Raw genomic sequence first — 72,089 nt, 5'->3', positions numbered from 1 at the left:
GGTATTGGCAGGGCGATACTCCTACCTAACACTTGGAGGAAGATATCTTTTTGACTCTTCTACTTTCAGGTAATGCTAGACATTACTTGTCTTGTGGCAGCGTAACTCTAATCTCTGCATCTTCACATGGCTGTCTTCTCCCTATGCGTTTACATCATGACTGCCACCAGGCCAACAGTGATTATAATTCATGGTCCATTATCAGATGTATTAAAAACAAAATAAATAAATGTGCATCTTAGAATTTATTAAATACAGTGTAAAGCTCTAGTAATTAAGAAAGCATGGTACTAGCACAGGAGAGAAAGGCAGATAAAGGAGCAGAGAAACAGACCTATCCACACACAGAAACATGATAACTAACAGATTGGTCAACACATTCAGTGGGGAAAGGATAGATTAATCAATAAATGATGCCTGAGCAATTGGGTGTCCACATTGGGGGGAAAAACATTCAAGTATTCATAAAATCAATTCCTGATATATCAAAGATTTAAATGTGAGAAGTAATACTTAAAAATAATTAGAGAAATATCTTTATGAATTTGAGGTAGGGAAGATACTAAGAATAAAAAGTGAAAAACTATTAAGGAATAGAATGACAAATTGAAGAATATTAAAATAGTTTTGAAACTTCTGTTCATCAAAAGACAAGTCCCAAACTGGGAGAATCTTGTAACACAAAGTACTCTCTCTATAAATACAAAAATACAACACTTAAAACTTGTATAAATCGACTTTAATAAACATTTATCCAAAGAAGATATATATAAATGGCCGACAAGCCTATGAAAAGACACTCAACATCACTACTCATTAGTGAAATGTAAACCAAACCCGCAATGAGATATCTGTCCTAAATATACACTTGCAGGTGAGAAATAGCATATGTATAAAGTTCTCTATTGCAGCATTATTAGTAACACCAAAAGATGGAGAAAATCTAAATTCCAATCAGTAAAGAATTGGTTAAATAAATTAATATATATCTATATAATAAAATATTATGTAGCTAAAAAAGAATAATAGATGATAAACAGACAAATGATAGATTAGATAGATAGATCCATGTTGACAAAGTGTGATGTCCAAAATGGTATATAGATAAGTACACAAACATGTACAAAATAGCAAGTTATTGCTTTTATAAATGGGGAAGGGAAAATATATGTATTTGCTTATAGATGTATAATCTATCTCTGGAAGGATACACAAAAATTAATGATAGCACTGATAAGGGGACTGAGAGGTTAGAGGACAGAAAGGGGAAAAAATTTTTCAATTTGGAATCATATAAATCTAGTATTTATTCAATAAGTTTATGATAACAAAATGCTCATGTCCATAGATAAGTAAATTTCAAAAATATTTTAAAGTTTTAGATGCCTATTACATTACCTAAGTGGAGGTATCAAGAATATAGTTAGATACATGTGTCATGAATAGGTCAAGGTTGGAGATAAAATTTTTGGAAGCTGTCCACATATGGATTGTATTTAAAGCCATAGGAATGTGTATAATCCCATTGGTGAGAGAAGGAAGAAATCCGAGAACTGAGTCCTAGGGCACTCCTTAATTTGGAAGTCAAGAGGATCAGGTAAGACACTAGACAGACACTAGAAAACAAAGAAAGCAATGTGACCTAGAAGCCAAGTAAACAAAGTGATCAGCTGTGTCAAATGCTGCTGACTTTGAATAAGACAATATCACAGAGTTTACTGCTACATTTGGCAGTGTGGGAGTTAAAGGGGGATGTTGGCAAGAATAGTTTCAATGGAGTTAGAATGAAACCTTGGCTGGAACCGGATCAAGAGAGAATGGAAATAAGTTCGTGGAGACAGAAAACCCTTTCAATAAAATAGGTCATAGTTGGCAGAGGCTGTAGGTCAAAGGAGAATCATTGTTTTGAAACTTGTTGGTGTTGCTTTGAAAAAGGGGAGATCTAACATCTGTTTGAATGCTGATGAGAATAATCCAGACAAAAGATAAAAATTGAGAATGCAGGAGAGTTGGCATATAATTTGTAGGAGCAAAGTGTGATTTGACTGCTCACCACTCTATAATTTTTCTTAAAGTAAATCAGGCAACATTAAGAGAAGTAAGATTCAAAACCGAAGAACTATCAAAACTTCTACACTTAGCCCTGTCACACTCATCTGCAGGATCATGTGGTGCATGCTACCTGTTCCTGTCCTTTCTGAGTGAGAAGAACACTGACCAACTGCTGGGGAAAAAAAAAAAAAAGAATTGAGGTTAAAAGTGGGATGGAAAAAGACGCAAAAATAAAATCGTATTGGGAACAGTTGAGCCTGGAGGCATGAGACCCTGTGAAAAAGCATGAAATTGATCTTTGAATAGATGTCATGTGGAAGAATGAGTGCATTGATTTTCTAAACATAGTTTCTTAGAAGAAAATTAGGATGAAAAACACAGAATCACAAGGAGGTAGATATTGGCTAATTATTTTTTAAAAGCATGTCTGTGTGTATTGAACATGTATGCGATTTTTAACAATGAAGGCTTTCAGTATTTACAGAATTATAAATATAATTTAAAATGGAAAAATATAGTCTAAGTATTCTTCCCATTTTTTATTTGTGCTCTTACTGTTATTTTTTAGTGTTCTTTATATATCCTGGATAGGCCCCTCTATAAGATACGTGATTTGCAAATATTTTCTCCCAGTCTGTGGCTTGTCATTTGATTCTCTCATGTTCTTTTAAACATTTGTGCGATCTGCATTGGTGTCTATCTATTCCTTTCTAATACTAGTAATTTAAGTTTTCTCTATTTGTTCATGTTCAGTCTCATTAGTCTTTATGAATAATAAACTATTAGCATTCTTGATTCTATTTTACTTTTTTACTTTTTTTTTTTTTTTTTGAGGAAGATTAGCCCTGAGCTAACTGCTGCCAATCCTCCTCTTTTTGCTGAGGAAGACTTGCCCTGTGCTAACATCTGTGCCCATCTTCCTCTCCTTTATATGTGGGATGCCTACCACAGCATGGCTTGCCAAGCAGTGCCACGTCCGCACCCGGGATCTGAACCAAGGAACCCCGGGCCCCTGAAGCTGAACGTGCGCACTTAACCACTGTGCCACTGGGCCAGCCCCTCTACTTTACTTTTGTTTCCTATTATTTTCTGTTCTAAAATTCATTTTACTTGTTTCCATGTACTTTCATTAGGTTTAATATGCTTTTCTACTTCTTTTCATTTGAAATATCTGCTTAGACCATTGTGTTTTTCTTAGATACTACTGTTCCTTTCTGACATAAACGTCTTAAGCTGTAAATTATTCTGTAAGCATACAATTGGCTACATCTGCAAATTTTATGTAATAATTTTATAATTATTCACTTAAAAATATTTTCTAATTTTTGCTTGATTCTTTTTTTTGATGTGTAGATTATTTAGAAGTGTATTGTTTACCGTCCTAACAATTGAGAATTTCCTAGTTATCATTACTGATTGCTAAATTAATTTCTAATAATTGCATGATTTTAATATTTTGAAAATTTTTGAGGCTTGATTTATGTTCCAAAAGAAAGTCAATCTGCCAGCAAATTTGCAGCCTGCCAGTAAAATTCAACCCTTTTAAAAAGAAGAGGATATCATTCAGACCATCAAAAATGTAGCATTCACAATGACAAGCAAACACCCAGGAAAATAGCTACAAATTAACTATAAAAAGAAAAAAAAAAGGATACTTTATGTACAGGAGAACAAAGATAAGACTAACTCTTGGCTTCTTGTAAGTAATTCAAAACAAAAGACAATGAAAAAATATTTCAACCTAGAGCTCTCTTTCTAGAGGAAATAGCAATCAAAAATAAAGGTAAAATAAAGATAATTTAAAACAAAAGCTGACAGACTTATTATTAGCAAATATCTATAAGAAATGCAAATGGGGGGCCGGCCTGGTGGCACAGCAGTTAAGTACACACATTCCACTCGGTGGCCCGGGGTTTGCCAGTTCAGATCCCGGGTGCAGACGTGACACCACTTGGCAAGCCATGCTGTGTTAGGTGTCCCACATATAAAGTAGAGGAAGATGGGTGTGGATGTTAGCTCAGGGCCAGTCTTCCTCAGGAAAACGAGGAGGATTGGCAGCAGTTAGCTCAGGGCTAATCTTCCTCAAAAAGAAAAAAAAAAGAAATGCAAATGGAAGTTCTTCAGATAACTTATTTGAATAAAGGAATGAAGAGCATCAAAAATGCTAAATATGCGATAGAATATAAAAGTGAAAGGAGGAAAAAATAAAATGCAAACCTTGATCAAAAGAAAGCTGGAGTGGATATGATATAAAGTTTAAGACAGAGTAAAAGAGGGATATTTCATAGCAATAAAAGGGTCAATTTTTCCAGAAGAAGTAACTATCCTAAATGTGTGTACACCTGACAATAAAGATTCAAATCCTGAAGTTATTATTGATGGAACAAAAGGTAGGCAAATACAGTTTAATACTACTCACTCAGTAATTAGGATAAGAAGACAAAAAATCTGTAAAGGTACAGAAAGTTTGGACAACATTATCCAACAGCTTAACCTAACCAACCCTTACGGAATACTGAACCTTGAGGCCATTTGTTTGAAGTGCATATAGAATATACACTAAGATAAATCATATGCTGGGCCAGAACGAAAGTTTCAATATTAGAAGAAGAGGGGAAAGCCCTTGAAAATCAAAACTTAATGAAACTAACTTGAGACAAAATAAAAAACATAAATAGCCCTCTGTCTGTCAAAGAAAACTTTAGGCCCAGATGATTTTACTATTGAGTTCCATCAAACATTTAAGGAAGAAATAATACCAATCTTATGCAAACTCTTTCAGAAAATAGAGGACAGTAAACCTTCCAACTAATTGATGAGGCCGGAATAGCCCTAATACCAAATGTTGTGATATTGTGAGCATATTGTGAGGAATGAAAATTACAGAATACCCTCATGAAAATAGTTATAAGATCCTTAATAAATATTAGCAACTCAAAACTAGTGATATTAAAAAAAATACATCTGGATCAGGTGGAGTTTGGGCCAGAAATAAAATCCCCTTCATAGCAAAATCTCTGTGAATGAGGAATTGAAAGGAATCCTTCAATCTGATAAAATCCATCTATGAAAATCCTTTAGTTAATATCACACTTGATGAGGGATCCTTAAGCCTGGGAACAAGGCAAGGATGACTGCTTTTTCGACTTCTATTCAAAAGTTTTCTGTAGGTCCTAGCCAGTAGAATAAATCAAGGAAAGGGAAGAAATGTGTGAACCTTAAAAAGGAAAAAGTTAAAATATCTCAGTTTGCGACAATGTCATTGTGTACACATAGCTCTACGAAAAGAAAAATCAAGCATGCAAAGTCACAAGATACAAGATCAATAGACAAAATAGTATTTCTAAAGATTAGAAATGGAAATACTGAAAATAAAAATACTTAAAAATAAATTTAATTAAAAACCTATTAATTATTTGTTTTTTAAAGATTGGCACCTGAGCTAACATCTGTTGCCAATCTTCTTTTTTCTTCTTCTTCTTCCTCTCCCCAAAGCCCCCCAGTACATAGCTGTATATTCTAGGTGTGAGTGCCTCTGGGTGTGCTATGTGGGACGCCTCCCCAGCATGGCCTGATGAGTGGTGCCATGTCGGCGCCCAGGATCCAAACTGGCAAAACCCTGGGCCGCTGAAGCAGAGCGTGGGAACTTAACCCCTCAGCCACGGGGCCGGCCCCAAGCCTATTAATTCTTGATACTGAAAATTATAAAACATTTCTGAAAGGAATTAAAGAAAATCACTATAAGCGAACTATACCTTGCTCACCACTTGAAAGATTCATTATTATTAAGATGTCCTTTATCTTCTGTTGGCTCTATGGATCCAAAACAGTCCTAATTAAATTCTATGCAATTTTCTAAATAGAAATTGACATATTGAGGGCTGGCCCCATGGCCGAGTGGTTAAGTTCGCGCGCTCTGCTGCAGGCGGCCCAGTGTTTCATTGGTTCAAATCCTGGGCATGGACATGGCACTGCTCATCAAACCACGCTGAGGCAGCGTCCCACATGCCACAACTAGAAGGACCCACAACAAAGGATATACAACTATGTACTGGGGGGCTTTGGGGAGAAAAAGGAAAAAATAAAATCTTTAAAAAAAAAAGAAATTGACATATTGATTTTAAAATTTATATGGAAATTGAAAAGCCCTAGAATAACCAAACCAAATTTGAACAAGAACAAAGTTAGAGGACTTACCTGCTTTCAAGAATTATTCTTAAATTACAGTAATCAAGTTAGTATAATGTATTAGCATAGTGACATATACAAATTATAAAATTAGATATTGAGGAATATATATGCATTTCTATGGTTAATGATTTTTTTTTTTACAAAGGCATCAAAGAAATTCAATGGGAAAAGGAAAGACTTTTCAACAAGTGTTGCTTGAAAAATTGGACATCTCTACGGGGAAGGTAATAAACCGTGACTCCTGCTTGAAACCACACCTGAACATTAAAGCTAAAACTATCAAATTTCTACACTATAACACAGGAAAATATCTTCACGATCTTGAGTTATGCAAAGTTAATTTAAGACACAGAAAACACTAGACATAAAAGGGGAAAATAATAAAAGTGACTTAAGACAATTAAAACTTTCTTCTCAGAAAAACATATTGTCAATAAAATAAAAGGGCAAGCTATATATCCTAGGAGAAAATATTTGAAATAAATATAGCAGCCAAATGACTTACATGCAGAATATATAAAAAGCTTCCCCATTTCAATAATTTAAAAACGCTCAATAAAAATAGGCAAAAGATAGGCAGACGCGATACCAAGGAAGATATGCCAATGTCCAATAATTACATGAAAAAAGTGCTCATTATTAATCAGCTAAATACTTAAAATCACAATACATTACACTACATTACACAATCACAATACACTAATTATTGTTGAGGATCTGGAGCACTTGGGTCTTGCATACACTGTTCATGTACATTTTAGAACATTTTTGTGAAAATAAAGGTTATCATGGGGTTACATTTTTGCTTTTATCTACTCAGGAGAATCCGGGAAAAGAAAATGATGAGCTCAGGACTTTGAATTCCTAGCTAAATATCCACATACAAGATCTAAAAATTTATAAAAATTCCCTGAAAGAGACCCTTCCATCCCATAGCCATATGGCCTAGAATTCTGAAAATCAAACCCAATCTAATCCTGCAGGTCATTGAATTACGATGCAGATTGAATTTCTAACTTCACAAGGTCTTTGTTGTTAAAGCTGATGCATTCATTGGGAAGGAACAGGATTCTGAAAATTGGGATGGGGACATACGGGCAGATTCTGATGAAGCTGTGGACCTTGAACATCTAAATTCCACTGAGTCTTCTTGCTGGTAGAAGCACCTCTTCCACCCCTGCCTGAGGAGGTTGGTCTCTCTCAACTGAAAAAACCATTATCAATTATTATTTTCCCAAAGCCCATAAAAAGTTGTAAAAATGTTCTTAAGCCTCCCCTGAGTGGTGACCTAGTGTCGAGACCTGAGAAGCCCAAAAGGAGTTTTGGTCAGATATCACATGGCCTCTACCAGGGAAATCCTTTTCTACCAGGGCTGTTTCCTGACAGCCCAGAACGGAGAGCATTCTGTGTTTGCTGAATACTTGTGATTAATGAATATAAAACTCAATGTTCTGGGGTAGAAGATCACATCTATTGAAATCTTGGAACTCAGCTTGATTTTTAGAATTGACATGACTAAGCATAACTCCACGCTGGGACAAGTGAAAGGATAATGAAAAGGCATCTGTGAAACTGCCGCTTTGCCAGGAGGGGGCGTGGTAGAGTACGAGTATTAGACTAGTGATCGTAGCATGTACGTCTGCTCCTTTTTGCTTTTGGGACTTGGGCAGATTACGTAAACTTCTAAACTTCTTCCGTAACTGTGAAATAGGCATAATTATATCTGCTTTTTGTATCTCATGGCGTTACTGTGATGACCAAGTGAGCTTCGCTTTTGTCTGGCATTCATTCATTCATTCACTTCACAGATGCCTTTCCAGCATATAATTTATCACAGCCACTGTCCTGTCCTACATCCTTGGGATACACAGCTAAATAGGAGGCGGAGCTCATAGTCTAGATGGAGACAAGAAACAGCGCAAGCTTGGGCAAATTACTAAGCCTCTTTTCTCCTTTTCAAAATAGGAATGCTAACAGCTACCTCATGTTTAGTTCTTGGGGTTATTGTGATAATAGACAGAAAGTGCTTGGGAAAATGCCTAGCTGATAGTACAAATAATTATTTTTTAGTATCATTAATATTATTATTTTAGAGAGAAAGTGCTAAGGAAAAGGAGTCAATCTTACTTTGGAGGGGGCATGGTTAGAATATCTCCATTAAAAAGTGACTCCCCATGGGGGCTGGCCCCGTGGCCGAGTGGTTAAGTTCGCGCGCTCCGCTGCAGGCAGCCCAGTGTTTCGTTGGTTCGAATCCTGGGCGCGGACATGGCACTGCTCATCAAACCACGCTGAGGCAGCGTCCCACATGCCACAACTAGAAGAATCCACAACGAAGAATATACAACTATGTACCGGGGGGCTTTGGGGAGAAAAAGGAAATAATAAAAATCTTTAAAAAAAAAAAAAGTGACTCTCCAGCTGAGTCTTAAGAAAATGGCTCAGGTGGGCAAGGATGGGGAAAGGTCATGCAGGCAAGGGGAAGGCGCAGCACGGGAGTGAAGAGGATGGTGTCATTGTCTGCAGTGTAGCACCTGTTTGATTAACTCATTCTGGTAAAAGATAAAGGATCACATCCTTGTGATGTGAATATACAATCAAATTTACCCACCATACTGTACCATACAGCACTGGGGGCTCCTTCCTGTAGGATTCCACATTCATGAGCTCTAGCACGTCACTCATCACCTTCTTTTGGAACTCTGTGCATATATCCCACCCGCCACCCCCCCCCCCCCACCCCAGCTACATCCCAGGCCCTTTGGAGAGCAGGGGCTGAGTTTAGTTCATGTTTGTATTCCTAACTAACATAGGACCTAGTATACAGGACTCAATAAACTGGTGCACATTGAACAACTGTGATGAGAGCTGTAGTCTAGTTCAGAACAAAGTGTTAATATGGAGAGAAGCAGGGAGCCGCTGACTTCGCCGAGAGTTCTGCCAAAGGCTTCATAAGCAGTAAGGTCCACAAGGATCAGATCTGGATCTTTGTGTTTATCCTACTGAACCACCATTTTCTAAGAGGAAATTTCTCAGGCAGCGTGTGACTTGTTCCAATGATCCCTCAGGATCTAGAACATTGAGCTGTTTGTTCTTTGAAGCTTAGGAATGGCTGTTTCTACAGCTGCTGATTTATTAACATTACTAAGATTATACAAACCTCATCTATCTGGGCTGAATTACAGCTTAGCTGGACTAAATATATTTTCTAAACCCCAAACCAAAACACATAGGCTATTTGAAATGGCAACTGTCTTGGAAAAAAATCTCTGTAACCCTGGTTGCTATTAGCATAGCCTGCTACTTCCTTGTGCATAAAGGATATGTGAATTCCTCAGGGACGCATGGTGGGTGGTTGATAAGAGAGGAATTGGAGGCGGGTAGGGCTCAGTGGGATTCTACAGAGGTTTGGAATATCAATAAAAAGTAGGTGTGCTTGTAAGAAGGGAAAATTGGAAAACGCCCTCTGCACATGGAATTACATGCCTCTGCAGAAGAAAAAGAGAAAATCCAGGCCTTCTTCAGGGTAAAGTGACCTGGTTTGAAGTTAAAAGGGAAGAAAGAAAATTAAGAGAGGGAAGAAAAAGGAAAACAACAAGCTCAGTATTCATAGCTACCATGTGTCCCAACCTGGCCCCTTTCTAGCTGTGGGACCTTGAGCTTGATACCGACCCTGATATCAGTTTCCCTACATTAAACCCAGCATATATGGGTTTAAAACCAAAACACATTCCCTGCTTATTCCCTGGCTTCCTGGCTCCAGAATCCACTATCATCCATGGAGACAGACACTGCCAAGGACAAGCACCTGGATTCATTATCTCCTCCCCACAAAGTGATACAGGCTGGTGGGAAAGCTCTGACCAGCAAGGCCATATGCTGTCCCCTCCCCTACCTAAAACCCCAAATAAAAGCCCTTCTTTTTAGCTTTTCAGCGAGTTTGGGATTTCAGCAATAGCTACCCTCTCTCCTTGCTCAGTGCTGTGCAATAATAAAATTCCTACTTTCTTCCACCACACCCAGTGTCAGAGAGTGGCTTGCTGCACAATGGGTGAGCCAACTCACTTCAGGTTCGATATAAAGCTCCTCATTGACTCTCTTTAAATCTTAGTTCCTCATCAGAGGAGCTGCAAAGACTCTGAGGGAAGAGAAACTGAAAGTGGGAAACTGGTTGAAATCACACATGTAGACGTGGTTTGAAATTTTTAAGGAAACATTCAGATGTGAGAGGTCATTAAACACTAAAGCAATATAATCATGAGCAGAAGGAGCCAATAGCAGGCTTTCACAATTGGACATAAAAGTATAACCTCAGATGTCAGTCAAGAGTTCCAAACCTTGGGGAACCATGACAGACGGCCCAGCTGGCTGTCATCTGAGATCGAACACCTTTTAAAACAAAGGAACTAGGCAGAGGCTTTGTAAATAAACCTGACCACAGACTAAAGGAAAATCTTCATGTGCGCACTCCTGCATCCTTCTCTTTTTCCTACCCACTTAGATAAACTGTGACTCTATTAGTTTAACCTCCAATGAGGTGGACTTTTTCTTAATTGTATTTTTCTATACATACACACACATTCATCCGTGGATCGTGAATAAAGAACACACAGACGTTATTCAAGGTAATTCACTCTATTGCCAACGCTGAGAAGATGCATTGATGCTGAGTTTGTTAGCTGCACACTGCAGTCTGCTATGAAAAAAGGAGCTGCAGACAAGAGCCAGAAGACCCATCCTCTAGACTCAGTTCTGCTGATATTAACTATGTGACCTTGTCAAGTCTTTTAGATTTCATAAGCTTCAGACTTCTGATATATAAAGTGAGCATTTTAATCCTGCCTACTTTAACCACCTCACAGAGTTTTGATGACAATCAAGTGAAATAAGGGAGGGAAAAGCTGTAGAAACAGCAGTTCTTGTTAGGTCGTTGAGTAGACTGTAGGACTGAAGAGGCCAAAATATCTCAAGTAGATATCTGGTAGACCAGTTAACTGATCATGGTTCTGGGTCAGTTGTTTAAATTATATTCTAGACTCTCAGGACACAAGGACACCAAAGAATAAGACATGGCCCAAGTCTTCATTCAGCTGACAGTTAGGAATTGGCTTGGTTGGGGGAAGGGGTCAGTGTGATGGAAATAAGGATGTATTATTTGATCCCTAAAGAAGTAGTTACTTTCTCTGATTATGCCCCTGATAATTCATATCCACAAGCTATAACAGGAAGCAATTTGACCTGGATGAGAATCTGAGAAAACAGCCTTATTCTACATGCTACATAATCTTTTGGTACATATTATTTCATTTACTCCTCATCACCTCTCTGTGTTATAGAAAATCTAGGTAGTCCCATTTTTGAAGATGAGCAAACAGAGGCTCAGGGAGCTACTCATGCTGCCGAAGATGGTGTAGACGAAGAACCTAGCCAATGACTCAGATTTTGCAACTCTGCACCATATGTACTGAGCCAACTTGAGAGAGAGGATGATTGTAACTAGAAAAGCCATTCTTCCAGCTCTAAAGCCTAATATTATCTACACATGATTTTCTGAAGTCTACACTTACAGTTCAAAGAAACAGTCATTTAGTTTTTATCAAAATATGCCATCTGAATCTGAAATTCCATGTACGTCTGTTGCCTGTCTTGAGGAGCTAAGATCTGAATAAATGCTTTCATTTGGATTTAGAATGCTTTTATCTTCATGATGCAGACACTACAGACAGCTGATAAGTAAAATAGAAGGCCTCTCACACAAGCTAAAAGTATTCAGTCTTTTGCTTCTTCTGTCTATTCTTAGTCATTCTAGAAGGACTCAGCTGGGAGGATTTGTCAAGATAAGAGACATGCAATCCCCAAGTGCTCTTAAATCTTTTTAGAGGAATAAAGTGCAATTTCAAAAGGGTAAGATTAGCCACCTCTCCCCGCTCACCTCCTAAAGTGAAACAGAAATGGTATTAGAATGAAAAGTCACAGTAGCTACCCACCATAACAAGAATAACTCATTTCTTTGCTCTATTTTTCTTTAATGGCTAGCACATTGTCTACAGATGTGCAGGGATAAAGAACCTGAGAGATGTCTGACCTACTTATACAGAAAAGGAGCAAAGTCACAACATCCAGAAAATTTAGTGCATAGCTACCCTGAAGGAGATGGACACAATCTGCCTGGAGGGGTCTGAGGTAATTAAGGTCCCAACAGCCTCTTGTCTTTCAGGATGCCAACCTCCCCTTGTCTCTGATGTGGTATTTGTCACATTGGACAAGAGTGGATGTAGGAGGTATCGTGTCTCCTGAGGGCATAGTTGAAAGCCTCAGGAATTTAAATTCCCTTTCACGGCCCATCCTACAAACTCAGGAGGAGAGCGGTATCTGGAAGTTTTCAAGTCCAGACTTTTTCAGAAGTTAAAATACCAGACCTTTGCTTTTCTAACACTCTTCAAAGAGAGTTTTCTAACTGTTCCACACAATTATCCTGTTCAATTGGTAAGGACACTTCTTTGGTCTTTGGTGGAAGGATACCAGACTAGGAGAATGTCCTCCACTTTAGTTAGGTGGGATGTGATGAGTACAAAGGAAGTTTCCTCAGGGAAGATGATATCTGTGTGCTAATTCTTTAAGAATATGTAGGTGCTTGCTAGGTGAAATAAAGGGAACGAAGTGAAAGGAGCTGCCTCATGCAAGGGCTGGAGCACAAGAAGACCTGGTGCATTCAGAGCTCTGCAAGACATCACCCAAGCCTGGGTACTTTACAGAACTTTGTGTATTTGGCTGAAGATTCAGGGTGCTATTCCCTAGGGTAGTGGCAATCAAAATTTTAGAGTTAAAATAAACTTTTAAGTTTTTTTTTTTGAGGAAGAGTAGCCCTGAGCTAACTGCTGCCAATCCTCCTCTTTTTGCTGAGGAAGACTGGCCCTGAGCTCACATCCATGCCTATCTTCCTCTACTTTATATGTGGGACGCCTACCACAGCATGGCTTGCCAAGAGTGCCATGTCCTCATCTGGGATCCGAACCGGCGAACCCTGGGCTGCAGAAGCAGAACTTGTGCACTTAACCGCTGTGCCACCAGGCAAGCCCTTAAGACTATTTTTGAGGACATCCATACAAGAGTAGCTGTAATACTATTACCTATTAATTTAAAAGATTTGAAATGGCAAGCTAGTAGAAATTCAGGAATGTTTTTAAGTGAATTTGTATTTTGCTTTTAAAATCTGGATGAATTTACACGATACATGGATGTGTGAGGTATTATTCAATCAACGGATAATGAGGGACACATATGTGCCTTTACAAACGCTATAAGACTCCCTCTGTCCCCTGGGTCTGGAGCCCATGGAAGGCTGAAGAGCATGGAAAGCCACTGAAAGATTTTAAACAGAGGACTAACATGACTCGATAAATCATGAGAAAAATAGCATCTTCAGGTAAATGCTCTAAGCTGTTTTCTCTCTTGTCACTGAACTGTTAAAGATTTTATGTGTTACTCCTTTTAGGAGAGTTCGTGTTCAAAAGGAGAACTCTTAAGTGATGGACAATGCTTAACAAAATGGAATAAATTGAAAATGGTAATTTGCAATTGGTAATTGAGAAATTTCGCATGAGAACTTTGCAGTTCTTCAAATCCCAGCAAAGAGTAAAACAGTACCTAATAGTGGCCAGAATAATGCAAAGGATGTAAGACTCTTCTGTGTCCATAAATCTTTATTAATTATCTGGTGCTGTCAGAGAATGGGACCATGTATAACACAGGCGGATGACCAGGTCTCAAAATATAACATTACAGCAGACACACCTCTCTTTCCCTCAATCGCAACTGGCTGTCTTCAGGAAGGTTTTAAGAAATAAGCAATGTGTATCACCCTATTGGAGATATTCACATTAAAGAACGAATAGCTGATAACTTTCCAACAGAATATTTTACTTTTAAAGAAGTATTTTGTTAATCTGAAAGGATATCTATTGGGAAAATTATTATAGAGATAGAGGAGAAATGTATATTTTTGAGAAGCACAATTTTTCTGGGCCAACTCCACACTACCATTTCTCTGGTATCTTACGGTTCTTTGACATCAACTTTAAGAACATCTGTTATTATAGATATGTGAATGTGGCATATCGTAAATTTTGTTCTACAGAAAAAATCCCCCAGACTTGGAATCAGATCATCTGTAAGAATGATGCTGTTTTCCAGATGTGTAACTTTCTACAAATTATTTCATCCCTATGGGCCTTAATTTCCTCGTCTTTAAAATGGAGATTGGGAGGAACAATCTCTCAGAATGGCAGAGTGGATTTTTGTGTGTGGTGACTGCTACCCGACTAATCACTCAGGACAATTCGGCCGATCTAATTGGCCAGCAAGTGGATTCCCCTTTGCTCTCAGGGCTTCAAGTGTTTGTGTCCCCGGGCTGCTGACATCTCTCTCTGCTGAGAAGAATCTTTGCAGAAAGAGGAAGACTAAACTTTCGCCCTGAGCATTTGAGAGCATTTGTAATGTCTATTCCAGCTCCAACATTTTCTGAATCTGGATTTTTCCCTTATCACCTCCCTGCTTGTTATCAGTAGCATTGCTAGAGCAACTCAGGTAGATATAGAAGTTATGGCTTGAGTTGTTAAATTAAAAAGCAGTCACAATACATGTTCTGTTAGAGGAAATCAGAGGACATCAATCTCCATCCATCCTTAGTCATTAAAGCCTCTGGGCTCCAATTCCGCCGTAAGTGTCTTTTAGGGTTTTCAAGAATTCTGCTTGGAAGCACAGTGGTGTCGGGCATTCAGCAGCACAATCTGAGGCAGGTGTTTATATCTCACACGTCACAGACAGCTGCAGCAGCAGTCACAAGGCACCACTTCTTCAAGACACAGCTAAGACTTTCATTGTCACCTATGGGCTGCATACCCACCCTTGTCTGCCTGCCTCAAACTCAGCATTCTCCCAGGCCTGGAATAGGCCTGGCTGCCAAAGAATGAGCAAAGATTTTCTCCTATTAAGCTTTTCTTGCTAATAAAATTTCAATCCCCCCCCCTTTTTTTTTTTTGGTGAGGAAGATTGGCTCTGAGCTAACATCTGTGCCAATCCTCCTCTATTTTATATGTGGGATGCAGCCACAGTGTGGTTTGATGAGTGATGTGTAGGTCCACACCCTGGATCCAAACCTATGAACCCTGGGCCGTGGAAGCAGAGTGTGCAAAATTAACCACTGTGCCACTGGGCCAGTCTTCCATCCACATTTTCTATTGTTCTAACAAGTTAAAACATTGAGAAGGTAGGATTTGACTGAAAAGTAGAAAAATATGGAAAGTGGACCAGAGATTTGCCAGATGAGACTAACTCAAATGCAGAATGCACTGAAGCACCGGGAAGCCATCCCAAGTGTTGAGGTATTTGGAAAGTTGTTTGTGAGCAAAATAATTTTCAAGACACTGCTGACTTAGAAAATGTAAAATTAGCAAAGTATGCTTTAGGGATTGTGTACCTTGGACAGCTTGGTTTACATCACTGACAGGGGCTAGAATGGGTTCCCACTTGGGCAGTGTTTCATTTAGCCCATTTTACTCAAGTTAGAGCCAATAATCCTAATGTTTTGAGGGATCACATGTGGTTCCTTCGGTCTGGTGGAACACACAGATGTCTAAGAGGTGGTCAATCTGACCTCTAACCTCTGTTCTGCCACCGATTCACATAGTGACCTTGAGAATATCACTTCTTTTTTGTGGTGGAGACGAAAATGTCACTGATCTTTTCTTTAATAATACTTCTTGGTACAAACTCTCTGAAACTCATCCAAAATAATTAAAATAAATAGAATAGGTGATATTGAAATGACTCAGGGGTATTGCATCTACTTTAAATATAGCTACGCCTTATGGGAACTGGGAATGAGAACTAAGACGCCGTTGGAAACCAAGACAGATACTCTCCTCAATCTCTCAATCTCTCCCTCCCACTCTCTCTCTCTCTCTCTCTTTTTACCTTCCTTCCTCTATCTCTCTGGTCATATGGATTCTCATCATTGTTTTTCCCTGTAAATACGCTCCTGTTTATGCTTCTTTCTGCACACAAGCTTTCCCTTTTGCCCACTCCCAATCCCACTAGTTGTAGGATCTTAGCCCATTACCTAAACCATCTGAGCACCAAATCCAAGGTCATAGACTTGGGTTGCTTGCAGCAGCACCTGGATTTCAGATCTTTCCCCAGTGGGGGAGGAACAGGGGATGACTATACTCACTAGATATTGCAGAATCCAAATGATATAATCCACTCAGTTGGTTCTAACAGTGGACAGCTGGGTCAATAAGCTGTTGCCGCCTGAATCCAAGGGAAAGCGGTCAACAGAGTATATGAAAATGGGGCACTTTCTGAGTTTTGCGTGTCAGGCTGTTATTACAGTTGATGCTTATTAGGATAGGAATTGTCCCCATTGATCAAGGATTCACTGGTTTAAGGAGCATAGTGAACAAATAAGCTGATCTTAAGGAAGAGTTTCATATAAAGAATGTTCAGGAGTCAAGAAGGACTCATATGAGGCTGTCATATAGATATATATTTAATATAATATATGTGATCGTGGTTACAGGTACATAGTGCTTTATTTATCGAGAAGTATAAGTCACATAGTACACAACATATTGGATACAAAATCAGAAGATAAACACAATTATTCGTAAATGAAAAACTTGGGATAAATGCTGACAAGTGGATTTCCAAATCTTTCATTTCTACTCCTTTCTCTGGGCTGAGTCTCCTGAAGATGAATTGTGAGTTGCAGCATCTAAAAAAATTTTAGTTCTCCCAAATCCTGACACTGTCTCACACAAAAAGAACTTTTGCCAAAGTTTCTCCAGGTTACTTCTCTCCACTGGGAAATGTCTCAGCATTTCCCATTGTTTTGTCTATGCCTTCGCCTATACATTTTCCTAGATAGGAAGTTAAATGCTTTTGATGTATTCATATTACATATTTGTGGTTAGACTCAACTACTTTAAATGTTTCCTCTTGAAGAGGGAGAAGAGGAAGGGAGACATAGGGGTGAGGCGGGGAGGGAAAATATCTCAGGTTAGAAAAGAAGCAAGTTGCAAGAGGCTTATTAGACTAGATAGGAGTGTTCAGAGTTTGATTTGTAGCTTCTCTACTAAAAACTAAGATGACGATTATTAAACTGCGAGGTGAGGATAATATTCAAAGATTTTTTCTGCCATTCACTTTCTGCTATGAGTTTCCATTCAAAGCTACTATATATGTCTCTTCAGTTGGAAGAGTTGATCTTTTGTGATTCAGGATGGTTAGCTGATGCTGGGGAAAGCCTTTCTTTAGATATCTATTGCTCTGGTCTGCCACATAACCTGTTTGGGAGAAAGTATGTTTAACTCAAGTGGCAATTGATAACTTGTTAACTAGAAAGCCTTGTCCCCAGCAAGTTTTAAATACATACTGCCTGATAGAATGGAGAGACTAGAAAACCAGAGAGGTCTAATAACAATTCAGTCAGGATAGACCGAGATTCATCAAGATCTCACGTCTAGAACCTGCATAGAGTTGCCTGGCCCTTGGGTTTGGACACTTGGATGTTAGAAACTGAGTTCTCTGTGCTCTGATTTCTGCCACATGCGAGCCAAATGAGGAAGGTATATCCTCGCTGTTTGCCCTTTTATCTAATCAAGACTCTCTAGGATGTTAAAATGAAGTTTCGATCTTAGCTGCCTGTGAGTCAAGAAATACCTTCCTGCAAATCTTGCTGGAGACAGCAAGAAGCAATTTGATTTCAATCAAGTGGAGCTGCTCTGAAATGTTTCCCAGAGAATAGATTCACTTCATAGGGCTGGCCACTTACTCCTTTACCACTCCGCTTCTCCTCTTTCTTCCCACGACCCTTTCTCTCCCAAACCTGCTAAGTTTCCAGGAGACAGGGAAAATGGCCAGCTAGAGGAAATGATTTCAGGGGTAAAAAATCATTTTCCTGAAATATAAACAGGCTTTTAAGTGATTCTCAAATTATCAAATTTGCGATGGGACAGATGATTTGACAAAGCCCTGGCAGGGAATGCTGATTAGTTTATCAATTGATGTGCTAATGGTCAAGTTTTTATTGAAACTTCTGGAAATGTATTATTCTTTTGGAAATAATTAATAACTCCATCCTATTGAAACGGAGTGTATACAAAGAACACATCAAGCAAGCAAAATCCATGGCTTTGTAGAGGACAAAAATAAAAAATTTCTCCCAGTTCTGGGAAAAAGAAAATGTGTGTGTGTGTGTGTGCACGTGCATGTGCACACATGTGTAGGGGGTTGTTCCCATGAACAAGCACTGCTTTAGCAGATGAACATGGAACACAGTCTCCTAATTTACTCTAGAGTCGATTGTCTGTCTCTGTTTTCCAGTCCAGTTTAGATCCTAATCTGACGCCAACCCCAAACCATATCAAACCCAGGGAGAAAAACTTTGGTTATGGGCCATCACCTGGCCTAATCTTTGGTTTCTCTCAAGAATAAGAAGCATATACTCCTATTCCCATTGACCGCAATTTGGTTCCACCACCTCTCTACGTCCCAGATCCACTTACAACTGTAGTTACATTTTCACGGGGGAGGAAAATGCAAACGCCACAGGGCTCTTGCATTGTTTCCTACTATCCCAGGCGATTTACTCAAGGGAAAGTGGGGAAGAAGAGGAGGAGGCAGAGGGACTGAAAAATAGATGTTACACAGTTTTTCCTGGAAAGATCATCCTGGTTTTTCTAATTTCCAAGAATTAAAAAATGTATTTTCTTTCTGTTACCATGGAAACTTCTAGTAACACAATTGGTTTTTTTTTTTTTTCCTTTTCTCAGTTTAAAAACACTTTCAAAATCACTCAGAGAAATTTTCTGGGGTAACTTTGATATGTTTGCTTTCTCATTTTGGGCTGTGATATTTGTATTCCTTTTAATTTTATTACTTTATATGTTAGAGGAGTCTCTAATGTATGTGTGTATTGCTTTAAATTTAGAACCATACATACATATACATATTACATGTTACCATTTTACTGGAAGGCATTCATTCTTGTGGCCTTCGCAGCACTGCCCTTGGGGTACTTTTCTTGCCCGCTACTTCCTGGGTCCAGTTTATGAAAAGGTGAAGCCCCTTCTTATCTTCCACTGACAAGCCTACCCGCTTACACAGGGTGAATGAGCAGTCAATTTGTGAGTATAGTCAATCTGAATCTTTGTCACATCAACCATCTGAATGAGTTCTGAAATATCTAGTGAATTCTCTGGGAATTTTCAAACATTTGTCTATTTCAAATAATATGAATATAATTTGAATTTTTAATTACATCAAAATTCTTCTTAAGAATGCTTTGGCATTCAAGAAAAAAAAACTCACCTAGATTCTTGCATTCTTAAATTTTCTACCTGCGTTAGAAAGTAAAGAACTGGCAATTTTATACTGATTGAGGCAGCATAGAGAGATGTTGAGGAAGGTGGTACCAGGAACTTTTGATCTGAGTTGCTTGTCACTCTTACGCAAATGGACATGGGGAGAACTTCTTCATGATCACCGTGTTGATCTGGCCTAGCTGCTGACTACCTCATGACGGAGTTTCTTTGAAGTGAGCAATATTGACAAATATGGATGAACTCAAACCGCGCTAGGAAGTGTTGGCAGTAGACCCAGTAACTCCAACCCATTTTCAGAATGTGAAGTGGCAAGAATTCAGGAAGGGCATGTTATTAATTTGAAATAACAAAAATAGGGAACACCCAACAAACACAGTCAGTGCTTACGCGAAGAATACAGTAATATCGTTGCTTCACTTTCAGTATTCTGAGGAAATAACTGAATAAATGGGTTACAAACATGTGGAACTAGGAGTGTGTGAATGAAAAAGAGAAACAAAGGAGGAAATACAAGACTAAACAATGTAAGCTTCTACTTAAACATTTCAGAATTTTATTAATCCTTTAAAAAATACCTTCTCCTTTTTTTAATTAACTCAGTGTCCTCATCTCGGTTACCCTCATACATCATTTAGTTTGGTTCTCTTTATTACTAGATTATGATAAGAAAAAAGTTCTAGCAAGACTTACAAAAATGAAATACAGAATTCGAAGTTTAAACTTACTAAAAATACCATGGCCTATCAGCTAGCTGTGTGTGAGGCATGTTAGGGCCCACATGCGCACTTTGATGGTAAGTAGAATTCATTAACACAGGGAACAAAATAGGGAGGGAAGATGGGGGGTAGATAAAAGGTCATGTTATTTTGCAAAATGCAGGGTACTTTAAAACCCTGTCTCACTGAGAAGGCCTCTACATGTAGTCAAATTAGTTTTTCCAAGATAATTTGGTGTTTTGAAGATAAATCATCATTTACTAAAAAAAGAGATGACATGATAAGGTAATTAACCATTTTAGGCTTGACAGAATTTTCCCATTTCAGTGTACAGACCTCTTGATGTTGAGGTGAGAGACCACTGCAATGGACAGCAACCATTTTATTTTACATGACTGGTGTTAAAAATTTTGGAATTTTACACTTACAAGCATTTAAAATAATCTGAAAATTGAAACTTTGGGCCTATATACTAGAGGCATAGATACATTTGGAAAATAGTTCATTGTCAATCTTAGGTCATTGATTTAATAAAGAATTTGGTAACTTTATGGAGAAGATATGAGGGAGGTATAAGGAAAAAATCAATATGGATTGTGTTCAGATTGATTTTGTATAAACACATCATGTTCATGGTTGTATCTCTTGTTTATAATTTCCACCTAACACGAAGATGCTCTAAGGGGAAGATCAATATTTTAAATAAGGTATTTGCTGAAAAAATCAAATAGTGGCTTCATAAAATTCTCACCACCTTTTACTAACCAAGCTCAGAAATAGTTAGAGGCGTGATCCTTCTGGAGCAGAATTAAAACAACAAACGAGATCAATAAGTCTCACTTAAAATTGGTCTTTCCACATCCATATTCTTTTTCAGACCAATTTAGACGGCGATCCTTTACCTAAACCAAGTGGACTTAGGTTCAATGACCTCATATTCTTATCTTATACTTCCCTGACTTCGGCAGAATTTTTCCGTGATTCTGATTGCATTTCACAACCACACACTGGGTAGAGCTTAACTGAGAATGGGGCAGGAAGAAGAAACTGGGAAAGGAAGGCATTCAGACAATAAACATGGAAAACAACGTGGGCCAAAAGAATAAGCAACACTCCCTAGGATTTTCCCGGTTCGGTTATCTTTGAGCAAAGCTGCTATGGGAAGACATGTAGGTTGCTGGAAAGTGCAGGGTTATTATGGAAGAATAACTCACAAGGTGATTCTCATAGCCAGACTAAATTGCTACTTGATTAACTCTTGATAAAACTCAGAGCGCACAAAGCGAGGCAGTGAATCCTTTTCCATCAGGGCATGGATTCTTTTCTGAGCCACATCAAAGCTGCTCGGGGAAGGTTCCACCAGGTTCTTCATTGTGATGTCCTTCGTGAAGTGATCAATATTCACCTGTGGGCCAGGAAACAGGGTCATGAGTCAGCCCAGGTTGCAGGATTTGATGAGAGTTGGGAAGGCAAGTGGAATTTCTCATCACAAAACACACTAGGGGAAGAGAGTCATAAAAGCGAGAAATACCATTTCTATTTTATAGGCAATGAGGTAAGGTAACTGGTGTTCCAATAAATGCATGACTCAGATTAAGCAGAAATGTTAAGTGATTTGCCCCAGCTCATAAGTGGTAGAGAGAAGATTCAAAAGCCCAGCAATGTGACTTTTAACCAGGAGACTGCAGTGTTGGAAGGCGTCATAGCTTCCTGTCCTGAGGCCAGTGCTGCTACACTGCACAACTCCTCGGGACACCATTTGCCTTAGGGGCCATGGGAATGGTTCCCTGGAGTTGGGCAGCGTACAGCCTGCATGGGCTTGCCTGAGTATGATTTGAGAGGAATCTCGTACATCGCGTTGTACGCTTTAATGACTCTTAAGCCATCTGAGTGTAAAAGAGAAAGAAACAGAATCCAAATCAGCCAATGGTTCTGGACCAGAACATTAGAAAATGTTTCAGGTTTCTCCTGGGCTGCTAGAGATCCTTGATACTGAGGAAAGCTATTTGGGCTCAGAGAATTATGGAGTGGCTGTAGGCCAGAGTCAGAGACAGAGGTATGACAGGGGAGACCAGGCCAGAACAGCGAGGAGGAGTGGGCTGTGTGTGAAGGTCCAGGATGAAGTGAGTTGAGCCTATAGTGAGATTCTCCATAGGTGAGAGGGGCTGACGTGCTTTACACAGGCATGGTAGGAGACATGCAGTCAGCACCGGGAGTAGCCTCAGAGGTGATGTAGTCCAAGGCCAGCCTTTCTATGTGAAGACCCCGAGGCCGGAAGGGGTCACGTTACATGCCCACAAGCAGCTAGTGAGGGACAGAGTTGAGGCCATGATGTATACTTCTCTGTTCTCAGTCTATTGTTCTTCCCGCCACCCAAAAGCAACGCTTCTTTCTTCTCTGATACTAAATGTGTACCAAGCGAGGCAGGGAGTCTTACTCAAAATGGTTGAATTTGTAAAAATTATGAAACTATCTCCTAACCCCATTTCTTTAAAGAAGTGGTGCATTTAAAACTCTCTAACAGGGGCCAGCCCAGTGGCACAGCGGTTAAGTTCGCACGTTCCGCTTTGGTGGCCTGGGGTTTGCCAGTTCGGATCCCAGGAGCGGACATGGCACTGCTTGGCAAGCCATCCTGTGGTAGGCGTCCCACATATAAAGTAGAGGAAGATGGGCACAGATGTTAGCTCAGGGCCAGTCTTCCTCAGCAAAAAGAGGAAGATTGGCAGCAGATGTTAACTCAGGGCTAATCTTCCTCAAAAAAACCCCCCAAAAAACTCTCTAACACATGTATCCACCTGCTAATAATAGCTATTTAGCTTATTATTTTTATCTGCATAAGGCTCCTCCAATGAATCATTCTGATACACATTCATTTGTATCCTGAGCCAGGAAAATATTATTTCATTAATTTCAAATATGGTCAAATGTCAATTTGCAATGTACCAATTATCTACCTATTCAACTATATATGGCTGTTTCTCTTTCTTTAAATCTTAGTTCCGATTCTTATGACTGTATCTCTCTGTCAGTTCCTGATGTTAGAGAGCTGAGGTGAATATTCAGAGAAGGAAAATTTAGATTACTATTTGCCTGGGTAAATTTTCATATAGGTCAATCAGCTAATCATCGAAATGAAATAGTAAATTTTTAGGTTAAAATACAAGATTTGGGGAATTTTTAAAGTAATAATAACTACAATTTATTAAACATACTCGAGGTACAGACACATACATGTGAGATGCTTACAGTTAAAGGAACCGAGGATTAGAGAGCGTTAGTTAGAGACTTGCCCAAAGTCACAAATCTAGGAAGGTCTGGAGTTGGGATGTCTGCATCCATCACCTCACAAATATTTACTGAGTGCTTATTATGTGCCAGGAGCAGCATTTGCATCTTCTCTGATGCCCAGCTCAGAGAATGGAGGCCAAGATTATTTTAATAGAGCCCATAGGTCCTTATAATTGGGGGCCACCATTTGTTTGTTCTAGTAACTCACCCAGGGTTTTATTTATTTTGAAACCCCATTTTTTTTTTTAGGAAGATTAGCCCTGAGCTAACTATTGCCAATCTTCCTCTTTTTGCTGAGGAAGACTGACCCTGAGCTAACATCCATGCCTATCTTCCTCTGTTTTGTACGTGGGATGCCTACCACAGCATGGCTTTTGCCAAGTGTTGCTGCGTCCGCACCTGGGATCCAAACCAGCGAACCCCAGGCTGCCAAGAAGCCGAATGTGTGAACTTAACTGCTGCATCACCAGGCTGGCCCCTGAAACTCCATTTTTAATGTCTCATATTTTCATGATAAGCACTAATGTTTTAATAAAGAACCTTGAGAACAATGTTTTCCTAAAGCTCAAAGCAACTAGCGATAGTCTGGATGAAATATCTGTTTACAGATATTTCAACAAATCCTACAATTCTGTGAAGAAGAATAAAGTTGTTAGGAAGGGAGGTTGGAATTGGGGAATCCAGCTCAAGTTGGGAAATGTATGACAAATTTAACACTAACTTAATCTCCTTGATAACATCGTAAATAGAGATTCCATGCTAACAGATGAAGGATAGCCCAGCACAAAAGTCATCAGAAGTAGGGAAAGCTAACATATGTGCATGGGGTGGGAGGCTGAGAAGAACAAGAGATCTGGAGAGCATCCTCAAGTTAATTTCCACAGCAAGACTAATCTCAGTTTCCTTCTAGGAGTCTTTCACTTTCTGCACCTTGACCCACGGTATTCTACGCTGTCAAGCTCCTGACCTCCACCTCCTGTGTCATGGATGGAGCTCACCTGTTGGTATTAAAGTAAATAATTTGTCCATCTACTCAAACATATTTACCCTTTAAAAAAGTTCAGCAATGAGTAATTCATAACCAAAGGAATAAATTTCAAATGGTGGAACTCCAAGAGTCTAGAGCACCTGTGAAAGAAAGGGATATTGGGGATTTTTCCCTTTCAAATCATCTTAGTAGATTACTGCCTACCTACAGGGCTTGCTCAGATCACCTCTGTACTTGACTCCAAATCTTGATGAAATATTTAATGTCCAAATTGGATTAAGGGGTACAATATGAAATTAGGGTGACCTGATCAAAACATGATGAACAGGTCTTCCCAAGGCCTGTGGAATCCTCGATTCCACAAAAAAGGCAATCAATTCAGTTTCATAAAAAGCAAAGGACAGATAAACTGACCCAAAGCTTCTTTGAAATCAACACACATCTTGTATTTAGCAGTCAATTAATGGTATATTGTCTTCTGACATCTCTAGCTCTGTTATCTTATAATAATTTGAATTTCATGAGTAGATATGCTGTTGTCCCAACTAGAATGTAAATAAAAGACTTGAGGGAAACAAAAGGATGGAGAGGAATAGAGGGAAAAAAAAGAGAGTTCTCAAGAAAAGAAAGGGAAGGGGAGGGGGAGAGAGAAAAGATAAGTGATAGGAATATTCATTAGGCATTAATTAGTTCAGATATTGAGATGTATTTTTTCACATCCACTGTTTAATTCCATCCTCACAAAGACCTTGCAAAATAGTCTTCATTATCCCCATTTTCACAGAGAAAGAAACTAAGTTCAGAGAGACTCAATAACTCATCCAAGACCATACAACTAGTATGGTTCCCACGTGAGATGACGTGCTCCTGAAGTGAGAGCCATGCTGCTGGAAAGTGGTGTCCACAGGATTCAGGTTCACATCTACTTGGCCACACTGTCCTGCCTTGGCACTCAGTGGGTGCTTAGAAAGATGGCCCCCTCCCAAATTGGAGGAGCCTTTGGCTGCAGGCTGTACCACAGATGTAAATCCTTCCTGGGAAGTCGCTGAGCTGACTCTCACTGCCCACATTCACCCACCTCCCCATCAGGACCAACCTCTTTAGGAGCCTCCGTTTGGATGAATTCTTCGTAAATTTTCTTTGCCTTCTCAGCCATCTTGTCAGGGGACTTGATCTTCTTGTAATCCTCACAGGCAATCCAGAACTCAAGGTTTTCCTCACTGAATTCTGATTTCAGGAAACTTTTGAAGCTGGCAAGTCCATCTAGCAGGAAAAAGGTCAGTGAGAAGATAAATTTATTTATTTGTGTGTTTTATCTCTCTCTCTCTCTCTCTCTATCTATCTATCTATCTAATAGTATATCCTGCTGTATAGGCTAAGCTTATTTACTATATATTTCTGTCACATATAAAAGAACTTTTTGAAGGTTAACTTATTTACTCCTATGAGAACCCTAAGAAGCAGGTGCTGTTGATATCCTATTTTACAAATGTGGTCAGAGGGTCAAGTAATTTCCTTAGCTAACCAGCTGGTAGGTGGCAGAACTGGGATTCAATTCCAGGCAGTCCGTATCTGAGTGATGAAGGTTTACCTGTATGTGGCATCAAAGAATACTATGAACACTAATGCCATTCTGGATACCTATCAATTACCAATGAGAAAAAACACATTGAAAAAGAGGAATAAAGGAAAAATCATTCTATATCTTCAATGTTTTCCTCCTTTTTAAAGCTGAATATATACACACTTTTAAAGCCAAAATTCTCACAAGTATGTATCTATAGAGAGAGAATCCATGTCTATTTAGTATCTGAAGAAAGTAGACTTCTAAAGGAAGCAGAGAGAGAGAAGAATTCTAGTTTTCCACAGACTGTATCACAATTATCGGCCAATCCTCAGTAATTCCCAGCATGTCACTTTGCCTCCCAGGGGAGAAGACAGGACTAACTGTCACCAGTACGTCAGGGTCTGGTTTTCCTCTAACTTGCCCCCTATCAGGAGACATTTCTACCATCCATTAGTTCTGTTTAGGAAACATATTCACGTTCTGAATTCATTTCCTTTGACCTAATTTCAATCTATTTCCCTTTCTCTTGAATATTTGTCCTTACTCCTTTTTAGAGAGTCTAAATTTTCATTCATTAGTCCTTGCCTAATACATTGATTTCATACAGCATGCACAAAATGCGTGTGATGTTTAAACCAGAGATATATTGTTGTCATTTTGGCAATTTCCCTTCTATACATTTTTATTGTCTTCATGCCCTTCACAGTCCCCTACAGACACATTCAATTCCAAAGAAACAGAAAGGCTAGTTATAATTAACTTGGATTAAGGTCACCAGTGATTTCTGGATCCAAACAAGACAATTTGTACTTTAGTCCCCTCTCCTTCCTCTTACCCTAAAAACATTTTTTATTGATCAACACCTAAAAATATATCTGGGTACAATGGTAGGTATGATAGGTATGATAAACAATTTTTTCTAGAAACCTAGCTAGAAGAATTACTTTAAAACCATTTGATAACATGTACCTGGAAAAAATCAGGGATATTTTCTCTCTCCCCCTGCCCATATTTCCAGCACTATTTATTAGAATTGAGTGACACAGGAGCCAACATATATGCTGAAAGGAGAACCAGGCCCTGGATCTCTCTCTGTCGTGGTTAAAGTTTTCATTGTTTCTTAAACAAAAGTAGTCTCTGTCAAAACGGAAAAATTCCCAGGCACTTTCTAGCTGCCAGGAAATGACAGCAGGAGTGAAGTCTTATGAGCTCCTACACAATTGGGTCTAAGATTGTGGAGGAAATAATAATTTCACAGAATAAGTCTGTGACCAATTTGTTCTCATTAGCCCCAAGTCCCCACAACATATCAGGCACTCTGAATCACCATTCCAGATCTTTGTAAAAGATAGAGATATAATCCCAGTCCGCCCAACCACTATTATTTATGACCTGAGGACACACGCCAGGATTCCACAACAATGTGAACATTTACCGTCTATCCAGGGAAGGAGGTTGGAAAATAACTTTCCAGCGCAGTGAGTCCATTTCCTGGGTAATGGTTTCATCATCCTCATTGAATTCCACAATATTATTTCAAGGCTTTTTGTCAGTATACAGACTTTAAACCGAGACTCACAAAATGGCTTTACACTCTATTGGTCTGGGAGATGTTTAAAGTTATTCTTTCTCACATCTGGCTTTTGAGGACTCTCTGGAGAGTCCCTTATTAGGACCTTCTAAAGCTACTTTCTAAGTACTTTTTCCTCTTTAACCTCTGGTTTCCTACTGGTCCATTCCTCAGATACTTTCCTGTTGAATTCCCATTACCCCTGAGGAAGTCCTCTTGTGTCACAGTCAAATAGACTCCAGGCCAAATGTGTCTATAATGCAAAGAACACAGCTGTCTTCTTTGCCCGACCCCATTCCCCTGCCCGCTCCACACTGTAGTAGTGCCCCCAGCACACATCCCTGATAAACTACCACGTACTTCCCTGCTGAGCCTGCACAGAGCCTCAGGACACCTCTCAACACACCTCTTCAGGCATCCCCTACCTAGGAAGCAAATGAAACCCACCTGATCCTCTGGTCTGGTGGAAATACTCTGGGTTGTGACCCACATTATAATTCCAGAACTGACCCTAATGTGTGTTGTTGTGTGATATTACTTTTTTTTTTTTTTTTTTTTTGCTGAGGAAGGTTAGCCCTGAGCTAACATCTGTTCCCAATCTTCCTCTTTTTCTTGCTTGAGGAAGACTAGCCCTGAGCTAACATCTGTGCTAATCTTCCTCCACTTTATATGTGGGTCACTGACACAACATGGCTGACAATCGGTGTAAGTCTGCGCCTGGGATCTGAACCCATGAACCCAGGTCGCTAAAGTGGAATGTGCCGAACTTAACCACTAGACTACAGGGCCAGCCCCAGTTGTCACTTTTGAAATCCATGTAAACTAGAGTAGCAGGCCTACCAAAGAACGAAACGAATCCACTTATAAAACTATTTTGAAAATAAAAGTAGTATTAGTCAAATCAAAGTCAGATTGGTATAAAGGAAAAATATAAAAAACTAGATTAGCACAAATCTCTTCTCCTAGGGGAAAAATAGTGAAATGTTTTGATAGTTGAGAAGCACCATTACATAGCTTACTGGTTCAAAGCATGGGCTCTAGAGTTGAGATTGCCTGCTGGTGGATCCTGGCACACTACATTACTGCAGTAACTTGGACCTGTTATCTAACCTCTCTGAGCCTCAGTTACCTCATCTGTTAAATGGAGATAATAATGGAACCTAGTCAATAGAGTTGTAAGGATTAAATAATTCATGCAAAGCTCTTACGTGGCATTGAACATAATGATAGCTCAATAAATGTCTAGCTTTCATCATTACTATTCATACCCAATTTAAAATTAATCTTTATCGTCATTCTAAACCCAACTCAAATGTTGCCTCCTAAGCCTCCTAATCAAGGTAGTCTTTAACCACTACCCTCCACTAGCTCCACTTTATCATCATGAGAAGAGATTACTTTTGTTCTTCTGTTGGAGTTTTTTGCTTATATGGCTATCTTTTCCAGAAGGCTGTTAATTGTTTGGGTTCAAGGGTTGAGTTTCACTTATATTTGCCACTCTTTCTCATCCCACCTCCTAGTCTAAATCTTTGTGTCTAACATTTAATAGAGGTTTGCACTAAACTAAATAAGACCCATTTAGGGAAGTATTTTCTCCCAAGTCACAGAACTGAAGAACACAAACTTTAAAGGAAAATTAATTTACTGATTTTACTATTGTTATACTATTTTATTTCATGGACAGGTTTCCTAACCTCTCTGTGTCTCAGTTTCCTTTGCCGAAAAGTAGAGATCATTATTGTACCTAAGTTCTAAAATTATTGCAATCATTAAATCAACTAATGTATGCAAAGTGCTTAGGACAGTGCCTGGCACATGGTAAATAATAAATGTGAGCTATTGCTTTTATTATTATAATTATTGCTTTAAAGGAACTTGTGGCTGCCAGTGAGTAAGATGATGATAAAGATGAGCTGGAAAGGAAAAGGGAGAATATTGAAAACCAAAAAGACTGAATGGGGAAAGACTAAAAGCTATTCTTCTGAGAACAGGAACAAAACAGGGATGCTCACTCTCACCACTGCTATTAAATACAGTACTGGAAGTTTTAGCCAGAGCAATTAGGCAAGAAAAAGAAATAAAAGGGATCCAAATAGGAAAGGAAGGAGTAAAACTATTACTATTTGTGGATGACATGATTCTATATATAAAGAACCCTAAAGAATCCACCAAAAACTATTAGAAATAATCAGTGAATACAATAAAGTTGCAGGGTACAAAATCAGCTGCATTTCCATACACTAACAACAAACTAACAGAAAGAGAAATCGAAGAATACAATCCCATTTACAATTGCAAGAGAAAGAATGAAATACCTAGGAATGAATTTAACCAAGGAGGTGAAAGACCTACACATTGAAAACTGTAAGACAGTATTGAAAGAAATCGAAGAAGACATAAACAAACGGAAAGATATCCCATGCCCATGGATTGGAAGAATAAACATAGTTAAAATGTCCATATTTCCTAAAGCAGTCTACAGATTCAATGCAATCCAAATCAGAATCTCAATGACATTCTTCATGGAAATAGGGCAAAGAATCATAAAATTTATATGGAATGACAAATGACCCTCAATAGCCAAAGTAATCCTGAGAAAAAAGAACAAAGCTGGAGGTATCACAACCCCTGACTTCAAAACATACTACAAAGCCATAGTAACCAAACAGCATAGGGGCCAGCCCCGTGGTCGAGTGGTTAACGTTCCGTGCACTCCTCTTCAGTGGCCCAAGATCACAGGTTCAGATCCTGGGTGTGGACCTACTCCACTCATCAGCCATGCTGTGGAGGCGTCCCACATACAAAGTGGAAGAAGATTCACACAGATGTTAGCCCAAGGGGAATCTACCTTACCAAAAAACAAAACAAACAAACAAAAAAACAAAACAGCATGGTTCTGGCAGAAAAACAGATACACAGATCAATAGAACAGAACTGAAAGCCCAGAAGTAAACCCATACATCTATGGACAGCTAATCTTTGACAAAGGAGCCAAGAGCATACAATGGAGAAAGGAAAGTCCCTTTAATAAATGGTGTTGGGAAAACTGGGTGGCCACATGCAAAAGAATGAAAGTAGACCATTATCTTACACCATACACAAAAATTAATTCATAATGGATTAAAGACTTGAATGTAAGACCTGAATCCGTAAAACTCTTAGAAGAAAATATAGGCAGTACACTCCTTGACATCAGTCTTAGCAGTATCTTTTTGAATACCACATCTGCTCGGGCAAGGGAAACAAAAGGAAAAATAAACAAATGGGATTACATCAGACTAAAAACCTCCTGCAAGGCAAAGGAAACCATCAACAAAACGAAAAGACAATGCACCAACTGGGAGAAAATGTTTGCAAATCAAATAACCGACAAGGGGTTAATTTCCAAAATATAGAAATAACTCATACAACTCAACTCAACAACAGTAACCAAAACAACCTGATCAAAAAATGCCCAGAGGATATGAACAGACGTTTTTCCAAAGGAGATATACAGATGGCCAACAGGCACATGAAAAAATCTTCAACATCAGTAATTATTAGGGAAATGCAAATCAAAACTACAACGAGGGACTGGCTCGATGGCATAGTGGTTACGTTCACACGCTCTGCTTCGGCGGCCTGGGGTGGGCAAGTTTGGATCCTGGGTGTGGACCTAGCACCACTTGTCAAGCCACCCTGTGGTGACATCTCACATAATACAGAGGAAGATTGGCACAGATGTTAGCTCAAGGACAATCTTCCTCAAGCAAAAAGAGGAAGATTGGCAACAGATGTTAGCTCAGGGACAATCTTCCTCACACACACAAAGAACTACAATGAGATATCACTTCACACCCTTCAGATACAAGAAACAAGTGTTTGAGAGGACGTGGAGAAAAGGGAACCCTCATACACTGCCAGTGGGAATGCAAACTGGTGCAGCCACCACGGAAAACAGTATGGAGATTTCTGAAAAAATTAAAAATAGAAATACCATATGGTCCAGCTATCTCACTACTAGGTGTTTATCCAAAGAACATGAAATCAACAATTCAAAAAGATAAATGCACCCCTATGTTCATCACGGCATTATTCACAATAGCCAAGATGTGGAAGCAACCCAAGTGCCCATAGACTGGTGAATGGATAAAGATGTGGTATACATATATATATGTATATATAATGGAATACTATTCATCCATAAAAAAGACAAAATTGTGCCATTGGCAACAACATGGAGTGACCTTGAGAGTATTATGCTGAGCGAAATAAGTCAGACAGAGAAAGACAAATACCATATGATTCCACTCATATGTGGAGGATAAGCAAACACATGGGTAAGGAGAATGGATTAGTGGTTACCAGAGGGGAAGGAGGTGAGGGGATGGTGAAAGGGGTACAGGGGCACATACATATGGTGACAGGTGAAAACTGGACTATTGGTGTTGAGCACGATGCAGTCTACACAGGAACTGAAATATAGTGATCTACACCTGAAATTTACACAATGTTGCAAGTCAATATGACCCCAATAAAATAAAATAAAGAGGGAGAGAAGCAGAAGGAGAATGCAAAGACAGAAACAAAAAAAGGAGCCCAGATCCAGGCTATTCCATTCCCCATGGAAGAATCCAAATCTCAAGAGTGTCTCAAGGAAATATTCTAACCTTTTGGAGCACCGAGGGCAAAGAAATCCACATAAAAACTTTACTGCTGCCGGACTGTGTTTCATTCTTCCTCTGCTCTTAAAGACAGTCACGTGGAGGAGTTTAATGTCTCTGCCTTATTTAAATTCCCATGTGCAATCTGTTTGTGTTTAAAAAACAACACAGTGGTTATGTGCCCCAAGGACCTACTAAATGAAAACAGTGCCATCTATAGAACTGGACGAAGCATGTAAGAAATTGATATGCTTTGAGAACAGAGTCAAATACACCGGATAATTAAAATGATTCTAAAAAATGAGGAAAGGTGAGAGGAATCTTGTTAGCTAGAAAGGAAAAGATTGAGTAGAGGCTTAATTGTCTTATTTTTTTTAGCGGTTTGGTACCAGCTGATTTCATTTCCTCTCAAGAAAAATTAAGAAAAATGTGGATTTAAGGAAGGCTTGAGGAACTATATCAATTGTGAGAGTCAATATCCTACATTAGCACATAGCCAAATGTTCTTTAAAAATCAACATAGATGCCATTCCTCAAGGCTAAACGGTTTGCTTTATCAAATCAAACATGTGAGAAGTGGGGGGCTGGCCCCATGGCCAAGTGGTTAAGTTCAGCAGCCAGGGGTTTCGCTGGTTCGGATCCTGGGCGTGGACATGACGCCTCTCATCAGGCCATGCTGAGGCGGCATCCCACATGCCACAACCAGAAGGGACTCCAACTAGAATGTACAACTACGTGCTGGGGGGGCTTTGGGGAGAAGAAGAAGAAGAAGAAGAAAAAAGATTGGCAACAGATGTTAGCTCAGGTGCCAGTCTTTAAACAAAACAAAACAAAAAACGTGAGACGGGACTGTGAAGTTTTAAATGCATATATTTCTCAAATATATCTTTCTCCATTACCTGTTTTGCAACAATCACAGCTCGTGTTAGATATTTCTGATCACAGGCCATTAGTTTTAGCAGATTCAAATAAGAACATCTCATAAGAACTGAGTCGCCAAAGTTTGGCTTAAAGTTTCTCATGATGCGCAATAGTTGATGTTTGGGGGAATAGGTCAAATATCCTTTCTCCAGATTGATGGTGTTGGGGTAGAATAATTTGGGCATGCCTGTTGTTCCACTAATCCATCTCTAGGAACAGCCAGAGAGAAACAGAGAGCAGAGACAAAGCAGCAAGAGAGAGACACAGAGCAAGAAGGAGAGACATGGAGAGAAGCAGAGACAGAGAGGAGAAATGGAAAGATAAAGAGGAAAAGAGAGACAGTAAGATTAGAGAAATAGAGACAGAGAAAGGGAGGGGCTGTCTTGCTTTACTAATGGCATACCTTCCACAGTACATGGCTCTCCGCTGTTTCTGTGAGATCTCTACACCCATACCAGACAACCTCTTTTTCACTTGAGCTAGTTTGAATGGATAGATACCGTTTTGAGGGAAGAATTTTGACTAGAATAGTGCTTTTCCATTTATTGCTTGGGGAAATTAATTGCCCAAGTCTTAAAAATATTAATTACTTAAGAGGATGATTATGTGGAACTTAAGATTCTATATACACACACATATACACAGATACTATATACCCACATATATATGCATATATAATTTTTAAATATTATATATAATTAACTAAATTAAATATTGTGAACATTATATATCTTTACACAAGTCTGGCTTAACTTCTACCCCTATTTTTCTTATCCCAATAGCTCTCTGTCCCCTAAATGCCTGAAACATATGAACTGAACATATGGCCCTAAGGATTAGAGTGACAGAAAAGGATTGTATATGAGCACATAAATATCTATCATTCTCCTTAATGGTTTTGAACACATGGAAATAGTTCTGTTAATTCTCAAGTTTCTAGACAATAGCAATAAATACTTGTACCCAGGGTACTTAGCATTCATAATGTATTAATTTGACTCCAATGGATTGATTGGATTACAATTTTAATTGTAATCTATCAGGTTGCTATTGGCCCCAAAACCACTGTATAACACAATAAATAAGTCAATTGATAGACTTAAATATGTTTCTGTTAGTTGACCTCATGGAGTTTCTGGGTCCAAGAGGCAAAATGAATTCATTCATTCACCCATTAAGTAAATAAACATTTATTGAACATTTTGTTCATGGGCGGGGTACTCTGATTAGCACAAGAAATAAAAAGAGAATCAAAGATGTATAAGATTGTGAAAGTTCCAAATTAGAGGCTTTGGTGTTCTGCCTCCAAACGTAAGATATTGATTCTATCACAGGTAGGCACAAGCTTAGCCCACCAAAAACATAAAAACTATTCATACACAATTGAACATACGTTCTTTGTTATCTACTCTGTGCCTATTAATCATGATAGTCCTGTGAGAAATATTTTTTAAATCTTTATTTTTGCAAAGTATCTAACAAAATTTCATATTCCATTCTTGTGGTGAAGTTGGAGAAATATGAATTGGATATCTTAAACTGAATCATATTTTTACTCATTTATTTTTTTCCCCAAGGAAGATTAGCCCTGAACTAACATCAGCTGCCAATCCTCCTCTTTTTGCTGAGGAAGACTGGCCCAGAGCTAACATCCGTGCCCATCTTCCTCTACTTTATATGTCGGACGCCTACCACAGCATGGCTTGACAAGCGGTGCCACGTCCGCACCAAACCGGCGAACCCCGGGCTGCCGAAGCAGAATGTACACACTTAACCGCTGCGCCACCAGGCATATTTCTGGAATAAACTATTCAATATTTATTTTCCCCATACCATGCACTTCTTGTTGTGAAATTATCCAGACCAAAAAAACTAAGTCCTGACTGTCAATGAATTTATAATTTATCATAGGAGAGAGATGACTATGATCAGAGCACAATATAGCAAGTATTAAGTGGCATAAAAGATGTGCAGACAATGGCTCTGGGAGCTCAGAAGGAGGATAAATCATTCTGGATGGTCAAGAAAGACTAGGCATTTAGTATTTAGATTTGCTTTTATAGGAGCGGGAGAATTTCAACACAGAGAGATATGAATACAAAGTATTCCAGCCAAAGTGATTACATGTAGAAATCCTATATGGAGGGGAGAACACTTCAGTTTGACTGCAGACCAGCCATATGGTTATCATGGAGGATCTTAAATATTGGAAATTTGAACTCGATACTGCAGACTTTGGGAATCAGTAAGGATTTTGGATTAGGGGACAGGCAAGTAGTGTTCAGATGTATTGGTATTAGCTTGGAAAGGAGTTCTTGCTGGCACTTTTGTTATGTCTCGAATGAAGACATAAAAGGCATGCTGCCAGAAGGGGAAACCGAGGCTGGGGGAGATCACAACCCATGTCAAGTCACAAAAGCAGTTAAGAGCAATTTGAATTAGGACATACTACCCAACCCATGCCTCATGGTCCAGTGATCTTTACACAGCTATATCTAATCCTTATCAAGCCATTATGAGGCTAAGCTGGCAGCATCTCTATTTTACTGATGAATGTATTAAGACGAACACAGGTCAAGCCACTTGCTCTGGCTCACACTAGTAAGTAGGACAGATGGGAACACAATCTGCAATCATGAGTCCTCAGGAGACCTTATTCTCACGTTCTCCCACAGTGCAGTACAACTTCTTCTCATGAGCTGGAGAACCACACTTCCTCGGCACCATTCCCTTGTTGAGACTACTTTGAAAAACTGAAGAAATGTCAACATTGGGGAAGAAGGACATGGGCATCACAAAGACGTGTTTTGTCTCCATCCTTCCCCTGAGCTTTATAAAAGAAAACGTGAACTTACAGTTGTTCTGCAGGACCTTGTCCAGGGAATCACGCCACTGCAGGGCCTCATCCAGGGAGGGTCTAAATCAAGAATCAAGAAAGAAAAAGTTGATGGCCATAAGAAGGAAAATAGCTACCTATTCCAGCAACGACTTGGACCTGCTTTTCTTAGAAATGATACAACCAATGACCCATACTCAGGACAAAGGAGTTTGAGTTGTTTCTCTCTACCAATTGGGTTTGATGAGCTGGGTTTGCTTTCATACATCTATATCACACATCTTCATCTCTTTTGGAAGGATTTCATTCGACCTGTCCCTTTTTAGAAGTAGAGTCTATTTGTCATGAAGCTATGTCTTGATAGTCTTGTATATCCCATGACAGTACTTCCAATAGAGGTCCTTTTTCCAAATGTAACTGTAGGAAATGAGTTGTCCCACTGCAGGGATCAAACTTACATCCTCTGCCTCACCAATACTGTACTTGAGCCACCTGATTTCATCAGCAAGGGGCATTTGATTCCACATCCACATCCCAAGGGCATCATATCAAAGCTGCTGAAAGATGCTATGTATGATGCCATCTTATGTTGGGCATGTGATTATAGGGAGTCTACATTTTAAAAAATCTGAGTGCATTTTTCCTGCCCAATTAGGATGGGATAATATTTTTTTTAAGATCTATTCTTTCTGAGAAGTGATTAATACATCATGAATAGGAATGCTGTGCACAAATGCTCCAGATACTGACTCAAAAGGAGTAGGTAATAACCAACACATAATTTCCCTTTAGGCTGTTTTTATTTTAACATTTATACGTGTAAAAACCCTGTAGTTATTTCACTTTAACCACTAATTTTTCTCTCACAGCAGGATTATATCAAGTCGGGCTGGTGTTGTCTGGGGGGAAAATGTCCTGGGGCTCACCCTGTTCTCACTTTTGCATTAGCAAGTAAGTTCTTCACTGTCAAATCAAAACAGACTAACCAGACATTTATTAGAATATTAAGGCCAATCAAGGTGTTCTTCCTGAATGGGAATTTCTTTAGCTATGAACTTGTTTTGTCTACTGTTCAGACAATCCAGGATAATTCCTGCTTCTGGTTTTTAAAAATTAATATCTTGGGGTTTTAATAGACAATTGCTGCTTCTACTTCTTTTTTTTTTTTTAAAGATTTTATTTTTCCTTTTTCTTCCGAAAGCACCCCAGTACATAGTTGTGTATTTTTAGTTGTGGGTCCTTCTAGTTGTGGCATGTGGGATGCCACCTCAGCATGGCCTGATGAGCAGTGCCATGTCCGCGCCCTGGATCCAAACCCTTGAAACCCTGGGCAGCCGACGTGGAGTGTGCAAACTTAACCACTTGGCCACGGGGCTGGCCCCTGCTTCTACTTTTCATTTTGCCATCCAGGCTCGGATTCTGCCTCCCTTTTTTACGTAAGGAGTCCAAGATGGCAGTAGAGTTTTTGGCTAAAGTACTGTGAATAATTCCATCACCTCTCTATGCCTCGTTGCAGAACATGTACAGATTTCAATTCTTAATGATAGGATTTTTCATAAAGTTTTATGTTTTTACTATTTGAAGGTCAAATATGACAAAAATTAGAGTAATAAACCTGGTGAAATAATCTTAGGTGATTTCTTTTTTCCTGGCTGGAAACATAGGTATCATAGATTAAAAACTGAATACTAATTCCTTGGAAATTTATTTTTAATAAGTGAACTACCTTCCCTCCCCCTTCTTTTTGTCTGGTTAGCATAAAGAAGCAGAGGAAGGAGAAATGACGTGAAGAGGAAGTTACAAGTATGTCCTTATATTTTTCTGCCTCATTTTATTTCTAAACAGAGAAGGATCTGTTTTCTAGGGGTCGGTAACTCCTTTTGGCTCTTCTATCTTAGCTCATATTCAGAACTTTTCCTTTGTATATATTATTTCATATCTACATCTTTAGCAAAAGGCTTTACCCATCTTAATTTCTTCATTACAGTGGGTGCAATGTTTTGCATGGAATAGACACCAAGTCTCTATTGATAATTGACATAAACAGCAGGACACCAAATTATTGGACAAAAGAAACTGGCTCAGATCAAGGGGAGGACCTGCTTCACTCACTGAGTCTCTCTGATTTTATGAATATTCTCATACAATGAAATCACCTTCCCTCGCCCCTTTTCCTCTGGTTAGTGTAGAGGGACAAAGGAATACGAAATGATATGAGCAGGTGCACCAAACTTCAGCATGTTACCAGATCCAGTTTGTCCCACATGGTCTCCTTAGAACCAGACTAACGGTCAATAGCAGCAGTACATCACAGCCTAGATTAAATTCCTGAAAAGGACATGTGCAGAGCCTGTGCTGGGGGTTAAATTAGTCCACATTGATTCAAGGACACAGTCAAGCAGGACGCAACCCCCACAGCATGAAGCTCAGTGATTGCCAGTCTAGGAGGTAACACAGGTTCATCCTGTCCTGATTCTCAGAATTTGCCGGCCCTCATTAAGTCTGACTTCTTTGGAAACAAGGTAGATGCAGAGCTGAATGACCAGTGAGTATCCTGGTTTGCAGGGTCATAGCTGACTACAGAGGGTGGGCATGGAGTCTCTGTGTGTGGGCATGGGGCAAGGGGGAGGAAGTCAGTTCAAGTGAAACGCAAAATAAACTTTTATGGAGATGATTAATTTTGTGCTTTATAATGCCCAATGTAAATGCCACCTGGTCCAGGAAGTGACCATCTCGGCTGGAAGTGCTCTGACCCTTCTCTGTACTCTTCCCACCTTTGATTGTTGAACATCTTACATGGCAATGATGTTCTCCCTGCCTAAAGGTATAGCCTGTTAGTCATGGAGAACTTTTCCCACCACCCTGTCCTGTGTGCATCCCTTGCAGCATTAATCTACCCCGCAATAAATGCTTGTCAAATTAATAATGGTTCAATTTTCCCAGAGTTAGTCTGGGTTGATGAGAGTCACGAATAACCCAAAACTTTAGAATTCAAAAATTTTAGCCCCATGAACCATTACTACAGCTATTGGCAACTCTGACACTTACTGGTTGTGACCATGGGAAAGTATTTTAAACTCTCTAAGCACCAGTGGTTTTCTTTCTCATTTTTTTCTTAATCTGCATAGTCCCTGGCACATATTTAAACAATCCTCACATACTCTTGCTCTCAACAGGGAAAGTGGAATTCAGATTATTTATTGGCACTTACAGTGCCTTCTCTGCTCTCTCTTCCTTTCCTGCAGTACAGTCTGTTCATGACCAGTCTCAAGTCTATGAACATTATTGAGCCCTTGCCCCATGGCTAGCAGTGACCTGATCACCATGGATGGGGATGCAGATAAAAACATCTGCCACTTTTTGATGTCTATCTGTCGGCCAAACATTGTATACACATCTTTAAACCTCACAACAATGCTCACTCTGCAGTTTAGGCCAGAGTATATGTATGAAAACACTTTGTAACTGTTCCTCACTGTGCACAGGTTAGGTGCTGCTTATACATGGAGGTCATTCTAGAGTTATAATGTGATAAAAACAACAACAAAATGTAGTTAAAAATTATTGACATAGGGAGCCAGCCCTGATGCCTAGCACTTAAAGTTCGGCACACTCTGCTTTAGCGGCCCGGGTTTGGTTCCCAGACACTGAACCACACCACTCATCTGTCAGTAGCCATGCTGAGGTGGTGGCTCACACAGCAGAACCAGAAGAACTTACAACTATACACAACTATGTATTGGGGCTTTGGGGGGGAAAAAGGAAGTAAAAAGGAGGAAGATTGGCAATAGATGTTAGCTTAGAGCGAAGCTTCTCTTACAAAAAACCAACATACATATATATATTATTGACATAGGGAGAAAAAGGACATCTAGATTATAAAATAAACTATAATATTATCTATATCTGCTCCTGAGAGCTTTGCAATTGATTACACTATAAGCCATGATAAGAGTTGTCACAAACTAAATTTATGTGGTTTACTAATATGTTTAGTGTTTATTATGAGGACCTAGAGCAAAGCCTTAGAGAATGCTCACATACAGAGGGTGGCAAAAAGTAGTAGCCCTTAGAGAGAGAGAGAAGACAAGAGGAGAATACAAGTTTAGGAGTTAAGGAAGAGAGTTTTAAGGAGGCCAACTGGTGAGTAGAGTCAAATGCTGCCAACAAGTGAGGGATGAGGCCTTAGTGCTGACAGTTTCCCTGAGGTTGGAAGGTTTAAACCCGATAAGAAGGAGTTAAAGAAGATACTGGAAGCAGTGACCTTTCATTTCTAGAGTTATTCAATGAAAGCAAGAGAAAGGGATGGGAGTAGAAGGCCTGAGGAGCTGGGAGAGTGTTTTTTCAGAGTGGAGCAGGGTACTTGTTTCTTCCTGATGGCAGAGGGTCCAGAGGGAAAAAGAGCAATGAAGAATACTAAACGGCAACACACGCTGGCTTTTCAAAGTAGGGATGTACGCAGCCTTTTCCTATTTTTGTCAATGGTTTGATTTTTTTTTTAAGGAGAGGAATAAAAATATATCAAAAAATAGAAATTTTTTTTTTTTTAGAAAGGATTGCTTTTTTTAAAAGATGGAAGGGGCTAAAAATACCTTCAGTCCAGAGAAGGTTTATTTTCTTCTCTGAGAGAAGAACGTGAGTAAAAAATACAGAGAAATTTTAAAGTGGGGGGAAGACAGATCAGTCGAGCTCATGCAGACCACTGTTTTTCTGTTAGTTACCAGGCCTGGACATTTGCTAAAAATGAGGAGGTGGAATGGGGTGGGGGATTGGAAGAGGATGGGAAAGCTTTGTAGCGGTCACTGTTAAAAATGCAGTAGAGACACACAAATATTCTCTGGGGATATGAAGGATTTTTTCCAAAACAATTCAAACTTCTGGAAGAAGAAAGGGGATGAAAACAAGAGAAGGAAATAATCCAATAAATGTCGGCCCCAGGTTTTCTTCCAAAACTGGCTCTCTCTGAATCCCTCTTAAGCCGAATTGTTCAAGTGTTTGTGTGGGATATTAAAGCAGAGAATCAAAGCAGGAAATATAGTACTATATTTATTTTTTAAAGCTAATTCCAACAGATCAATAACCACCATATTGTTTGCTTCAAAATAGACTTTTTGATCTGATGCTGCTCTAAAACGTGGTTCTTATTTCCACTAGTGCCTGGTGCCTACCAATCCACATTGAATTAGCTTCCCCTTTCTAAAGGCAGAAAACTCAATTATGCCTCACTTCCGGTTTGGGATCACTTTGAAGTAATAAAAGGAAGAGAATGAGAAGATCCACTTAAGTTAATGGAAAAAGATTTAAAAAGCATCACCCATCTCTCTAGCTCCTAACCAATCTAGCTATGTTAAGTTGAAGGTCATTTGGACAAAGAAAAGATTGGCCAATTTATACAAATGTTAAATTTTAAAAGAAATGGAGGTTAAAAGGGATTCCTGTATTTTTACCACACTTCTGTGATCTCCTCAAAACTTTTAGGTAGTAGAGTGAAAGAGTTTGAATACCTTTGGCTTTTCTTCTTCCCACTTTCCTTTCCTGATTTGTACGGGTATCTCTGTTTTAAAGGGAAGACGGAGTGTGTTTTGTCTAGGCAATGACAGGCTGTGTAGCTGGTGGAACAATGATAAACCATGTGAATGCCGTGAGCAGTGTGATTAAGTTACAGGAGAGCCAATGCCAATCATGAGCTGGATTTACCACCATAACATCTCGAATCTTTAGGATGATAGTTTCTCTCCATGCCTAAACTGACAGAAGTATGTTGGGCAAGGTAGGGTAAGAGGGAGTGAGGACTACGGAAGTCCAGTCAGGAGTATTAATTTATGGATTGGGGGAAAAAATTACTTGATGTAAATTCAATAGAAATAGCTGGTGAAGTACTCATTCCTCCATCAAGGAAGTCTTCTGTTCCTCTGTTGGACCTTGAAGGGATAATATCTTGGAAAAGAAACTATGAGGCTTAAATTGTCTGCCTTGGTCTTAGCCTCTTCCTGAGGAAAATGTTCTTACTTGTAGCTCCTGCTGAGGAAGCAGCCTTGGATACTTCCTTAGCAGACGAGCATCCAGTGATCACAATTAATTGGATGAGGAGAGAATGGTTACCTGAACCCAGGGCAGCAAGTGAACAGATACCTTTTACCACACTTCCACATGGGTAACTGATGAGGTGTCTGGTGCCATTTTATGAGGTATGATCTGTCTCTCGAACAAGGTCCCAAGGCAGGGCCTTGTCTATTTTTTAAGTATCCTGCCAGTATACAATATTATGCTCCAGACATAGGAGAGTCAAAAAAAAGCGCTTATTTACAAACCAACTCTCTAAGGCTCTTGTGATCCTCCATGAGTAATTGAAGGGGGAAGTTCTGCAGATGAGGGATGGTGCTATACACTTGAAAAATAGGCATCCTCTGGAGGAAAAGGAGCGGAATCCATACTCATGACTCACTTCTGGGTCTTGGCTGGTTTCTCCGGCTTCTCATTATACGGAATGACAAGGTCAATAGCAGAGTCTGGCTTCTGGAGGAGAATTCCCAACTTGATCTTAATCTCCTTGGCCCTGAAAGAAGAGATGTAAAGAGGAATGGGAGTACCACGTGAGCACACAAATCTAAAAGAGAGATTTCTTCCTGTGTCAGAGAAACAAAAATGAACAAAACCCCATTTCACTGTTGTGGCAGAAAGAATACTAATGTAGAAATTGAGACACATGAATTCTAACAATTAACATTCATCAAGCTCTTATTATGTCCCTGGTTAATATGCATTATCTCATCTAATCTTAATTACTGGTTTATTGGTATTCTTTCATTTTATATATGGCAGACACTATAGTACTATTCCCATTTTACAAATGAAGAAACTAAATGACAGAGAGTTTAAATAACTTACTTAAACTAACCCAGCTGGTATGTGGTGGAGATGGGACTTCTGACTCTAGAGTTCACAGGGGGAACTACTCACTGCATTGCCTACCAGTCTTCTGAGGGCTCTGCTCCCAGATCTGCCATTAATTAGATGTATAACATTTGAAAAAATGATTATTTTTTCCTACCAGACCATAGCTCCTTTATCTGTAAAATGACAGAGTTAATCTAGATGTTTTCTTCTGCCATTTTCAGCTATAAAAGGAAATCATTCTGCTTCAGTTGTACGGATTTGATTTTTTCTTCCCAACCCCTGGCCCATTGTTCCATCATGGCTGTTGGAGTATCTTACATTCAGTAAGCCTTCAACAGACGTGTATTAACTGCCAACGGAACGACTATAGCAGCATTACACCCCTCCTTTCTGTCTTCAGCATTCTAGTGAGTGGATGTGAGCAGAATTCTGAACCCTCCTCCACATAGGATGCAACTGTTTTTATGCCCAGTTTCAAAACTAACCTTCTAGGTTAGCCATTATTTTATCATGAGTCTGAATTCAAAAAGCACCAAGCAAATCTTAAATGTTAATCCATAAGACAAGCTGTTGTATATAGGGAGACCCAAAAAAGCTGTCCCTTCATTGTCACCTTGGCACTTTACACATGCTTTTAAGATAGAGTTTATCATATTGCATTAGGGCTATTGATTTATGTGTTTGTTTTCCAAGCTGGATATGAGGACGCTTTGGAAGGTAGAAATTGAGTCTTAAATACCTTTTAACTCCTGTACATAGCACAATGCTTGGCAACATAGTCAACAGTCAAAAATATTTACCAAAGTGAACTAAAAATATCTTGATTTTGCTCCTCAGAAATCTGCTAACATTTATCTCCTGGTCAATGCGGACCATAATCAAAATCTTGAAGAGCTGTGACGGGATTCATATGCTGGCCAGACAGGACTTGCTGCTATAAACACACTTTCGTCATGCATTCACATGGAGACAAGGAGGAGACAATTTAAATAAAGTGTGTAAGATTAGCAATTATGGATATTAGGGAGAGAAAGGTAGGGAAATTTACTATATAACTTACAAAAAACCCATAAATATTGAATCATATCATAGTTTCCTCTAGTATCATAAATATGATTTTGTAACTATGATTTAGAATTAGTCACCTCTCCAATGTCTTTTCCTTTTCATTTCTTTCTGCTTCTGTTCTTTCCCTAGGACCCTCTCTCTGAAGCCACCTGGGGTCCCACACTACAGCAGATCAGGCCTAGCCCAGCATAGCATTATGGCTGGAATAAAACACGAGAATAAGGATAAGCGTCGCTTTGATTCCAAATTCTGGAAGTTGCTTAAATTATCTAATGTTCATTTTTTTCTGTGCCTAGAAATTGGGACTGATAAAGTAAAACATTCTCATGGAATTTTTTGTAATGATTAAATATGCTAATGCATGTGAATCACTTAGCACAGTGTTTGGCGTGTACTACTGCTTCTTCAGTTAGTTCTAACTGCATAATCATTTTTCCAACCAAACTCAATCCATGTTCTCTAGCTTCAGGACCCAAATTAAAACATCAAAAAAATTCCCCACAAGTTACTAAGAATTACGACACCCACTACCTCCCATATTCTTCCTCTGGAGACAACACTCACCACTGTTATATTTATCTGAAACATGATGAAAACAATGTGGGCGGGTGCACGCAATGTTTGTGGCTACCCTCTGCTGGCTGGTGTGTGGTACTACAGCCAGAAACGGCAGGTCCATTTTTTCACACAGGTCACAATATCCCACCCAGCTCTTGAAGAACGTCATCCATAATACTGCTCTTCCCGGCTCCATATACCCCTCACTTCCAGCCCATAAGGCGAATGCAGGCAGTAATTTTTTCAGTTTCAATCTTGACCGAATAGTTCATTCACCATTATTTAGATAAAGATAATCTATTGAATAGTTCTCATATTCTTGGTTTTTTTATTCATTTGGTTCTTTAGGTGTTTATTTTGCTTTTTTTCCTTCCCAACTTCTGTCTCTTTTTTCTTTCTCGCTTTTGCTCCATTTGAGCTATTTGTTTTTGTAAAATACAGAGACATATTTGTGTATGACTGCCTGGTGAAAGAGTAAGTAGGACCTGAAGGGGTAGTTAGAACAAATGAGTTGCGTATTTTTACATTTCATTTATTCATTACTAATGTACTCCTCACTCATGCTTACTGTGTCAGCAGGACACAGTGAACATACAAACTCTCACAGGGTTTGGTCCTTGCCTTCAAGGTGCTTACAGCCTACTGAGGTCTCAAAGTTGTAACTAGTCACAAGGAGCCATTCAAGGAGAGGATGTCCAGACAGCAGCAGAGCACATTGGAGGACACCAATATCCACAAGGGCGAGTTAGGGGGCTGCTCAGAAGAGGCAAATGTGGAGCAGAAAAGGATGGGCCTTCCAGGCAGAAAGAGGGGAATTTGCATATGCTCTGAAGAGATGCAAAAGTGACTCTGTATTGCTTGAGCCTGAAGTGTGATTAGGGAGAGGAGAAAGCCATGCTAAGCGAAGCCCGCTCACTCTGCCTCCCCTTCCTGAGGAAGGCACAGATGGTGGAGGAGGCTCTGTACCCAGCCCATGGCAAATTTGGTATGAAAACAAAAAAGGGGTAAAACTACTGAAAGGGGCCTTCAAAGACTGTTTCAGTATACAGAGATGGCATCTTATCTTCTAAACTCAATCGGTTTCAAAATTTTCCTTTGCTAACTCTTTCACGATGCATTTCCCCATAAAAACGCCGTCTATAAATAGTGGTTAAATTCTCAAGACATCCCACAAAAGCCTTTTAAAACCAGAATGAATCAGAACCCTTGTACAATTTTATCTGTATCACTGCTTCAATAGGTTTTTGTGGGATAACCTAGAAATCAGCTGCCATTTATAACATTGCCTATAGAAAATCATATTCCGTTTCCTCAGAGTAGACAAACATACCAGAACATCTGATTACTGTTCTCTTCATTTTTGCCCTCAGGATGTGAGGGAGAAGGGAAATGCTGTGCTTGGAAAACATTTCTTTCTGACTTCGACTCCTGGCTTCGTATAGGTCCAATTACAGGACATCAAAAAGTTAAGAGTATAGACATTGGTAAGTCCATTTGGTTTAATTAGGAGTTTGAGACAAGACAGAGAATGAATAATATTGCATCTCTCATAAACCGTAAAAGTTTAAAGGCTGAAGTGTTCACAGATGCTGAAGTGGAAACCACTTAAAACATTTTACTCTTTTTACAAAGATAAACTGTGTTGCTACATTTGTTCTTCTCAAAAGTTCCTGGAACACTCTTTCATTCCCTCTTTCCTCTTTCTCCCCACCATAGCCACACATACAAATAGGAAAATGAAACAAAGCAAAAGAAAATCATACAAAGCTCAGACCCAACATTTTATTTTCCCCTTTCAAAATCAACTTGACTGTATCTGACATTAATTTCATGTCAAAAACAACCCCATCCAGAGAAGAAAACTTTCTGATGTGCTTATGATTTCAACTCAGTCTCCGGCTCTACTTGACCCTATACTAGTCATTTTTCCTGGCTACATTACATTAATGCTTGGGAACAAGAAACAATTTTATCTTCTTTTCTCTCACCTCCCACCTTGTTATCATTTTGTTTTACAAAGAAAAGCTTGTTTTGGAATAAAATCAATTGGCAATGCCTGGGTGAAATCTTAATTGAAGGTTCGGGGGAGGTAATTCTTTCTCTAGATGACTCATATTAGTGATTTCAAACTGAAACGGGTTTGAATAATTGTAGGGTTGTGCTGTTTTCAATCTGTGACCTGTGTGGGTACGCTGGCCAGGAAATCAACTTTCCAAAGGCCGTGGGCCACCTCCATCCTTCCTGCTAATGAGTGAATTGAGTGAAAGTTATTATCTTAAGGTGCATTAGTGTGGAAAACAGTACAAACAGTCACTGAAAACAGAAATATGGCTGAATTTTTAAAAATGCAATTATATTCAAGTAAAATTTATCAATAACCAACTACAGATGGTCCCCAACTGACGATGGTTCAACTTAACGATTTTTCGACTTTATGATAGTGTGAAAGCGACACACATTCAGTAGGAACCATTCTTCGAATTTTGATCTTTTCCCAGGCTAGTGCTATGTGGTACCAGACTCTCTCATGATGCCGGGCAGCCAGGGCTCCCAGTCAGCCGTGCGATCATGAGGGTGAACAACTGATACACTCACAACCCTTCTGCACCCATCCGACCATTCATTTTTTCACTTTCAGTACAATATTCAATCAATTAAATGAGGTATTCAACACTTTATTATAAAATAGGCTTTATGTTAGATAATTTTGCCCAACTGTGGGCTAATATAAGTGTTCTGAGCACATTTAAGCCAGGCTCAGCTCAGCTGGGATGTTCGGTAGGTTAGGTGTATTCAATGCATTTTCTACTTACGATATTTTCAACTTAGGATGGGTTTATCGGGACATAACCCCATCGTAAGCTGAGGAAGATCTGTATATATAAAATCTTGTGCCAGGTGTTTCAAGGGTTACAAAGTTGTTCCTTGCTTCAGAGACACTTGAAACAACTGAATATAAGACATGAGCATGTAAACCATATGCTAGATATTTTTGTAGTCATTGACAAAAGGATATACTGATAAAAGAACATAGGCCCTAACCTCAAGGAGCTCAAATGCCTCCTGATGTGATAATATGGAGATGGTGCACTGGGAGACGTGCTCTAACAGTGGCTCTATATTCTCAGAGCCCTCTGTGTTTTTCCTTCATGGCCCTTGTCAATTTGCATTCATATCTCTTCATGTTTATTTGAGTATTGTCTATCTCTCCCTTTAGAATGTCAGGTTCCCAAGAGCAGGATTAATGTCTGTTTTGTTCACAATTCCAATCTCAGCATGTAGCCCAGGGCCTGGCACTTAATGGGCACTCAATACAGATTGGCTACATAAATTGACGAATCAAGAAATGAATGAGTGAACTGAATTGCTAGGTTATTGTAAAACTGTATTTTGGGGTGGGATAGGTGAAATATTGAAGTGTGGCACAGAATAAGGCATCAAGGACTAGGATGTCTCTAATTTGGTTAAGTGGAAAGATGTAAAGCTGTTAAATGACTACAAAGACTCTAAAGTAGCTGATTTCAATTTCTGGTTGAAAATAGACAATTGGGTTTCAAACTGAGCTTGCTCATTCAGTTCCTCACACCAGAGAGGACATACCCTGATGAGAAAAGGGTAATTATGATCACTAACAGTCTGATCAGGATCCGTTAGGAGACCATCATTTATCAGGACTTAAAACAAACAGAAGTAGCCCTGAGGCGTAGACTAGTCCTGTGGCAGGTAGAGTTGGCGACCACGGGCAGGTTTTATTCTAGACTCCAGACATATGTCGGGAACAGTCAAGAAGGAAGACAAAAGGAGGAAAGTTGGGAAGAACAGGACAGAGATTTTACAACACATTTCTCAAAGAGTTGTCCCAACATGTCCCATGTCAAGGACATGCCAATTTAAATTCAACTCAACTTAAATCTGTGTTGCAGATGCCCCCTGCTGGCCATGGGAAGGTGTGACCATCAGTGAAGAAGTAACTAAGAGAGTGGATTTGTTCCAGGCTGCTGCCTTCTGAGAAACACCACAAAGCTTGCTTCTTCATGAGCAAAAAGCACATGCCCTTTCTTGGCTCCTAAAAATGTAATAACTACCCAGGAAAGATAAATAAAAGTTTCTAAAACACTTGTTAGCAGCCAGTCTCCACAGCTGGAGAGTACCCGGTCAGCCGGATCTGAGACACAAAGGAAGAAATGAGGTCCTCTGAGTTCTTGTGGCAGAGATCTGAACTCAAGCAGAGGCTGATAGAGAGAAAGGGAGCCCAGAGGGTGTGTGCTCATTGTGCTGGATCCATCTGGAAGGATTCATTTGGCTGAAGACTGAAAAAGCCTTCTTGTTGGCTGCTCATTTAAAAGTTGAGATGATCAGAGTCTGTTACTCATAGATGTCTCATGAGAGACAGGGTTAATAAGTGATTGTGAAAACCATTACTAGAGTATAAGGAAATAGGGGAAAATCAGATGAGTTCTGGAACTGAAATTCTCAACTCCCCAGGATCCTCTGCACCTGGCCCGTCAAATTCAAGACTGACTCTCAAGTACAGGGAGAAGGCAGTGCCGGGTCATTTTGGTGGAGAAACAATGTCCCATTTTAGCATCTACCATTTTCCTGAACTAACCTACTTCAACTCGAACTAAAGAAAATCCACTCATTGCTTACGTCTTAACAGAATGTGAAAGAGTGGCTAACGTAATGTGCTATCATGTTGACGTATGTATTTATATTCTTACCTGATTTATATATTAATATATAATACATCATGCAAAATGACTATGGTTAGTTAATATGAAATATTCTTCAGTGGTCCAAATGATAAAAAGATGAAGAAAATGCGAAATATATGGTATTGTAAGTATTAATGTGTTATGATATAACTCCAGAAATGACAGCTCTGTTTCTAAACACAATTGAGTCATTCCCTGGTAGTGCTTTAGGCTTTTGCTCATATTATTGATTAATTATATAATAAGCCATGTTAAACTACAAGATGGCTGAAGAAATGGAATTGACTATGTTCGTCACATCGTATGTATCCAGAGTGGGCACATTTCCTTCCAGCTCTTGATAGCTTCTAACCAACCCCCATCAATAAGTTCTCTGAATAACACCTACTTCCATCCTTGTGTTCAAGCTCTTACTTCAACTACTAGGTTAACTCGTCATCAGGGCCCCTCACAGGCAGTCTGTAGTAAAAGACTAGGGAGTTGACAAGGGTACTGATTTAAATAAGCTGATTTTATTTCATAGGATCACAGTAGAGACAGAAAAGACTGGCCTCAGTAGCTTCTCCTTTTACTTACTTATTTATTCAGCAAATTAAAAATACATTTATTAAATGCTGGTGATGTGCCATAGGTTTCAAAATCCCCAGTGAAACAAAAAGACAAGGTCCTCTCACGAAGTGTATAGTTTTAGTTGGGTAAGACAAACACAAAAAAAGGAATCAAAACAATGAAATGAAAAGTTTTAACTGGTTGTCATTGCTACAGTGTGACATTATGGATGTACGAGTTAGCATCAGCCACCTGCTTTAATCAGGAATTTACATCACATTGGTGGTCGACAAGCTTTTTAGAAAGACCACACTCCAGAGGCTCCTGCTGTAGGTGTCTCCAGCTGTCCTTACCGAGATCAACACCAGATGCTTTGCCAATTAGCAGAACGTGTTAGAAATGAGTTTCTACGTGTAGGTTTGTTCATTAGATAATGGGCTCGCTCTAGTCACAAAAATTGTATTCAAGACGTTTGGACTGGTGACATTGTTGTAAAAACCTCCACCCATTCCATAGAAATGTTATAAGAATGTCATTAGCTCTTCATCCTTAGAGATGGCACCTGTGACTTGATCCCTGAATAGTCCCATATCTAGGCCTTGATTCTGAGATTTCTTGTTGCCTGATACCAAATAGGAGAGTATCAGAATCCCACCTCAGATTATTATTGTCTGAGTGAACCTTTCCCACAGGCTGTAGTCAGAGCACAAAGAATGAGGTCTTTATTGAGATTACAGAATAAGTTGTATAAACACGTATAAACGTGGCGTATAAATAAGTTGTATAAACCAGCTTGTCAATAACTATTTGCCTAAATAAGTATGGCACACTTGCATTTCATTCTATGTATAGTGGTCTTGCTTTCATAAGCTGGTAGTGAAGTTGTAGAGAAATAACTAACCACCATCCACCACTAACCATTGGTTATGTACCGAAAAGAAGCTGAGCTAGACATGAATAAAATGACTTAGGCTCGTCTTCAATAGCCACTTACTATCTGTGTGATGTTATTCAAGTTATATTATATCTCGGCCTCAGTTCCATCATCTTTAAAATGAGGATAACATTAATAGATATTGTAAAAAGTTTCTGTGAGGGGTGCATGAGAATATGCATGTAAAAGTTAGCATAGTACCTGGAATACAGGGTACCATCATCATCATCATCATCATCATCTCTACTTATTTAACACTCATACCACCTAGGATTACAATTTGTAGCAGTTTCCTTTCACTTCTGGGATATTAATATTTGATTGTATTAAGCTCATTTACTCTTGGATGAATGAACTTCATGCCTTAAACCCTACTTTCTTGGTGAAGTAACAAAGATACTGGAGTAACTTAGGAAAAGTCATAAGCAATTTCCAGGGACTCTACCCTGGGGATGACAGGAGGAAAGCTAGGTGTTCAAAGCCAGGAAGATATTGGACTGCAAAGCAGTAACTAAGAAAGCGAGGAGGCCCTGACCCACTTCAAAGCAGCATGCAGAGGTCCATCTCACAGCACCCCTGTTTGCTCCCTGTTGGTCAAATGCAGACTGGACTTGGGCAGGTTGATACCGCCTGGCCCTATTGAATGATGCATCCTCCTCCTCGGTCACCTGGGGGAGAAGCACACTCTGTCTCCCCAGATCTCTGATGTATCCAAGTGTGAGGTCACCAGACTTTCATTTTAACCACAGAATCCCTGAACCCAGGACTTCACCTATGGTCAGGAGGTCACTCCTCCTCACAGCACACAGGCAAAAAACAGGTGATCTGTGGCAACTCTTGAAGATAATAATAATAACCTAAGTAAAATATTAATTTATTGAGGTATTCATTCATGTTTTTCTCTACATATGGTTTTTCCTCTTACTTTCAAGATGGTAGCTGGGCGTTTCTGCTTCCTTACCCCTGAGGGAGTTGTGTTGTAAAGCCAAAAGCAGAGAGGGTAGTTGAAGGTAGCATCTCATTTCTGGCCTTTGTTTTCCAAGACCCTAAACTCACCAGGGACATATCCTGGCTTCTTCCCAAAGAGGAGGACTGATTTGATGAGTGGTAAAGGAAGAAGCAGAAAAATGGAGAGGGAAAAGAGGATCCCTGAGACAAGGTCAGAGGACTGTGGTTTAGGGTTCTGAAACTGATCAAGATCCCCTCCCTCCACCTTTGCAGGACTCCAGGGAGGTGATAGCACCACAGAGGGGAGCAGACATATGGTGCCCATGATGAGACTTGACCCCTAGCACCAGAGCTCCCAGCTTCACCAAAGACGGTATCCAGACCACAGCAGGGGCCCTGATGTGGCATCAAGGCATTGTGAAGCTTCAAACAAGAAACATATAACTAATGATGAATCCATTTAAAAATTCAAAAACCAGCCTCTTTTAAGTGTGAAAAAGCTCCCACAAAAAAACCAGGAAGTGTTCGGGAGAACTTACTAACCATATGGTGATGAAACCATGGAAACAATGAACTAAATGTGGCAGAGTTTCCATTGCTGAAGAGAAGTCATTAAGAAAAGACAAGCAACCAGCTGTTTTGGATAACTAAGTCACATGACCACCCGGATCTGTCCGGATGATTTCATAAGATACTTTCCAGATCTCAATTCCATTATTACAGTCACAAGTAACATGTTGAATTGTGTTAAACCTCTTCCCTGCACTTGTCAGAGAAAATGTCCAACTCCCAACCACAACAGAACTCCTGTCTCAGGTTCTATAAATGGAAGAGTTTGTAAAGTTAGGATACGGGTTGAAAAGGCTGTTCCTAGAGAGAAAGTGAAGTGGAACATTGAGCTTTTATCCAGAAAATCCAATTAATGTCAAAACTAAGCTCTTTTTCCTATTAAGGCAAGAGACAGAATAGCACAGTGGTCAAGGACATGGATGTTAGGGCCAAACTGCCCAAATACATCTTACTACATGTGTGACTTCTGGCAAGTTTCTAAATCTTACCTCACCTCAGTTTTCTCATTGGCAAAATGGAGATAAAAATGGTACCTACCACTATGATGATGATGAAATGAGTTGCTGTATGTGAAGCATCTACATGAATGACTAACACATTTACCATGTACTCCATAAATGGCAGAGTTTATTATTATTACAAATTACAGAAAATCATGTGCGAATGAAGTAAATTGTCTAGCTTATTCACAGGAAAAAAAATGACAACTCTCAACATGGACTACAACAATTGCAAGGAAACTTAGGGAAGAAAGTGCAACAGAGTAATGTTTGCCCTTGACCAAACCCTATTTTCAATTCAGTCATTCATTTGCTGGGTGATCCTGAGTAAGCGATTTGAGCCCTCTTGTCTTCAGTCAAAAAAAGGGAAGACAAACAGGAAGGAAGGAAGCAAAGAAAGAAGGAAGGAAGGAAGCCAGTTTAGTGAAAAAACCTCTAATATCCCTCCTCTGGCTGTTATAAGCAAAGATTTTAAGATGATCAAATTCAATGTCTGTAGTATATAAGTGAGAAACCAAAGACGTGAGATGATAACTGACATGTGAATGGTACCATATATCCCTTTCTTATTCAACTCTCCTTCCCAATATCCCATTTTTATCTGTAACTACGATATTCTCCTTATTCTCATAATTTATTTATTTATTTTTTTTTTTTTAAAGATTTTATTTTTTCCTTTTTCTCCCCAAAGCCCCCTGGTACATAGTTGTATATTCTTTGTTGTGGGTCCTTCTAGTTGTGGCATGTGGGACGCTGCCTCAGCGTGGTTTGATAAGCAGTGTCATGTCTGCGCCCAGGATTCTAACCAACGAAACACTGGGCCGCCTGCAGCGGAGCGCACGAACTTAACCACTCGGCCACGGGGCCAGCCCCTATTCTCATAATTTATAAACACTCATTCATATTAAACTGTTCTTCTTCACTCCTAATAGCTAATCTGTCACAAATAATGTTCTTTCTTCCTATAAAATGTGTCCTTTCTTTTAAATGTTTCCTTTCTTCTCCATACCCAAATCTGCCCCCCTTCTCCAGGCCTGAATGACTGTGACATCCCGCCTTACTGTTTCCCTCTTCCTATTTGAGTACGTTCTGCACTCACTGTCATACCAGCCTGTCAGAAACAATTCCCTACTCACTTGTAATGGTTCTCTACAATCTACCACAATGGTTCTCAAACTCGAACACGCACTCCCATCACCTGGAGGTCTGGTTAAAACACAGATCACTGAGCCCCATCCCAGAGTTTCTGATTCAAAAGGTCTGAGACAGGCTGGAGAATTTACAACTCTGGTCCAGGACTACACTTTGAGGACCTCTGATCTACTATATCAATTTCAAACCACTTTCTGGCTTCCAAAGTTCTCCATTTCTAACCTTTGTCCCCAGAATTCCCTGCAACCACTTGACTACCTAGTCCCGTTGGTCTCCTCAATGTCTTCCAAGCACACCGCCTCCCTCTCCCTCCACCCACACCACAATTTAAAACTCTTCTAATACTCTAGTCCCAGAAGTCTCACTCTTTCTCAGAAACCTCAGTAATTACTCCAGCCTAGACTGCTTTTTCTTGTCTCTAGAATAAAATCACAAAATAGAGGCACATTTCAGGGATCTTAGAGAGCTTTTAATTTGTTCCCTCCACCCTTATTTTAAAAGTAGAAAAACTCAGGTTTATAGAAATTAAAAGATTTTCCAAGATCTCTAGTAAGTTACAGAGCAAGGGATAGAAGACATTCCTTCTGCTAAAGTTATGGACAGCACATTTTCACCCAGTTTCTCTAGTTTCTCATGGATGTGTATCTAAGAGTTCCATATGTATGGACTCCCAGTGAGACAGCAAGCTCCTTGAGGGTGGGTACCATATCTTACTTCCTTGGTCTCCCAGAGTATCTTGAAAATAACTAAGTACTTTAAAGTTGCTTTAACTCCTAGGACGGTATAGAAGATAAGAGCAGAGGTCCACACTGCTTGGGTCTATATTCCAACTCTTACTTAGCAGCCGAGTTACTTTGGGCAAGTTACTTAAATTCTAAGCCTCCATTTTCCTATGTAAAATGGTGATAATATAGTTCCTGCCTCATACAAATGTTATGAAGCTAAATAAGTTAATGTATTAAAGTGTTTAGAATAGTACTTGGCACATAGTAAATATTCTATAAATGTGACCCATTATTATTACTGTTCTATTATATTTGGCCTACTATCCCTATCAAAGCATCTTTCACAGGGGTGTTGGTTAGTAAATGTTTATTGAATAAATGAATGAACATATGGAATGGAACAGAACTGAACAGAATAGAATAGAATAGAATAGAATAGAATAGAATAGAATAGAATTAGAATATGTTCAGCAAAGATCTGACTGACATGCAAGATATGCTTCTTTCAGAAAGTCTCTGCCTTGGAATAATGCTATTAATTCCGAAAGCATAGAGAAGATACATTGTTGGAGATCACTCCTATGGAGAGACAGAGAAAGCAACTTTGGGGGCTGGCCCGGTGGTACAGTGGGTAAGTTCGCACGTTCCGCTTCTCAGTGGCCCAGGGTTCACGGGTTCAGATCCCAGGTGCGGACATGGCACCGCTTGGCAAACGCCATGCTGTGGTAGGCGTCCCACATATTAAGTAGAGGAAGATGGGCACGGATGTTAGCTCAGGGCCAGGCTTCCTCAGCAAAAAGAGGAAGATTGGCAGTAGTTAGCTCAGGGCTAGTCTTCCTCAAAAAAAAAAAAAGAAAGAAAGAAAGAAAGAACGAAAGAAAGCAAATTTGGAGGCCTCTGTCACTGCCTAGTGCAGCTGATAGTTACATTGGAATATCACCCATCTTGTGCTGCTATTTAAAAATGAAAAAAAAAGAGTATTGTTTTTCTTAAGCACTGGCTACTACTTACCCAAGGATTCCCGTGGAAATTGAGATATTTCCCATGCTTTTGTGGCCTGTCTCTGACATACTCATCACTCAGAGTAGGTTATTGGGGGGGATGAAGGAGACACAGGAGGGACAAGACAGACAGGATGGAAACAGTTTATTTCTCTGTGACCTTCAATTCCCCATCTTATTCAAAATATTGTTGGCAGGATTTCTGGACTTTTGGTAATTCAATTTGGAAGTCAGATAACGAATAGTGGGAAAATGGACCTCAAGTTGAGGAGGACAGAAATTTATGGTTTATTTTGAGTTCCAAAAGTGGAAGGGTCAGAAGGCATTCCCACGAGAGCTTCTCTCAACACTCGTGTGACCCATAGTCTTTGAGCAGCCCCGTGTCATTCTGCTTTAAATTATAAAGAAGGACTTTGCGGATTGAAAGTTCCTTGCTGTACATGGCCCCTACTTTATTTGACTTGTTTTATAAATTAGAAAAGAAGGAAATAAAAGTGGTAATAAAGGGTATTGGAGAAAGAGGGAAGGAAAGCAGAGCAAAGTAAAATTTACTGAGACCTTAATCAACATTAACATGTATTACATCATTAATAAGAATGGTTCCCAGAACTTAATGTGTCCTCTCACAATGAATTTATGTAACAGATAGAAATTCATTGCCTCAAATAATCAGACGCTTGGTCGACATTTACCTTTGCCAAATTATTAAAAGGGTTTATTGAGCCAAATAATGACATACCAATGAAGAATAAAAGGACTGTTTCTTATCTGAAGCCTAGAATTAGATTTCAAACCACCTCCCCCGCAAATATCATAACAACACTTTATTATTCTCAAGATCTCTATTTTCAAGAACTATCTATTTATTGATTCATACATTCATTCCTATATTCATTCATTTATCAGACTCTAATGAAGTACCACTTCTTGTCAGGCATGTACTACATAATATAGGAATGTTTTACAAAATTATTAAGACATTGTTCCTGACCTCAAGTAGCTTCCATTTTATAAAGAAAATATGTCTACATAGTTTTATTGAGATGCAGCCACGATGTGGTAGAATAAGGCCTAGATTTGAAATTCATGCACCGGAATGCAGGCATGTCTTGGGCAAGACATTGAAATGATCTGTCCTTCTTCATTGGTACAATAGTGACGTTGATAATGTCTAACTTGAAGGGTTAGGATAAGAATTAAATGAGATAATATCAAATATCCAACCAAAGCTGAATCTGAGGAAAGTAGAGTTAGAAGAGATATGAAATACAGGGAGGATTAAAAAGTTCTGCGAGAGTTCAAAGGATAGAGGGTTAGCTTCTCTGTGAGAGAGAAATAGAGAAAGCTTTCCAGAAGGGTTGAAATTTGGAAATGTATGATTTGGCTTGACCCCTGTGTGACAAGGGAGGAGAGGGTATTAGTTTGGGTCCTAAAACAGATGCTCGCTTCCTGTTTTTCCCCCACCTTCCCAGAGATCCTTCCCAAAGTTTAATATGGAAGCCCACATTGTTTTAATACATTTTCTAAAAATTCCAAAGAAGCTTTCAAGGTCCATGCATATGTCGCAGGGTCATAATCCTGGAAAATTTCTCCAGCATTCTTAGAATATTCTCTCATTTTCCTCCCAGTGCGCAATGCAGTCTGCCTTGTGGCACTCACACATAAAGACTTGAAGAATGGTGGGGCTGGCCCCGTGGCTGAGTGGTTAAGTTCGTGTGCTCCACTTCGGCGGCCCAGGGTTTCACCGGTTTGGATCCTGGGCGAGGACATGGCACCGCTCATCAAGCCATGCTGGGGCGGCATCCCACATGCCACAACTAGAAGGACCCACAACTAAAAATATACAACTATGTACCGGGGGCTTTGGGGAGAAAAGGGAAAACTAAAATCTTAAAAAAAAAAAAAGACTTGAAGAATGGGGACTCCCCAAATGGTATGATTGCTGAGATAGGAGTTACTAAGTTAGAGCTCTAGGCTCAAGATGGGAACAAGGTTCAGGAACCAAGCAGATGGTCACCCAGGTGCCACAAGAAGGATGCAAAGCAGGAGTCTTTGGGCTAAGCACTCCACGCTAGACTGAAGACATGAGGGATCTTAGACAACAGCAAATGTAATTTTATTATTGCCAATGCAAGTCGCAGCTGATAGGCGACTATCAGACATAAAACACAACAAGGGAAAAAAGATCTGAGAACTTGGGGAAGGACACCAGAGAGGGTGCCAGGGACATCCCACAGAAAAAAGAAGGGAAGAGCAATGTCTTCTAAATGGAAAAGTATCTTGTTAAATCCTTGACACATGGCCTGCACCTGAGAAATTTTCACAGAAGATGACAGAAATCTGCAAGGCATAGAGACAGGCACGGAAGGAGAAGGGGAAGCGAGGAGGGAGGGTTGTCTCATTTAGTTTTGGATGCTTTCCAGTCCTTTGTTCTTGTCCCATCCTGAGACTTGGCTGCAAGGATCACCCAAGACGAAGATGAGTAAGAAAAATGACACCTTAAGAGAAAGCACACATTTCCCATTATGGAAATGGCTTACTCAACACATGCAATGCATAAGCTTATTTAGGGCTCATGACAATCCTACGAGGGAGGTAGAAATATTATCCCCATCTTGCAGATGAGAAAACTGAGTCACAGAGGAGTTAGGTAATTTGCCCCAAATCATCCAGTAAATGACAATGGTGGGAGTCAAACCCAATCTCACTTCAGCGCATGGGCTTTTAATTACTATGCAATACAGCCTGTCTGTCTCATGCTGTTCAGATATTCTAATTGGCAGGTATATGCATCTAGTAAATAGAAATGGAAAAAGATCACATTTCTTCTTAATCACTATTTTGTTTGGTAATTAAAACCTTTTAAAAGATGGTGTCTCTGGAAGAATAAATATTTTAAAAGTGAAGACACACAAAATTCATAAATTAAAATTCATCAGATAAAATAAAATGAAGGCAATATGTAAATCCACAGACCTTTAATTAGTTCCAACTCTAACTAGCTTTGTGATCTCGGATAAGTCACCAAAACAGTTTGGACAGGTCCTCATCTATAAAAGAAGGAATTACCTGTGACCCTGATCCTATTCTCCGTCTGTGATTCTAAGCTGGTCACATTAGAGAAGACAGGACAAACAATCATACCCCATCTCAAGGAGCAGAATCTATCAAGCCATTAGACTTTCATCGTGCGCCTGTGAGTTATCAAGATTGTGCTAGGGGCTCACTTCTAGACTGTCACACTTGTCAGTTTTCTTCGTTATTGTCTTTTTCATGCTCTAAAGCTAGCATCCATTTAATAAAACGTGCTCCCTAAGTAGCTAATAGAAGTTACACATTCCTTTCCCTCAGCTGCATTCAGCATCTGCACTCCCATTTTAGCACAATTATCAACGTCAGGGCCCTGTCTTGACCAGGAAGGAAGACAAAGATTAAGCCATTCTTAGTGGATCTGGAAGATAAAAGTTAGAAAACAATTTTAAAAAATTTTAAAGGCTTTTTGAACATTCAGATGAGAATTCAGAAAAAATCCCAATTTACAGACAGTTTTTTCCCTCGACACTGACAGCAAAAGGAGAAAGTATAAAATGTCAACTATGAAGGTAGAAGACATATTTGCCTAAGAAGGAAAAAAGCCCCATCAATCTACATTTATCTTTGTAAAAGAAAAATTGTTTCCTCCTAGCAGGCTCAGCATCACTTTCAATTTGTCCGCATGGATCTCTGATTTCAACAAACCATAAAAATATCAGGGATGTATGAGTGTGCGTGTGTGTGTGTGTGCGCGCACCTGATGCATGTGTGTGTTCAAGGGACACACGTTTTGGACTTGGGGGATTCAGAAACAAAGTTGAAGATTCTGGAAGCATGCCATCCAGAAAGTACCAGAACCAGACCTTACATAACAGGCTTTTCTGAGAAAGCATTCAGCGTGATCTGCATCGTTGACCTTGTCCCGAAGTGCAGAGGTCATTCGGTCCCATGCTTCTATTGACCCAGATATCTCTTGTAAACTATCCCCTAAAATAAGTTGCCAAAATACAACAAACTACTTTGTTAGTGGAACATCTTGATTCTCTAAACTTCCTGCATCCCTACAGACAAGTGCCTCATCAAGAAACAGATGTCTGCACAAGAAAATGTCCAAAAGCAGTAGCTTGACCGAAACAGCTCCACACGCTTCACTACCAATAATAAGCACTTACAGAGTGGAGCGCTTCACATTTTTCAAGGCTTTTACTTCATGCTGCATCTCTTACTCTGACTTTAATATGATAGTTCCAACATGTTTCTAGAATGTAGAGTTGTAAGGACTGAGTGAGATTCTGTCCACATGGGCTAGGTATTGTTTTGAGAAGTGTCTGGAGAAGCAGTTGGCAAGGAGAAAAGAAAGCATGTAGAATATAGAATAATGATCTTAGACTCATTTGCTCTTCTTGAAGCCAACATGATTATCAGGTGTCTACTGTTCAAAGCATTCAAAGATGGCTTTGCTGAATCCTTTCAACTCCGAAATATTTCCTTTTTGAAGGAGAAAAGATGTCAGGCCAGGTTGTATCTCGACATGGCAACTGAATAGAATGCTTTGCAAAGAAATACTCTGACTGGACTTTCCAGGAACGCTATCGTCAGCGTGAATAAGCCCAAAGTCACAGGTACATTAGCTGTGTTGATGGTGCATGCATCCTATAATTAGGTTGACCATACCTACAGATTTTCTAGGAAAGACCCAGTTTCTAATGCCTGGAGGCAAGCTGTATGTCCTCATTCCCGTTGGAAATTACAGTTGTTGTGCATATATATGCCTGATATGAATTCATGCAGTTAGAAGCAATCTTCGTGGCTTCAAGAATTGTGGGCACAACAGGATCTACTCAGCTGGTAGATGAAAATTGATTAATTATGTAAAGGTCTAAAAGCCCTGATTCACCCTTTTCATTCCAGCCTCGAGGATGGAAACTCTCACTGTTAAGGCAAAGGATGTCACCTTCTGGGCAGATTCAGAGGGGCATGAGTGGGCCACCCTTTCCACTGACTGGAGAAAAAGGTGACATAGTGTCAAAATAGTCAATGGCACCACACCCCCAAGGTCAGGCGTGTCTGCATCCTTGCTTCGCTTTCTCCTCCTTGCCCTCAAGGAATTTACACTCTTGAGATAAGAGAGAACTAAATTAGTTGTAAACAAAGTACAAGAATGATAGTCTGTTAAGAACACATGATCTTTGAACCTGTCAATTCACCCTTGAATTTTATGAGAAACTGAGACCATCTTTTCCTTTCATGGAATTCACCAAAATAAAAAGAGTCACTCTCCACTACATATAAACACATATTTCTCACAAATTGGGAGTTTATTCCGAATTTCTCACAAGTATTTTTAAGAAATATGGGGTTCTTAATTTAGTCCATTGAGATCCAAAGTGGCTGGAAGAAAACTGCACATTTTTAATGGATTGCAGCTTTCAAGCTACATCCAGAAGTTAGTTCCCTGGTCTTCCTGGAGGACTTGACATGAGATGCAAAATTAGAATAAAAATGCAGTCTGTCCTCAAGATACATGTTGTCCAAATTAAGAACAATAAAGTGGAGCTGGAAGGAAAGTAAAGGATCATATAATTGATTCATCGCCTTTTACAAAGATGATAATGAGGCCTGGAGAGGGCAACTGACTCATGACTCACCCTCTGCTAGTTAGTAGAAGCCAAAGTTACAGCTCCGGACATCTGTATTCCCCACCCAGTACCTTTTCCAGAATTTTTTTCTAAAAATTCTGTGTTCTACAAATGAATTGCAGAAAAAGAAGAAATAAGAGACAGGAAGCCTACTGATGAAGAGAGATTAGAGAGACTCAACCAATCTCGGTGTGTGACCCTGAGGTTTCTGTGGTATCCACGCCTGGGTGGAGATTTGGGGCACCTTTCAGTGTTGGGGGTAGGGTGACTGCACGCAAACCAGTTCAGCAGTTCAGGGAAGAGGAATTAGTTCGCTCACTGCCGAGAAGCGAAAGAGTAGAAAAGGGATCTGTGCCCCAGCTGGCTTCCAGCTCCTGGCGCCCTGCGCTGCACACAGCAGGAGCTCAGTAAACGTGATTTGATGTAGAAAAGCCAGCGGGAGGCTTGGTGAAAGGGTTTTTGCAGTTAGTAAAGAGACGAAAGGGCGCTGCAGACAAACCCCTGAGGTCAGTTTTGTTTGTGAATCACCGACGCCTCACCACGTCTGCCCTCTGCACTAGCAAAACCGTCCAAATTGAGTTTGCTAACGTCTCCCGATCACACAGAAGCACTGGGCTCTCGGTCTGAGGGGTCCTTAAGTGTGTTTTCAAGAATGGATGGACCTTGAGGGTATGAAGTTAAGTGAAATAAGCCAGACAGAGAAAAGACAAACACTGCCTGATTTCGCTCATATGTGGAAGACAACAAATACTGGATAAAGAGAACAGATTAGTGGTTACTAGGAGGGAAGGAGGTTGAGGGGGTGGGTGAAAGGGATAAAGGGGCACATATGTATGGTGATGGATGAAAATTGGACTACTGGGGGTGAGCATGATGAAGTATATTCAGGAACTGATAAACAATAATGTACACCCCAAATTACACAATGTTATAAACCATTATAATCCCAATAAAATTACTTGGGGAAAAAAAGAAGTCTTTTACACAACTGGGGCCCAATTACTTGTAGAAAGAACACTAGATCAAAGGCTAGTGTTTATCAATCTAATAATAATAACATTTAACAATAGTAAAAAAAAATGTGACCTGCATTTAGATCCTGATTCAAATAATCCAACTGCAAAAGACCATTTGGATGCTTATGGATATTTACTGATATTAAAGAATTGTTAATTTTTAATTACAATCATGGGCTTTAATGCTATTCAATGTTTTGTAAAGAGTTGGTATTTTTTTTTAAAAAAGGACCCACTGAAAGAATTATGGATTCAATGGGAAAAATACCCTACTATTTTACAAATTCACCTTTATTATTTAAAAAAGATAAAGACATGATGAGGAAGGATGAAAAGAAATAAGTTTTATCAAAGGCCTCGCCACGTAATTGAGACTTAAAGGTTTTCCCGACTACCTATAAAGAAGAAAAGAAGAATGAAAGGAAATTAATTATTTAATAGAGGCGCACCTACTAAAAACTAGTCACTTTATGTACATTACTTTATTTATTTCTTATAGAATCTCTCCCCAACAAGGTCAATATCCTCATTTACACATGAGGAAATGAAACTCAGAGAGGTTTAGTGACTTTCCCAAGTTCACACAGCTAGGAAGTGATAGAGGTGGGGTTTCTATCTCCATGTTCTTTCTCCTCCACTCCATTGCTGATGTTAAGGAAGGGGATATATTGTGAACTTACACCCTTCCTTATTTTGAATTTTCTTTAATATTCCTAAAACATGTAATAAGAGCTGCTTTCTCAAGGCACTCAAAAACAATCAGGCTTCGCCCGGCTTTATCCTCTGGGTGACTCAGCCTTAAAACATAGCACAGATCCTGTGTTATCTGGGAACTGAACGGAACTTTAAAGGAAGAAAGAGATAGGAACCTGTTATCTTCTGGCCTCCAGCCATATTCTGGTTCCTGTTACTGATGATGGATCCTGACTGAACTAATTAAAGTTTAGTTCCTTTGCTTTCCGGCCAGCAGGACAGACAACAGCCATTAACACTGGCCCCAGAGACAGAGACCCCCTCCCTAGATCTGACCTATCCCACCACGGTGTGTAGTCCTTGCTAGAGAAGGAGAAACAAATTAGATATCCTCTCAGGGATCCCGCCAATCTGAAGATGCTGGCATCTGAAACTGTTTTGAATTGCTATCTGGTGATTCAACATAGCCTAGACTAAAAGGAAGAAAGACTAGGAAGAGGCAACTGGGGAGAATACAGAAAGAAATTCGTTAAACAAGCTGCGGCAGGAAATACACGAGAAATAGCTGAAGAGATACAGTTTCGTATGGTTCCACCAATAGCTGCCAAAATGCTCCCATCGTTAGAAACAAGAAAGACTCACCTCCTTAACAAGGGTTTCCTGAGGAAGTTATAGAAATCCTGGAGGTTCCCTGCCCTTCCTCTCCTCCTAATCCCACTCCCACTCTTCCCAGCAGGAATCCTCTTTTTTATTTATTTCATTTTGCAACACACACTCTTTCTCCCATCCTAGCCTACAATATCTCTGATACGAATTCTTCCCAATCCCTTTGGAAGCAGAGAAAGCACCAGGCCAACCTGCAAGCGGGGCTGTCTCCAATTGTTGTAAATTTATTTGTGCATTCTTTTGACAAAATGTTAATTAAGTGCCTACTACGTGCCAAGTACAGATTGTCTTTTTAGTAATTGAATTCCTCAGGCACCAGAGGTTAACTGATTAGAAATTCAAAGCTCCCTCCCTGTTTACCTCTAGGGATAATACGAATCGCACAAAGTCGTCCTAACATCAGCCAAACTCCTTGGGCCCTCTCCAAGCCTTTGCACAGGCAGGCCTGCCCCTCTTGGCCTGGAATGCCTTCCTTCTCTCTCTTTCTATCCAGATCTGTCTAACTCCTCTGTCCTTTCAGGTTTAGCTCATAAACCTTAGTTAGACATCATCCCCTGTAACTTCTTGGAAAGTTTTCCCTGACTACCAAAAGCTCTATAAGCTTCTACCTACTCCCTCCTTTTTTTATTTTTTATTTTTTTGCCGAGGAAGATTTGCCTTGAGCTAACATCTGTGCCAATCTTCCTCTATTTGTATGTGGGTCATGGACACAGCATGGCTGCCACCGAATGGTGTAGGACCATGCCTGGGAACCGAACCCCAGTCACAGAAGCAGAGAGCACTGAACTTAACCACTAGGCCATGGGGCCAGCCCATCCCCCCATTTTTGTGCATCTATTCCTTCATAGTGGATCTCAACACACTAATTCCTTCTTATTTACTAACTGAACTGAAATTTCCTTGAGAGGTTTTTCAACCTTATGCCTAAGGCAAATATGGAGGTTTGAAAGGCAATCCAGAGAAATAATTGTTTTATCAATAAGAATTGAAACAAAGTTTTTCTTAGTGACTCCCCCTCTCCAATTTTATTAAATAGTCCATTCGCTTTCTTAACATTATAGAGTTTCATTGCAATATTTGCAATTATATCACAAGGCTATCAGCTATAGCAAGCTTCAAATTTACACTTCTTCTCAAGTAGAGGCCCTGTAACTACCTCGTTAGGCTCCTTTGATGATCCTGTATCCATTCTGACTGAACCATGAGTTGTGCGAGTTAATTGACACAGTCTTAATTCACTTGGTACTTCTGTTTTCTCTACAGTTGACCCAACGATGTGCTCATGCCTTTGGGAAACGCTGTATTTACTTAATCCTGCAGACCCAGGAGCCTTGGCCCACTCTGTATGGTGCTTCCACATGGTTTAAGAACATTAAAAGATTAGTTGATCACTCCCTGCTTATGAGGGACTTCCTACTCTAAATTGTCCAATCTTAGACCCACATAAATCAAAAGATGGGGAAAAATGGAATTTTTAGTAAAATAATAATTAATAAGAAAACAAAACATCACCTCCCCCATTTACCTTCTGTAGCTCCAGAAATTTCCAGCATTCCCACATACTTGAGATGGCCAGAAGCCCTTGTGTGAACTGTGGATTAAACACATTCCACCACTAGCAGCCTTTACAATCTTAAACAGAAACTAGATCTATGCCAGACACCTACAGAGGTGAAGGGCCTGTGACACTTTATTAATGTCCCAGGGAAAATTCTTTGTCAGAAGCTAAGTCTTCATTACTCATTTACCCCCTTGTTAGTTTAGTAAAGACTGTGAATTGGTATCAAGACTAGTTAACAGTGATGGACAAAAATCATCATCATCACACTGGTTGCTTTATATTATAGTAGCAACTTTTTGGGAATCATAATAATAACACTTCTTGTCTCAGAATACTTCTATCCTTTCCCAAAGAGCAACGCTTACTTTAAAAATTAAACTTGTTCAGAGAAATTCAAGAGACTCTGAAAATAAAACGACTTTTCAAAAGAAGCCTAAAATTCTAAGTTGAAAATCACGAATAAAAAGAAGACTTCACAGCATTCAACTCTTTCCTTTTCTAGTGACTCCGTAAGATTCTCACCCACACAGTACAGGTTTCAATATACACAGGGCAGAAATGGTGGGGTGGTGGCCCTTTATGGTGTAAATGTTTGGATTATTCATCTCTTTAAATGTATAAAAACATGTGAAATCAATTTGGAGTTTTAATGAGCAACAGTCTTAAAAATCTAAGTAAATAAAGAATAGTTTATACAAGTACGTCAAAGATGACTCTGGCTTAATGTTACCCTAAACATTGAGAAAGGAGTCTCCTAGGATTAAAGCTTCCCTTACATGAAGTAAACTTTGATTTCTTGTAAATCAGTAATTTAATCACTGAGTAGGTTGCTTCTGCGACAGCCAAGATGTCAACACAGGGCTATGTTCTTGATGATTTTTCATTAACCAACTCTTTTCTGCTCCCAAACTTGAAGAGAAAAGTAAATAAAGAAAAATTTCCCTTTAATTGCATCTCTCATTAGTCACTGAAACCAGGAGATCTCACTTCATTTGAACTATGTTATAATCCGAAAGGATGTTAGAGAACAACCAACCTAACTTTTGTTTACTAAATAAGAAATAAAATCCTAGGAAAGTGAAATCACTTGCTCATGGACACAGATGAGATAATGACAAAACTGAGTATGCTCTTTATTCCTTAACCAGTACTCTTTCTACCGTGATAAATAACATGTTAATCAGATTTTTGTAACTGAATTCTGTTTCCAATGCAATAGAGAAGATACATTTGAACTCTTCAGCAGAGCTTTCCATTAAAAACAGTTTGTTTGATAATGCATATATGTGAGCCTAATTTACTTTATATGGATTTCAAAATATCTTTCTCTAAGCATTGAGGCATACCCATGTTCCTTTCATAGCTTGGAGAGGAGAAAGGAGGAGGTGGGGAGCTGGTGGGGATGAGGGAGGGGAGAGAAAGAGAGTAGAGCCAGGGAGGGCTGGTTGGGAAGCATTCATTCGAGTATCATTGTGCCCTTAGGATACATAGTCTTGGATTCTTTCCATGAGTGTGTGCTAACAGTTCCACAGATCCACAATTCCATTTCTCCAAAACACGCCTCTCAGGCAGCATTGTAATTGGAAATCTGACTCTATTTGCAAGGGTAACAGATCATGAAAAAAAAATATGTAAGAGGAGACAATAATTGCACGATTCTACTACATGCCAATAAATTAAAAGGTTCAGGCAACCTATGCAAAAAAACCTTGCTCCTCGGCCACTCTATAACATTCTACGTGAACATTAGTTATATCCTGGAGCAGAAGAATTTACTGTGCATTAAAAGATACAAAAAGTGATTCAATATTAATGTTGATAGTGAATCAGATATAAAACAGTAATAGGAATCAATGAAAGAAATGTTCCATCCATGTATCTCAGTAAACATTATGCATGTTTACAAGGACATATAGGGCAAAATTAGTAACAATGCCAAACTTTTAATAAACATTTATTGATTATTCACTAAATGCCAGGCAGTGTGTTATAGGATCACAAAATGCCTGACAGACTGACGTTACAATCATTCTAGGGTCAATTGTTCACCAATTAATGAAATACATGAAAGTACATAATAATTTCAAATAATTGAGCTAAAGGCATCCATTAAAGTTATTGTGAAAGTCAAATTGCATTTCTCATAGTTGCAAAGATGGAAAAGGAAATAATTATGCATCATCTCATATTCAAGGAACTTTGGGTGCCTTTCACCTCCCTCTGTTCTCCCTGTTGCTCAGGCTTTCTACAGAGGGAAGGATAGGCTGATAGCAATAAACAGTATCCACCATTAAAACCTGTCCCTCTCCCCAAGGTTGGTCTGATGGCCAATATGGCCCCCTAGTTACACCCTAACTACTGTTACTTAACTACCATGAATTTCTTTTATGTGCATCTTTTAAAAATAATCTGTGCTTTTGACAACAGTGGATAAAGGCAGATTTTATTTTCAGTCACTAGACAGTATTGTTGGAGATAAATTCCTTTGCCATAATGATATCTTTTTAAAAAATCATTTTTAGGTTGTTTCCAGGGTAAAAGTCATCAAAAAGAAGATGTGAGTTTGTTAAGAGACAGGAGAAGTCATAGACGGCCCTTTGAACAACGCGACCTTCTTAGGCAAACATTGCCTTTAGGCATAGAGTCAGGTTGCAAAAGGGTCAACTTTATTTATTTTAAACAAGGAAGGCTCAAGCCAAAGTTAATCAAATCCACTCTTAAGAAAGAAGAAGAGGAGAAACAGCCCTACTTCTCTGCACCAGGTAGGATTATTGGGTTAAATTTTCCAACAAGTCAGATATTTGTTCTTCTGTTTACTTAGACTAGATACTTGGAATTCCCTCCCAAATGTTGTCCAGCAGAAGGACAACCAGGAGCCTCAAAGGTGTTCCTCTTTATCTAAAAAAGAATGCTAGCTAACAAACAACCTCTGTGTCCCGAAGGCTTTCTTCTGTCCAGCAAGCCAGCTGCTTCTATCTAATGGGATCAAGATACAAACAATGAGAAGTCCCCTCTGCCTCATTGCAAACTTTCCTTCCTCTCCCAGTCTATGTACATTAATAAGGGTTAACATCTACATAGTTCTAGTATGTGCCAGACAGCGTTCTGAGCATTTCATATACAGTAATTCATTCAATCCTCATAACCAGTCTATAAGGTAGACACTCCTAGTATCTCCATTTTATAGATAAGGAAACTGAGATATGGAGAGATTAAATAAATTGCCCAATACCACACACACAGTAAGTAGTGGAGCCAGGATTCAAACCCAGGCAGTTTGATATTGGAATTCATACTCTTAACCTACGCTTTTGACTCTGAACAAGCACCTATAGACGAGACATCTCCTCTCCTGGGAGGAAATGCTTTGGATAGTAAATGTTGTATGAAATACCCCATGTTGTATCAGTCTCCCAGCTCAGATCTTTCAAAACCTCTGTGTTGTTAACAGACACGAGACAATTCCCAGTCTACAATCAAGCATCTGTTTCACCACAAACTATAATGACCCTTTATTGCCTCTGGGTATCCTCCCCTGAGTAAAGATTTCCGTATCTCCATCTCTTAAGCCAAAATAACGGTTCTCACCTTTCCAGGCATGAGTGGGGCAAAGCTGCAAGTCCTTTGCACATTTTGGCAGGTAGCTTAGCTCCTCAGCTTTGAGCACAAATTCTTAACAGCAGAGTGAGTCTTTGGAAACTTCAAAACTATCTGGGACTGCCTTTCCCTCCGAGGAATATACAGAGGTCTTTCCCAGCCCTCTGTCGCTCTCCGGACCAATCCCGAGCCTCAGAGGAAATTGCAGGCTGGAGAGCAGCAGCACTCTTGTGGGAGGTGGAGGCTGGAATCTTTCCTCTGCTGCAGGCGTGGCTGCAGCATCAGGCTTTCTGCTGCTCTTATCAGAACACTGGTGGCTTATTCTGCCAGGGCAGGATTAGGCACTAAACTGTGCACAGGTCATTCATGTTTCAACTCATAATCTCGAGCCCACCACGGCAAAGATGTGAGCTTTGTTATGAAGCAGAGCGCTGTGGGCTACTTCAGATCTGCTAAAGTCATCGACTGTCAGGATTGCAACGGCCCTTGCAGATCATTTAGCCCAACTTTGTTTCACAGTGGAGGATAGATTTAGAGAAGCCTAGGGAATGTGCACATGAGTACATACTGACATGCCAGGCACTCAGCTGGATGCTAGGAATTCAGAGAAGAAAGAGGCACTCCCTGCTCTCAAGACCCACAAACATCATATCAATACAATGTAGGTGAGGGATGGAGGCAGGCCCAGGATGTTGTGAGGTTTCAAGGGCCACTAGAGAAGGTTTGGGGGAGAAAATAACCCCTGAGCTGAATGATGGAAGAGACTAAATACACTACACGATTCTACCCACTATATATTACCCCCCAAGTACCCCTAATTCTATAAGTGGTCTTCTGATTATTCTTTACTTTGATGACTAGGTTATATAACTGTTTGGACCCCCACCGACCCACCCATCCATCCGTGGCTAAGCTTGTCTTCCTTTTCCCTTCAATCTTTTCCTGCCTTTTATCACTCAAAGATTTTTGCCACCATAATTTGGCTGATTTGTGTCTCATCCTGTCGGGACCCAAAGGGCTAATAAATTAATATGTAAATGCAAATGCCTAAGGAGTAGGCATGAGTTCAAGTTAAAAATAAGCAGCATCACATAATCTGTAAGAAAAGCTCTAAATTTGGAATTAAAGATGATTCTCATAATGTTCCCCATTATCTGAAATAATTTGTTTTAAACTGTTGATCAAGGCCTGTTATTGGCTTGTGAAGTCAATACAGTGTATTATGACCTGGTGTTTTAAATTAAATAAGTAGAATGTAATAGACAAATATTCACATGCATTGCATGAACAAAGTTAAACATTGTTCTCTGAAATTTTTGCTTCAGTCATCAATATGTATGTCTAAACAGGGTCATTAGATAAACAGCATTTCTTACTATGTCATAATCAAAAAGGTTGGAAAGCCGTAGCTCTGTACCATATTTTTTAACAAGGAACCCTATTATAATCACGTTTGTACTTCTAGCACTTAGCACAACATCAGGCACATAGACATTCACAAATATTGCTTGAACTAAATGGAGTCATCCAGGCTCTGCCATTTACTGGCTGCATAAACACCAGCAAATGAATTAATCCAAGTGATGGAACACTTGGTGTTTATAGAAATATGAACACTGTTTTCGACTATTGAATCAGGGATAGATAAAACTATCAGTGGAGACTCCTCGGGGCAAGAGCCTAAATTACTGTTTCATATCCAAGGGGTCTTGAGGAGAGAACACTATGCAAAAAAACCAAATTAATGTAGAGCAGTTGAGGGTCATGTCTTGGCCAAGGCTGAAGATCAAAGCAGGTTTCTGACTGTCCCAAAAGAGTTCATATGATGGGTGAAGTATCAAAGAATCAAAATTTTGCCAATCATACTGAAAGAAGGGCTAGAACCCAAAATGCAAAAAAATGCAAAATGTAACAGAAATAAATAGTAATCCAGCATATATTTGCTTTCAAAAACTTCGTAAGGGTGGGATAGCCAGAGAGCATGTAAAAGAGCCTGCTCATTGTTTTAGTCAGAGATTTATTATAAGGAATTGGCTCATGTTGATACTGAACCTCTTAGTCTCCAGTTCATGTGCCCGGTGTGCAGTAAGCCAATCACTGAGACATGGGTGATTGGAGGTAGAGAAAGTTTTATTCGAATTGGCCAAAACGAGAAGGCAGGAGGATAAGTTCTCTCAAATTTGCCTCGACAAAAGAAGAAAGCAGGGTTTTTTCAATAGAGCTAAGGGTCTTGGGAGGAGGAGTTTCAGAGAAACAAAGGGGAAGTCCGTGTTTCTTTCACTCCAGATAAGCCCCTGGGCAACCAGACTTCTGGGTGTCAGTGGCAGCTGGGGGCTGGTTATCTGGTGGTCGTGACTTCCTTAACGACATTCTTTTCTTCTGCAAAACAAGCTCATCAATCCTTGTGACCTTTGAGTCACCCCTCTGGTTAATTAAGAAAATAGCAAATAACAAGCTTATAATGATGCATGAGTTAACTTCTTTTCATCTGTGTGTTGGGAACAAAGTTGAAGGGAAACCATGTTCTTATTGAATATTTACAGTAACTCTCACGTACCCGGTTCAGCATGCTTATGGAGGCTGGGAAGTTCCAAGATCGGCAGTCAGCCAGTTGGTGGCCCAGGAGAGTCAATGGTATACAGTTCCAGTCCAAAGTCTTGAAAAGCAGAACTGATGGCATGAATTCCAGTCTGAGCCAAAATCTGAAGGCAGAAGAAGACCCATGTCCCAGTGAAGACAGTCAGGCAGAAAGAGAATGAGTTCGCCCTTCTTCAGCCTTTCTGTTCTATTCAGGCCTTCAATGGTTGGAAAAGGCCCACTCACATTGGGGATGGCAATCAGCCTTACTGAGTCTACCAATTCAATTGTTAATCTCATCCAGAAATACCCTGATGGCCATACCTGGAATAGTGTTTAAGCAAGCATCTGGGGACCCTGTGGCCTGGCCAAGTGAACACATAAAATTAACCAAACTCATGTAAAATAAATTTGAAGTTCTTTTTAAAGTACACTGAGCTATTTTTTCTCCTCTCTCTCCCAAACATCCTTCAAAATGATAGGAAAAGTATGAGAAAGGTATAAAGCTATAACGACATAGAGAAAGGGAAATAGCG

At 39.6% G+C, this 72,089-nt stretch overlaps 1 protein-coding gene across 1 annotated transcript; it reads right to left on the bottom strand.

The window, feature by feature from the left end:
- Nucleotides 1-16,771: 16,771 nt before the first annotated feature.
- On the bottom strand, nucleotides 16,772-69,268 carry RGS5 (regulator of G protein signaling 5). The gene is made up of 5 exons (XM_008518259.2): nucleotides 68,968-69,268; nucleotides 42,600-42,710; nucleotides 36,174-36,235; nucleotides 25,714-25,880; nucleotides 16,772-21,746 (listed from the first exon to the last, which is right to left on the bottom strand). The coding sequence occupies exons 1-5, from the start codon at nucleotides 69,009-69,011 to the stop codon at nucleotides 21,585-21,587; spliced, it is 546 nt and encodes a 181-aa protein (XP_008516481.1). The 5' UTR covers nucleotides 69,012-69,268; the 3' UTR covers nucleotides 16,772-21,584.
- Nucleotides 69,269-72,089: the final 2,821 nt, after the last annotated feature.

Source organism: Equus przewalskii, unplaced genomic scaffold (assembly GCF_037783145.1).
Source record: "Equus przewalskii isolate Varuska unplaced genomic scaffold, EquPr2 ChrUn-3, whole genome shotgun sequence".
NCBI classification, from domain to species: Eukaryota; Metazoa; Chordata; class Mammalia; order Perissodactyla; family Equidae; genus Equus; species Equus przewalskii.
The sequence above is the reverse complement of the archived record's forward strand: the minus strand, read 5'-3'. Positions and strand labels throughout refer to the sequence as shown.

Excerpts from the sequence above, each read along its gene's own strand:
- RGS5 (XM_008518259.2), bottom strand. The coding sequence starts at position 69,011 with ATGTGCAAAGGACTTGCAGCTTTGCCCCACTCATGCCTGGAAAG. Across the intron at positions 36,236-42,599 it reads AAACCAGCCAAGACCCAGAA|ACCCTCCCTGGATGAGGCCC; the intron begins GTGAGTCATGAG and ends TTCTTGATTTAG. Across the intron at positions 25,881-36,173 it reads CAAGGTCCTGCAGAACAACT|ATGGACTTGCCAGCTTCAAA; the intron begins GTAAGTTCACGT and ends TTTTCCTGCTAG.